The 72,089-nt window shown below is 34.9% G+C and overlaps 1 protein-coding gene, 1 long non-coding RNA gene and 1 pseudogene across 2 annotated transcripts; 2 read left to right on the forward strand and 1 right to left on the reverse strand.

Annotated features, from left to right (window-relative positions):
• Window positions 1-19,874: 19,874 nt before the first annotated feature.
• LOC149495653 (uncharacterized) lies at window positions 19,875-22,328 on the forward strand. The gene is made up of 3 exons (XR_016321410.1): window positions 19,875-20,361; window positions 20,499-20,578; window positions 22,090-22,328. It is a non-coding gene; the product is annotated as an uncharacterized LOC149495653 (long non-coding RNA).
• Window positions 22,329-28,502: 6,174 nt separating this feature from the next.
• LOC105641611 (ferric reduction oxidase 7, chloroplastic) lies at window positions 28,503-35,695 on the forward strand. The gene is made up of 8 exons (XM_089723320.1): window positions 28,503-28,790; window positions 28,873-28,969; window positions 29,457-29,657; window positions 32,851-33,085; window positions 33,564-34,135; window positions 34,570-34,825; window positions 34,935-35,349; window positions 35,432-35,695. Exons 1-8 carry the CDS (start codon window positions 28,553-28,555, stop codon window positions 35,599-35,601), a joined length of 2,184 nt encoding a protein of 727 aa, XP_089579446.1. The 5' UTR covers window positions 28,503-28,552; the 3' UTR covers window positions 35,602-35,695.
• Window positions 35,696-36,164: 469 nt separating this feature from the next.
• Window positions 36,165-38,305, reverse strand: LOC149495654 (pentatricopeptide repeat-containing protein At5g04780, mitochondrial pseudogene; annotated as a pseudogene).
• Window positions 38,306-72,089: the final 33,784 nt, after the last annotated feature.

Genomic DNA, 72,089 nt, shown 5'->3' on the forward strand with positions numbered 1-72,089 from the left:
TTCTTGCTTTGATATTTGGCCACTTAAATTAAATTAATTCTAAATTAATATTCCCCAAACGAGGAGCTTAATCCGGAGTTTTTCAAGCTGAAGCTAAGAAGCGGTCGCCGGTTAACTCAGGTAAATAAACAAAACTCTGCTCATTTAATTTTAGCACTTCATGCATATTTCTCTTCTACTCCTAAGAACTCTACAACTGCATAAACGCATTCATGTCATCAATTAGGCAAATAAACTGCCTCAATCAAATATGATTAAGCTTAAATACCCGGTTAATTAATAATCATGGTATTAATGCTAAATCCGACAATATTGGCTAAAAAGCCTAGTTAATTAATAACTACGGTTTAATTGCCTTTATTTCGAACAGTCCGGCTTAAGTCCAATTAATCAATAATTGTGGCTAGAAGCCTTAATCAGTCACGTTTTCGACAACAAATTGCCTACAGTTTAATCAATCATTTTGGCAACAAATTGCCTAAATTACACATCAATTTTTTGGCAAAAAGCCTTAAATTAATCAATCTTTTGGGCTAAAAGCCTTAAAGCAATCAATTTTGGCGACAATCGCCCAATAATCGTCTTTTGGCAAACAAATTGCCTAATTCAACTCATTTTGGCTAAAAGCCTTCAAATTAATCAATTTTTTTGGCTAAAAGCCTTAAAATCAAGCATTTTTGGCGACAAATGCCCAATCAATCAATTTTCGCCAACAAATTGCCTAAATCAATCTTTTGGCTAAAAGCCTTCAAATCAACATTTTTGGCAACAAATGCCTAAAAATCAATCAATTCTTTGGCAAAATGCCTAAACAAAATGCACAAAGCATACACACACTCATGCATTAAGCATACCCATTCAAAACCCTTTTAAAAAGGCCTATCGAACTATGTTGACTTTGATCTTCCATTCAAACGGAAGTACGTAGGCACGTTCGGGATTTAACCCCGGGCGGCAAGTCAAAATCACTTAAAACTTTTTATTGGTCCAATTGCATCATTTACCCTGCAAAGCATTCATTGTTTTGGTTAGTTCATCAGCATGACATAGTCTCGGGATCCACCTCGGGTTCGTAGACCATGCCTTAACTTTGGTATAATTAATCTAGTAATTAGGTTAATTAAAATTGGAGTCAACTTAGAGTTTTTTCCTAGTTTACCCTAAAATAATTAAACAGGGTGGCGACTCATACATTCACGTGCATTTCTGCCCTTAGTCACATGCATTTGTATGCTTAATATTTGGGGTAGGGGTTCACATTCATTATTAAAAAAAGACATTTATTTATCTTTCTCGATAAAAGATCAAGTCCATGAGACAATATTGCTTTGCAAAATAAATTATAATATGGTTATAATTATGAGTTTTATTTTGCATTAAAGTAATATCTCCAAATATTCCTGGTTAATGTTCTCCTTATTATTAGACGATGATTAGAGCTGTTGAGACTGGTACATATTATGTTCTTTCATTTGTGAAAGGAAGCAGTTATTCTTATAAGCTAAGATATACACGATATCTAGAACTAATATGTAAGTGTTTGTTATTAAACAAGTCCACTGAATTGACCTGCATGAGAATTTCATGTGGAGAGTTACATGTGTCTATGGAATACTCAAATGATGGTTATGTGAGTGGTTCTTTGACTTGAAATTACTAAGCTATCGTGTATGGGAATAATTATATTTTGATTCTTTGTTCACATAATTCATTTATGGATAATAAGCAATGATTAATTAGACATAGAAGGAACTGCATGTAGATACTTGTATAATTAAAATAGGATTCATCACCCTAGATAAATTAGAAAAAATATTCTAATTGTTGTTCTCTATTAGTATTGATTAGAAATTCTTGCGCAAGGTAGAATGAAATTAGCAAATTAGATTTGGGATTTCATTCAAATAATCAATAGTTAAGATTAAGAGAACTAACATGATTTATTAAAGTAGACACACTCCATGCGTAACTACTAAATCAAAACATTAATGATAAAATGATATTAATTACACTGATAAACCGTACACTGAAAGGTTAAGTCAAACCACTGCTGACTTTTCAAATATTTGGATAGTCATGAAATGTTGCTAGATAATGTTTTTGGCCTTCAAATATCAATTAATTAGTTAATTATATTTGTCGTCGATATATTTGGAACCTAATAGGTCACACACATAAGAATAGATATAAGAAAGTAAAAACGAAATTCAAATCAAGTATGACTTGATTACAAATAAATTTTGGGATATTAAGGGAAAAATTATAATTTATATTTAATTCTAATTTTAACTAAATTATTAAGTATTGACTTAGTTAATTTATGTCTAAAATTATTGAGATAAATTTTAGATTATATAAACCTAATATTTTAATTATGATTTATTTATTTAAACAGTGAAATAAATAAATATAATTAATTAAATTAAAAATCATAGTGTTATATATATTATAATTTATTTATTTAAATTATTTAAATAAATAAATAAGCACATATATATTTTAATTATAATTTATTTATTTAAAATATTTAAATAAATAAATAAAATTTATCTATTTATGACCCGGGGCTTTCATATATAAGATTTAAGAGACAGTCTAAAACTATACTGATATTTGATAGCCACCAAACTAAACATAAAGATTAAGATAACTAGCACCATCATACTCTCCTTTCTCTCAACCCTCTAATAGTTTTTAGAGTTTTTCGATTATATGTTTATATGGATACTACTAAAGGCGGGAGAATTAGATAGCTTGGGGTTTCCGACAAACTTAGTTGCGTAGATTGAAGTTTCGAAGAATCAGTAAAAGAAGTATTCTTCTACAACAATTTTATTACATTAATTGTTTAAACAGATCTCTATTGGAATAATTATTTTGTTATAATTATTTTATTCCGCTGCGTATTATTTATATTAAAACCCAACAATGGTTTTATCGAAATTTCAATAGAATCTAAGTTGGTCGTATTTAATGTATAAGTGATAGGCTTATTTAGAATAATTATTTCATTTTGTTTATTTCTATTTAAAATAGAGTTCTTTGTTTAAATAAATTTTGTTCCTTCTTTTGCATCTCTATTTCATTTAGATTGTCCAAGTTCATTCACCGCTCCTACAAAGTAGCATCCAAGCTACAGTCCTTCTCTTTTAAAACATCATGAGTAATAATAAATGGTGTATACCATCGTTAGTATGTATAAATTATTTACCATATAAAAAAGTTAGAAATGTTAATTTAATGGTCATTTCTATATTATTATTTTATTATTTTACTGTTAATATATTATTATATTTATATATTTATATCATGATTATATCTTCATGTTTGCATTTTAAATTATTAATTTGGTACATCTTATGTTGAATGAATTGCTTGATGACTTGTGCTATGATATTGTATCATCTTTTTTATGTGGAATTGGAATGAAATGGGTCACTATGGAGTTAGTGAGAGCGGTCCATGATATCGTCAACTATGTATGGGGAGATTGACAACCCTGTGTGCATCTAATGGTATGGGTTATATGGAAAATCATAGGGTAGCCTCTCATTGGTAATTGAAAAAGAAAAGAGTATGGAAAAATAATAAGAGGACTAGTCCAGTGAGGATGAGACCGGTTGGACATATATAGGGGATTGGCTCCTAGTGCACACGTCATGAGAGGACTAGTCATGTGTAAGGATGGGTCATCGACGCTATAGAGCAATCTCCACTTATTTGATTATGTGAAGGTGCTCTTATATGTGGATGTTTTTGTTGTACCATGTGCTTGACTGATTAAGTGTCATTTTAATATTTTAGGAAACATCTAGTGTGAATGCTTATGTTATGCATAATTTATTATTATTTATTGAGTTGTAAAACTCACTCTCCTTTTTATTTAATTTATTCTTGGAAGCAAACTCTTCATCATTTCTAATAAAGCTTTCTTTCCTCCACCACAGAGCTAGAAAAATAAATTATAATTTCAGTAGTTATCTTTAATTATGCTTTTATGTATGAGAATTTAAGTATTCCAAATATCTTTGAACTCCGTAGTTGTAGGATAATAATGCTTCTACTTATATATGCTATGAACATTCTAATTTACGAAGTTGTGCTAATGTTGGGATATTTGACTTCGTATGGTTACCAATTAGCCCATATTATGATTACTATGTAATGTAAATGGCGCATGCTATGAATATTTGTTATATTGAGATTGAGCCGGAATATAAATTGAGATATGAATCTTGTTGTGTCAAGCAATGTGGGCTTAACGTTACTTAAATCCATTTCAACATGATTGAATTGGATAGTTTAGGCTTACTAAGGGCCTCGGGCTTATGCTTACTTAAGCCATAGTGCTAGTTCGATCCATGGTTTCTGGTCATGATAAAGTTAGTATTAAAGCTTAGATTTAGAATTTTAGATGTAACTGTAGAGTGATACTTGTCATGTCTTGATGTAGTTTTCCTTATCTCTTAAATTCAGCGTAATCGTCATTAGAGTCATATTATTAGAATTAGACTAAAGGTAGAATTTTCAATCAAGTAGGATAAGACTTATTATGTTTTTGATGATTTTTCTTTTATGTTTGAATATTAGTATGGTGAACACCAGAAGAAGAACACCTGATAATGTGGAGCAAGACACTCCAAATGAGGCTTCTTTCGAAGATCTAGCCCCAGCTAGATGACTGTTGACGCATGTTTTTTATGCCCCGCCTGATCCAATGATGATACAAGGATGTGAAATGAATGGGTTAATGCCATCTAGAAGTCTTTTAATCCAAGGATAAATCAAACCAATTTTAAGTTTTTGGTTGGGTCAGTCGTGTCACCCAACTGTCAGTCGTGTCACCCCACTGCCAGTCGCGTCACCCCACTGCCAGTCGCGTCACCCCACTGTGAAAATGAGCTGCGTGACGCAGCTGTGTCCTGACCTACCCTATAAATACATCTCTTTTTCACAATTTTGAAAAAAGAAAAAAGAGACAGAACAAAAAAAAGAAGAGGAACACGATTTTGAAACCCTAAAAAACACACTATAAAGAAACCACAATTAAATCCTTGAAAAAAAAGGCTTCTGGAAATCTTAGCTATCATTTGTTAAGAGATTTGATCCATTTGCAAGCATCAATCTGAGGATTAAGTAATTTCCTTAACATTCTTTGTATTTTTTTTATATATTTTTGTGATTTTAGTAATATTTTTGTGGTTTTAGTAATCTAAGTTTCTTTAAATTATATTTTGTTCATATTTGGCCATTTTATATGTCTTTAAATCGTATTTAAGTAAGAAATAATGTAAATAAAACATTTAAAAATGAATTCTGGGCTAGGACAGTGCATCACGCAACTGTTCCAGGATGAACAGCTGCGTCACGCAACTGTTCATCCAAGAACAGTTGCGTCACGCAACTGTTCCTGGAAGAACAGTTGTGTCACGCAACTGTTCACTGTTCATCCAAGAATAGTTGCGTCACGCGACTGTGCAGTTGCATCACGCGACTGTGCACTATTCACTGTGCACTATTCACTGTTCACTATTCACGGCTCATGAAGAACAGTCGTGTCACGCGACTGTTCATCCAAGAACAGTTGCGTCACGCGATTGTTCATCGATTTTTCTAGAAAAATAAAAAAAGAAATAAAAATAATAATAATAAATTTTATACGAAAATAAAATCTAATTTCTTCAATAAATTTGAAAATGCCCAATTATGAACAGATCACAGTTTAAATAAACTTAGAATACTAAAATGTAATTTTATGTGTTTATTTATATGAATTTTGCAATTTATGTTTAAATGAAAAATAAAATTAAGTTTGTTGATTTATTTATATTTAAGATTAATTTGCATGTTGATTAACAATTTGCATTTCTAGTGTTAAATAATAAATATGCATGATTTTGGGTTTATGGGTTGGATTTAAATCGGGTAGAATGTATTTTAGGTTCGGTTTGTTGCCCGCCTTGAACCATAAGGCAAGAGCAGGTCATTTATTTATTTGATTTAATATTTTCGGTTCGGTTTGTTGCCCGCCTTTAACCATAAGGCAAGAGCGGGTCTTTTTATTTATTTGGTTTGATCGTTTTGATTTAATTGCTTTGATTTGAATAATTGCTATATGATAATTAGATTTGATTGGGACGATTAATTAATTTTCCACATAGGAACTCGGTTCGATTTAATCGGGTTGGGGTTTAATTAAATAAATTGGCTTTTCTAAAATAAAATAAAATTAGAAATTGAAGGTTAAAAGAGGCCGGTTTTTCCTGGCGTCGGCTTCCAACGGGCCGACGTACCCAATTCCCTTACTCAGAACCTCCTTGGTTCGCTTGACCAGTTTTCTAAATAATTTGGCCTTGAATAAAAAATGGGTTAAATGGAGTCATTTAATAAAATAAAAATCGGAAACGGTCCCATTGCCGAAATAATGGGTGGCGACTCAAATGTTTTATAAGACCGATTTATCGGCATCGCATATCCAAAAATATTTTATCACCTTTTTCAAAACAATAATAATAATAAATAAATTGATGTTTTCGAATCCTTTTCCGGGGTGGGATTTCAACGAAAACAGATTGGCGACTTCACTGGGGATTTGGCACCCACTAATCCCCGGTTGTTTTTATTAAATAATTAAGTGGTTGCAATTAGGAATTGACTCTAAAAAGCCTACTTTTTCTAAATAAAATTGGTTAGAAAAGCCGATGGAAAATTTTTAATCGTCCGTATATGTTTAAATTGCTTTCCTTTTTCTTTCTAGGATTTTTGCATTCATACCGCATTTCTCTCTTCTCACCTCATTCTACCCATACTACCCTCCGGTATTGGTGTTAACTTTGACGGTGGATCTAGCCTAAACCTCGCGTTTTAGGTGCATCCATCCGAGAATTAACATTACTACCAACCGCAAGCCTAGTACCTCAAAGGTGCGTTAAAAGGAGTAGGCCCAACAAAGCCCGAATCCTGTTTGCGGAACCCAGACTTTGCTCAGCCCAATAAGACTAAAGCCAATGCATATAGTCAAAAACCTTAGTTACTTCCCCTAAGGTGCACCCAATTCTGTTTGCTGTTGTTATGCCGCATTCATTTCTGAGAGTTTGTGAATCTCAAAACCCCCGTTGGTTGTCGAGATTAGACCAATACCTAGGAAACAGATGTCGGAATTTAGACCAATGGAATCCGTGTGTGGGAGAAATAAGGTTGGAAGGCATGCATTTCCCAACTCCCGTTCCCCTGTATGTTATAAACTGTACATATGTTGTGACATTCACGCATCATGTAACATTTTTCTTTTCAGCCATGCATTAATAAGAGTTAATTTTCGGTATGGATGTTTGACCTTGATTTTGAGACTAGACCTCAAATTCGTTTTGAATAATATAATGCAATCACTTATAGTGAATCAATACCCAAAAGAAAAGGGAGTTATAAGGGGGTTGCAATTCCTTTATATTGTCACATTTCTCGCATTATCTGAAAATAAGTGAGCAAGAGATTACAAAATTTGTAACAAAACAAAACGAGATCCTGCTTGGGACCATATGTTCCAAGGCAAAAAGTAAGGATACAAAAATAAAAAAAAATAAAAAAAAAAGTAAAAATAAGAAAAATCCCGCTTGGAGATTCTTCCATTCCAAGGCAAAAATTAAGGACACAAAAAAAAATAATAAAAATCCCGCTTGGAGATTCTTTCATTCCAAGGCAAAAGTTAGGGACTTGAGAGAAAATAGTCAACTGTAAATTCCAAAAAGGGACGGTCGACGACAGATAATGCCGAAAATGTTTGAATACAAAATAAGTCATTGCCATGTTATTCACACCGAATTTTGGGTCCAGTCGTTGAAATCGAGATCTATTTCCATACCGGTCATTAGCACATTAGAACTGCATTTCTCATTCTATGTGCTGCTATTTCTCATGCATACATGCAGGACCTACTTTAACTCAGATGTTTATATCTATCAGTCAGAATTGATCCTTCCCGGAAGATCACCTCGAGAGTTTGGCACCGGCGCCCTGGTCAACATTTGGTCAGAGTATCCCAATCCCCGAGCCTGCTCTGTTTAGTCCTGTGATTCATTCAAGTTCTTCGGATTCAATTTTTGATTCATATTTGGTTGGGATGGCTGATAACACTGTGAATGAGACGGGTTTCTCTCCAGCCCAGATAAGGACCATTTCTGAAATAATAGCTGCTGCCCTTGCTCAAGATAGAGCCTAGAACCAAGTGCCGCCTACTTCAAGTAATCAGCCTATAGTGGAGGGAAGAGAGGCTTCAGACCACACCTTGGGTAGTCAAGCATCAGCTGATAATGCTAGTCCGGCTGATAATGAGCTGATTAAGCAAATAGCAGAACTAAAGGACAAGGTGGAGAGGATATCTGTTTCGAAAGAAAAAGATCCAGTCATCAATTTTCATGTGACAGAGTATGTCTTGAAGCCCACAAATTCTACTTCTTCGAAGCATACCCTGTTCGCGGAGAATGATGACCCGAGGTCCCATTTGTCGGAGTCCATCCATGTTGCTCAGATGAACCAATACGGCGAAGAGGATGTGTTGGAAGCATTTCCTCAGACATCGTGCAAGAACTATAGGAAAAGATATGACGGCCTGGAACTGGGGATACGGAGGGCTGGATTGAATTTTGAAGAACTGTACAACAAAAAGAAAAAGACGAGCCGAGGGTTTGGTAACTACCGGTCTTCCAGCAGTAATCATAACAGAAATGTTGGTCATGCAGCTACAAACCAATTAGGGAGTAGCAATACAGTTAGAGCTATTAAGGAGAAAAAGAAAAGGGAATTCACAAATTTGGGCATGCCTTTAAGCGCAGTCATGAGATCTTGCATTGAGAATGGCGTATTGTCAAAGTTGCCAATTAATCCATCTAAGCCTATTCAGGGTAGGTTTGCTGATCAAGACTGTGAATATCATCAGTGTAAAGGTCATTCTACTGATAATTGTCTCAAGCTCCGACATGATATCCAAGATTTGATAGATAGCGGGAAGATCACCAAGCCTCCTGAGCATAATAAGCCGGCGCCCGGAAACCATTAAAGTTAGCTGATGGGCGAATTGAACAAGCTCTTAATCTTTCTTTTTGTTTTTCTGAATATTGCTTTAAGAACAATTTGAATGAACTTCATTTACTATTTCAATCAATGGGAATGAATTTTGATTACTTGTTTTCTTACTTCTCCTGATTGTTATGTTCATGGCATTGATTATACCACACGCATATTTGGCATAAATGCATTGCATCATTTTGCATTTAACCTAAGCACCGCCCAAAATCTCAAAGAATAATCGAAATCGGATTAGACTTTAAGCTTGAGCTCAAAAACGATCTCCAAGAATGTCTATAGTTATGCTGATATACCGGGGGATCAATAAGCCGATTACAGGACATGTCGTCCCTACCGATTCAAATATCAAGCCAGTAAAGCGAAAAAGGAGACGGGTCAAACTAGAAGTGGCAAAACAAGATGAAGGCTGTGATTCAGAAAGAGCTAGATGCAAGTTTCTGGGAAGGTAATGCATTACCCTGAATGGGCAGCGAATATAGTCCCTATGCTCAAGAAAGATGGGAAACTAACAGCCCGTGTCGACCAAAGCCTTGCCCAAAGATGATCTCCCTCTTCCACATATGGATGTCCCGAGTGTCAGTACTGTAGGAATGACATGTTATTTGTTACAAAAAAAAAATCAAATAAAAAAAAAAGGAGAGAGAATGATTGTTTCTACAGTAAGCGGGTACATCCAAGGACTTTGAAAAATGGAGATTCAGTGCTTATCAGACTGTTAGACCACGAATCCCAGAGTCACCCTAGAGGGAAATTCAGACCCAATTGGCATGGACCATTCAAAATCCAGAAGCTGTCGGATAAGGGTGCCGCTGAATTGGTCACTTCGGAAGGGAAGCCTGTCAATCGGATTGTCAGTCAGGATCAAATGAAGAGATTCAATGTCTGAAATGATGATTTCGATTAAAAAAAAAAAAAAAAAAAAAGAAAGAAAAGAAAGGGCTAAGTTGAAAACCCGAAAGGGCGGCCTAGGCAAAAGTTAGAGCATAATAAAAAAATAATAATAATAAATGATAATAATAAAAATAAAGAGTTTCGAGATTAACGCATGGTGCTTAGTTTAAATGCGAAATCTATGCCATGCATTTGTGACATGCTTGCAACTGGTTGCTCAATGTCATCAACCTGATTAGAAGGAGAATAGGCAAATGAGTAGTTAGAATGAATAACCATTGTATTGAAATAATTTCTCTTCACTTCTGTATAATGTTGAAAGAATTAAGTGCAATAAAGAGCTTGATTCTCAAATTCTTCTTCCCTTTTGTTTCTGGGGCATGATCGTCGATTACAAGACATTCCTCTCTGCCTATATGGTCAGCATTTGCTCATTTGTGTTGAAGATGTGTAGCTGTCGGTCCTGCCCGGGTATTGGATTCTCTTAGACAGCGATCAGAAGGTCAAGTGCCATTTTCTCGGCGATTTCCTTGGAAAGATCAATAAAACCACGGATAAAACCTTAGTACTCATGTAGGTTCATGCATACATAAAGAAGTTGCATATGTTGTTTTTGTTTGATCTGTGCAGGTAATAAATAGTCATACCATTCTTGTTCTCCCCAAGCGTAAGCTTCTGTATTTATATCAAATAATTCATTTTTATGAGCATTTCTTTATTAACCCAAGGGCAGGAGGCCCGAATAACTAACACGACAAATAATTTCGAAAGAAAAGCTTTGTTGTCTGGTGTTATCCATGTGTGCAGGAATTAATAAAGGCAGAATCAGCAAATTCATTGATTCAAAGAAAGCAGATACATTAAATAGGAGTTCAAAGCTCGAGCTCAAAAGAAGACAGAGAAAGCAATAACAACATTTATTTCAGTAAGGGCTACCATCAGACACCGATCCTTGAAGAACTTAACATCATCATGGGGTAAAAAACCAGTTCACATACTCAGGTGTCACAGTGTCCTGCATCACTCGTTCACCCAGGTACCTGGTGTTTCGGCTTCGCCAGCGGTTAGCTAAATTGGTTAGCAGATGCAGTGTCATTAGACCACTCTCGAAGTTATGGATTCTAGGGACACGCTGTATCATTCCATATTGACGGCTGATCCTGTCGGGAAAATAGGTCATGGAACGGTCTAGACTAGTGTACAGCACATAATTGAGATTCATGCTTCCAATAGTGACCAGCCTGATCCTCCACCAGGGACAAGTCCACCGAATTGTCGGGTTATCCCCAAAGTCGAAATGTCCTCGAGTCCGAAACTGAAAGTTGGCAGGACCGTAGGTTGGAATTAAACGAGCTGGGACCGGAAGAAGTAGGCTTAACTTGTCTAGAGCCCAGGCTTGCAGCAACATTGGACAACCACGATGATGAACATTGAAGTTGGTGATGTGAAGGGCAATATCCCTGACCCAGCACATCGTTTCTCCCATGATCATCATGAATACGGTACGATGATACAGTTGCATGTCACGAAAAACTGTCAAAAGACGGAAGTCTCCAACTCCGGGTTGACGGTTCTTCATGGCATACACATTCAACAGCAAGAAGCAACAAGCTTGAATCCAAGAGGGATCTAGATCCATGGCCAGAACCTTACTCAGAAAAGGCTCTAAAGGAAGACCTTGATCCGTGTTTATGCCGTCAGGAAGGTAAATTAGGCATAGGGCTGCAATTTCGGCTAGATCATATCTGGGTCCTGGGGGCAAAGCCGGAGTTTCATCTTGTTCAGGATGATGATCCATCACGGCACACATCTCCTCATAGGTCGGAGTTATTTCAGCGTCTTCAAACCGGAAAACCATGGTGTTAGGGTTGAAGTGCGTAACGAGCCAAGACAAGAAGCCATGGTTGGGTTTTAGGTCTTTGAAATATTTCAACCAAGCGAGTTGGTCCATAGGGGGAATCTGCCATAAGTCGTCAGGGATGGATTGGACGAAGGATGAAACTTGGTTCCTGAAAGCCATGGAAAAGGATTATCTAAGGAATGGATTTGTTTTGAATGCTGGGTGTGAAGAGGCCGTAACAGGAAGCCTTCATTTATAGAAGTGTAAAGGGTTTCATGAACGAAGCACCATCATTATCAGACCTGATATTTACCGTCAATACTGGTTGGAAGAGCATTTATGCATAGGTCGCTCCAGTTGGTGGACCTTTATGCATGCATTAATAAGAAGGACAATTTGTACAATAAGGAAGTTGAGCCTTTATGATCGCATTAACCGAGAAAGGATAGTTGAGCCATTACGTCCGCATTCACCGAGTGGACCGCCGTGTCAGGTAAGTACTACGATCCACTTCTGTTTCTAATTGATTTTTGTCGTGTTTCACTTTAAGTTCCTTATTTAGTCTTTTATTTCATTTCATTCCATTTATTCATTTACAATAAATTGGTTGGTTGATCACTAACGAGGTAGACCACTCTTGTGAATAAGTGGGACCCTGCTATTTTGTGTTTTTGTGTTTATATTTTGTTTTTGCAGGAATAAAATCTCACAAGTTGTAAGAAATACACATATAAACGATACTGTAATAAAAGCAAATATAATGTAAAAATGTAAAATAATGTCATAAAATTAATAAAATTGTACATATAATCCTACAAACTACAAAAATGTTTCAAAAATGGTCAAAAAAATAGGAGCCTGGCTAGCGACGCCTCCGGCTCGGACCAGCAGCTGCCTGAGGGGGTGGAGATAGCGGTGCGTCATCGGATGAGGAACCATCATCATTCTCTCCGGAGAAGTCTAGCGGAATCCCCTCCACCTCTAACCTTGTCCGAAGTCGATCCACGTCCAGCTGGAATCGGGTAACGGCGCTGGATTGGTGAGACTGCTGCCTCCGTAACCTCCTAATCTCCAAATCCTGTAAGAGCAGAAATATGTAAGAAGGGTATGCAGACAAAAGAAGAAAAAAGTAATGCATATGAGATACATACCCTCTCGTTGCGGTCAGCGTAGAGTCGAGCGATGTAAGATCGGGCGAAGCCGAACCGCTGGCACACCTCCTGATACTTCTGAGCAGGTACCTGCAAGCACAGAAAAGAACATTTGGTGCAATTGCTAAATGAAATGGTTAGAAGAAACTTACTTATAAGTAAGCGCTGGGCCCAAGCCCACCTCTCTAAGTCCAAAAGAAGGAGGGGCCCATCACACTCGTTAAGCCCACAAGGCCCAAATGGTCCGTTTAAAGCCCATAGTGACCCGTTCAAGCAATTTGACGTCGATATGCAGTTCGTACACTTCAGCGATTTTGTCTACTCACCGCACAGGGGGGAGAAGCATCAAATTGCCCAAATTACCCTCATGTAAGTTTTCTCTCAAACACTGCATCAGGCAGGGTATACTTGAAAATTCAGGCTTAAAATTCTTCTGGCCTAAAATTTTTACTAAATTTTTGCAAACCTTTCAAACCAAATTTTGACAATAAACATTGAAGGTCTGCCTAAGAAGATGATACTTTTGGTCCTAAGTCGGAATTCCGGACTGGGGGCAAAAGTATAATCTTTTGCCCTAATGCAAACTTTTGAAATTTATAATTAATGCATGGGAGCATATGATGTCCCAACATTCTTCTAACAAAAAGGCAAGGTCTGTTTGTACACAGATATTGCTCTTTTTCTGTTGAACAATTTTTCAGGTCAACCAGTGATGGTCTCTCGAAGCCGTTAGGCCCCACCAAGCAGTGATGATGTATTGCGAAGCTGTTTGGGTTCTTTTCTCGATTAGTGATGATGTATTGCGAAGCTGATCGAGTCAATCCTTTTCCAGATTAGTGATGATGTATTGCGAAGCTGATCAGGACAATCTCAATGACCAACCAGTGATGGTCTCTCGAAGCCGTTAGGCCCCACCAAGCAGTGATGATGTATTGCGAAGCTGTTTGGGTTCTTTTCTCGATTAGTGATGATGTATTGCGAAGCTGATCGAGTCAATCCTTTTCCAGATTAGTGATGATGTATTGCGAAGCTGATCAGGACAATCTCAAATCCCACCAAGCCGTGATGGTGTATTGCGAAGCTGCTTGGACCTTTTCTTGATTGGTGATGGTGTGTTGCAAAGCTGATCAAGACAATCTCTATTCAAATCCTCTAAAGCCGATCAAACTGAGCTGAGGAGGTGGAAAACAAAGCCGATCAAACTGAGCTTTGGAATCCTTAATCGAGTCAATGATGGTGTATTTCAAAGTTGACTCAAATCCTGATTAGTGATGGTGTGTTGCGAAGCTGATCAAGACAATCTCTATTCAAATCCTCTAAAGCCGATCAAACTGAGCTGAGGAGGTGGACAACAAAGCCGATCAAACTGAGCTTTGGAATCCTTAATCGAGTCAACGATGGTGTATTTCGAAGTTGACTCAAATCCTGATTAGTGATGGTGTATTGCGAAGCTGATCAGGACAATTTCAGTGACCGAACAGTGATGGTGTATTACGAAGCTGTTTGGGTTCTCTTCCCGGTCAATGATGGTGTATTGTGAAGTTGGCCAAGGCATTCAAATCCTTCAGGCCGATCAAACCGAGCCTCGGAGGTGTCTTCAAAGCCGATCAAACCGAGTTTTGAAGTCATTCACATACCCGACTGGAGCCAACAAAGCCGACCAAACCGAGCTGAGTAGGTGGCCAGATGATCAAGTCAATCCAACATCTTTCAAGCCGATCAAACCGGGCTTTGAGGATGGTTGCCAGACTGAAGGCGCATCAGTAGACCACTTTAACATTAATCATTTATACAATTAATGATAAAGTGGGGGGGCAAACTATTGACGCGTGTTTTTTATGCCCCGCCTGATCCAATGATGATACAAGGATGTGAAATGAATGGGTTAATGTCATCTAGAAGTCTTTTAATCCAAGGATAAATCAAACCAATTTTAAGTTTTTGGTTGGGTCAGTCGTGTCACCCAACTGTCAGTCGTGTCACCCCACTGCCAGTCGTGTCACCCCACTGCCAGTCGCGTCACCCAACTGCCAGTCGTGCACCCCACTGCCAGTCATGTCACCCCACTGCCAGTCGCGTCACCCAACTGCCAGTCGCGTCACCCAACTGCCAGTCGTGCACCCCACTGCCAGTCGCGTCACCCAACTGCCAGTCGCGTCACCCCACTGCCAGTCGCGTCACCCAACTGCCAGTCGCGTCACGCGACTGCCAGTCGCGTCACCCCACTGCCAGTCGCGTCACCCCACTGTGAAAATGAGCTGCGTAACGCAGCTACAGTAGCGTGACGCAGCTGTGTCGTGACCTACCCTATAAATACATCTCTTTCTCACAATTTTGAAAAAAGAAAAAAGAGACAGAACAAAAAAAAAGAAGAGGAACACGATTTTGAAACCCTAAAAAACACACTATAAAGAAACCACAATTAAATCCTTGAAAAAAAAGGCTTCTGGAAATCTTAGCTATCATTTGTGAAGAGATTTGATCCATTTGCAAGCATCAATCTGAGGATTAGGTAATTTCCTTAACATTCTTTGTATTTTTTTTATATATTTTTGTGATTTTAGTAATATTTTTGTGGTTTTAGTAATCTAAGTTTCTTTAAATTATATTCTGTTCATATTTAGCCATTTTATATGTCTTTAAATTGTATTTAAGTAAGAAATAATGTAAATAAAACATTTAAAAATGAATTCTGGGCTAGGACAGTGCATCACGCAACTGTTCCTGGATGAACAGCTGCGTCACGCAACTTGTGAACCCCTCCCTAAATATCAAATGCGTGAGATGCATGTGACTAAGGAAGAAATGCACGTGATGTGTGAGTCGCCACCTTGTTTAATTGTTTTAGGGTAAACTAGGAAAAAACCCTAAGTGACTCCGATTTAAATTAACCTAATTACTAGATTAATTATCCCAATGTCTAAGGCATGGTGTGCAAACCCGAGATGGATCCCGAGACTATGTCATGCTGATGAACTAACCATGAATGAATGCTTTACAAGGTGAATGATGTGTTTAAGGTGATTTCGACTTGCCGCTCGGGGTTAAATCCCAAACGTGCCTACGTACTTCCGTTTGAATGGAAGATCAAAGTCAACGTAGTTCGATGGGCCTCTTTTAGAGGGCTTTGAATGGGGATGCTTTATGCATGAGTGTGTGTATGCTTTGTGCATTTTGTTTAGGCATTGTGCCAAAGAATTGATTGTTTTAGGCATTTTGCCAAAAAGTGTTGATTGGACTTATTTGTGTGCCAGAAAAAAATGTTGATTGGACTTATTTGTTTGCCAAAAAAAAATGAATTAAGGCTTTTAGCCAAAACATTTTGTGATTTAGGCAATTTAATTGCCGAAAAATTGATTTTAAAGACTTTTAGCCAAAATGTGTTGATTTGAAAGCTTTTAGCAAAAAGTGCCGATTTAGGCAAGATGTTGCCAAAATTGATTGATGATTTATTTAGGCGACTGTCGCCAAAATTGAATGATTTAAGGCTTTAAAGCCAAAAAGATTGATTTAGTTTTAAGGCATTTTGCCAAAACTTTGATTTAAGCGTTTTATCGCTAAAAAAAAAAAACTGATCTTACTTATTGGCAATTTGTTTACCAAAAGTAATTAATCAAACTGCAATGTAGGCAATTTAATGCCAAAAGAACGTGAATAATTTAGGCTACTTAGTCACAATTATTGATGAACTGGACTTAAGCCGAAAATTGTTCGAAATAAAGGCGATCATACCATAGCCATTGATAGACTAAATATTTTAAGCCAATATTGTCGGATTTAAGCTTTTAATACCACGATTATTAATTAACCGGGCATTTAGCTTAATCATACTTTAATTGAGGCAATTTACTTGCCTATATGATGACATGAATGCATTTATGCAGTTGTAGAATTAAAAGGAGTAGAAGAGAAGCATGCATGAAGTGCTAAAATTAAATAGGCAGAGTTTTGTTTACGTACCTGATTTAATCGTCGACCGCTTCTTAACTCCAGGTTAAGCTCCTCGTTAAGGGAATTAATTTTAATTTAATTTTAAATGACCAAGTATCACAACAATAAAATAAAATTAAAATTAAAAAATGCAAGAAAGCAGTAAAGAATCGCAAAGAGCGTAGGGAGAAGGAGCGTCCGTCAACACAGACTGAGTGCCTCAAAACGGAGCCCCAGAGCCGTCTTTTATAGAGAAAAAACGCACCCCGGGCGCGCCTGCCCGCCCTCAAGGGCGGGCATGCGCGCCTGGGCTGGGCGGGCGTGTCCGCCCAGGCTGGGCGGGCGTGCCCGCCCATGCTGGGCGGGCATGTCCGCCCAGGTTGGGCGGGCGTGCCTGCCTTTGCAGGGCGGGTGCGTCCGTCCTTGAGGGTGGGCATGCCCACCCCCGCGGGCGGACATGCGTGCCCCTTTTTTTTCTTTCCGGAGGCTTTTTCGGGAGTCCCGGACTTCCAAAAAATATTCCGAGACCAGTTTCGTGATCTTCGTAATTTTTCGGACATTTCAAGTACCATATTGGCACACTTCCGGTGAACTTTTTGAATGACCTCTGGTCCGACCGGGCTGTTTGCGGTCCGAAAGAAATGGCTCTTTGAGCCTCAAAATTTAGGTATTCACACAACTGTTCATCCAAGAACAGTTGCGTCACGCAACTGTTCCTGGAAGAACAGTTGTGTCACGCAACTGTTCACTGTTCATCCAAGAACAGTTGCGTCACGCGACTGTTCACTGTTCATCCAAGAACAGTTGCGTCACGCGACTCTGCACTATTCACGGTTCACTATTCACTGTTCATTATTCACGGCTCATGAAGAACAGTCGTGTCACGCGACTGTTCATCCAAGAACAGTTGCGTCACGCGACTGTTCATCGATTTTTCCAGAAAAATAAAAAAAGAAATAAAAAAATAATAATAAATTTTATACGAAAATAAAATCTAATTTCTTCAATAAATTTGAAAATGCCCAATTATGAACAGATCACAGTTTAAATAAACTTAGAATACTAAAATGTAATTTTATGTGTTTATTTATATGAATTTTGCAATTTATATTTAAATGAAAAATAAAATTAAGTTTGTTGATTTATTTATATTTAAGATTAATTTGCATGTTGATTAACAATTTGCATTTCTAGTGTTAAATAATAAATATGCATGATTTTGGGTTTATGGGTTGGATTTAAATCGGGTAGAATGTATTTTAGGTTCGGTTTGTTGCCCGCCTTGAACCATAAGGCAAGAGCGGGTCATTTATTTATTTGATTTAAGATTTTCGATTCGGTTTGTTGCCCGCCTTTAACCATAAGGCAAGAGCGGGTCTTTTTATTTATTTGGTTTGATCGTTTTGATTTAATTGTTTTGATTTGAATAATTGCTATGTGATAATTAGATTTGATTGGGACGATTAATTAATTTTCCATATAGGAACTCAGTTCGATTTAATCGGGTTGGGGTTTAATTAAATAAATTGGCTTTTCTAAAATAAAATAAAATTAGAAATTGAAGGTTAAAAGAGGCCGGTTTTTCCGGGCGTCGGCTTCCAACGGGCCGACGTACCCAATTCCCTTACTCAGAACCTCCTTGGTTCGCTTGACCAGTTTTCTAAATATTTTGGCCTTGAATAAAAAATGGGTTAAATGGAGTCATTTAATAAAATAAAAATCGGAAACGGTCCCATTGCCGAAATAATGGGTGGCGACTCAAATGTTTTATAAGACCGATTTATCGGCATCGCATATCCAAAAAGATTTTTATCACCTTTTTCAAAACAATAATAATAATAAATAAATTGATGTTTTCGAATCCTTTTCCGGGGTGGGATTTCGACGAAAACAATGACAGATGGGTAGACGTGCTAGAAATGTAGTTAATCAAGAGGAAAGGGAAAAAGGGAATTAAAATAATGAGAATGTGGTTAGAAACCCTCGGGAGGGAACACATTAATGATGGGACTCCAACAAGCCATAGCTGCTATGAATATAATATGTTAGTGCAATAACAACAGTTCTTTCAGGCTTATGCACCTCATGCACAGCAACGATAGATGCCTCAGCCCATACTCGCTCCAACACTATAGCCACACCAGTAGGCTCCACCTCTAGTTGGTCCGAGGACAGCTAATGACACCATTTATGAAAAATTCATTAGTATAAGTTGCTTAAATTCACAAGGATCGAGGATGCTCATTCCTTCTTAGCCAAATTAGAGAGTTTTGTGTTGAGCTGGGTTGTGATGATGAGAGGACTAGTGTATTTACAAGCCATAGGATGGAGGATATAATGGAGATTTGGTTCATAGATTATATTTAGCATTCTATCACAGGGACAACTTGGCAGTAGCTTTCTACTCTCTTTATGAACCGATTTGTACTAGAAGGAAATAAGAGAGTGAGGATGAGAGAGATTGAGTCACCGTTGTAGGAGGGTATGTCTATTCATGAGTATTCCATCAGATTTATAGAATTGAGCAGATAAGGTCTGGGATCCATTCCAGATGAGGGTGCTAAGATATACAGGTTCATTAGTGGGCTGAATTCGATATATGCTAACCAATGTCAACAAAGGGAGCAGGATTTCATATTGTAATTTGTTCATGCTGGAATATTGAGACTAAATACATTTCTGATGGGGTGATCTCAAGCAAGAAACGTCGCAGGATTGCAACTCCATCTAGGAGTTTTGTACTAGGTATGAGTGGATCTTTTGCTATGGGTATACAATTTTGGGCTCTCAATTCTCGGTGAGAGGAATCTTGGTAGAAAGAAGGGTAAGAAGAAATGTAACAGACTGATTTTTTTTAGTGTCGGTAATAGTGATTTACCGATCTGTGAATAGTACCATCGGTCCGGAACTTGGTATTATTTTAGTCCGGAAAAATTACTATGCATAGTTAATATTTTATTTACTATTTTTGGAGCATGTTTGCATGATTTAGGTGGGTAGAAAATATTTAATGAATATTTTTGGAGAGTTTATGTATTGAATGCATAATATTTCTAGTGTGGTATATTAAGAAATAAATGAGGAATTATTTTAGTGGAGTTAATTTAATTAATTGGTGGAGTTAAATAAGAAGTAGAAGAGAATTATTTGAGGAATATTTAGAGCCATTGGATGAGATTACTTAGGACTTGATCTTAGCCACACATTTGCATGATTTTAGGAAGTCAAATTTGACTTTGGCACTTAAAGTAAACACCACAACACTTATTTCTTTCTTCTCTTCTCCTTATCCACGCCATCTCCATCTTCTTCCTCTTTCTTTCATTTCTTCATTTTCTTACCTCCAAATTTACCACCAAACTACCTAATTAAATCATAGATTAGTACTTAATTCTTAAGAATTAAGAAGTAGAAGTTGAGTTTGGTGATTAAAACCAAAGAGAAGTGAAGTTACCATTGAAGCAAGTAAGTTGTGGTTTTTGAGTTTTGTGAATTGTTAAGTAGAATTCATGGTTTAGACATGTTATTGATGCATTAAATCATGCTCCAACTATTTCTTTTGTTAAGTTTTGCTTGTAATGTTGATTTTTCATGCTTTGAAGAGGTTGGAGAACCATCCTCAAAGGGGAAAGAGAAAGCCAAGGAGTAAGGCTTTCCAAGCTTTTTCAAGCTTGTTAATAAGGTTAGTGCAATTATACTTTCACTTGTTTAAGTTGTTTTTACATGGTTAGGCTTTTGAATGAATTTTGGGAATTTTGTATGTATTGGTTAACTTGCTGAATTCATGTTAGATATGTTCTGCCGTGAGATTGGAACTCATTTTCGACCCCTTTATACTCCCCATCTGTTTCTGACTTCTTCATGAAAGTTGCAGCTCTATTTCTTAGCTTTCCAAAACATATTTTTATGTCTAATTCCAGTACTTGTAGCTCAACTTATGATTTAAATACCAAAACTGGTTCTGTTATGGTGTCTTACCAGTATATCCGAAATCATTGTCCATTTTGACCACACAAATGGCCAAATAACGTCTTATGTTCTTCATAAAAGTTATAGATTTACTTCTTATCTTTCCAACCCATCCTCTTGTGTCCAAATTGGAGATACATAGCTCAATTTATGGCTCAAACACCCAAACTGACTCTGTTGTGTCGAGCCACATGCATTACTAAATTGAGTGCCCATTTTGACCACTATAATGATAAGATTAGGTTCTGAGTTCTTCATAAAAGTTGTTTCCCTGTGTCTTGAGAATTCTCTCGTTTTTGATTGGTTTCATTTGAGTGTTTGGTGAAGTAGGAATTCAAGAAACATTGGACTTGGTTCTGCTGAATCAGGTCTGATCTATTGGTCTGTGTTCTGAGCTTTTGTTTGCTATCTTACTCTGTGATCTGGGCTGTGGTCCCTTCTGAACATTTGTATCATTTTGTCTTAGATTTCTAATGAATCTGATTTCATGCAATTTGGAGACCCATAACTCAATTTATGTGTTAAAAACCCAGCAGAGGTCAAGTTTATGGAAATGCTGAAAAGTTCTTGATTTATGTACTTTTCTACTATATTAAGTATATATACATTTATAGTGTTTTGAGTAAAACTTTTGAACTGATGAGTACTAAATGAAGAGGTTTTGAGTTATAATTATTGCTTTTGTGAAAGAATGTTTTTGATTTGGGCTCTACTATGCATGATTGAAACGTGGTATGATGAGATGGATTTTCTTATTGTGAAGCTATGATCATATGCTAGGGTTATCAGCCCTTATAAATAGGCGGACGCGCTTATTGTGTGATGGGGTGGTGCTTTCATAGGCCACGGTGGTGCTTTCATAGGCCACGACTGTGTGATGGGGGTGGTGCTTTCATAGGCCACGGTGGTGCTTTCATAGGCCATGAGTATGTAATGGGGGTGGCGCTAATATAGGCCACGATCAAATCTGCTTATGTTCATTCTGCATGAGTATGAGCCTTAACGAAAAATGAAATTTTGTTGTTGCTATAAAAGAATGAAGACATATTTGTATTTATAATCTTCTCATTTCTTTCAAAGTATTTGAATTAAATGAATGCGATTTCGGTATTTATATAGTTGAGTAATTTAAGTTTTGCCTTGGCTTTTATTGTTAATTTAATTGTTGGTTATTTAGCACCACTGAGTCTTCCACTCAGCGCGTTGATTTTTTATCACGCGCAGGTTAAGAGCGGAGAGTGTTCTTAAAGACCAGAGGACAAGCATCAGAGTAGAGATCACATTTTGGGTAGGATATTTTGTAAATGGTGATTTTTGGCATGTATGTAAAGATTGTATTATGGAGGTTGTATATAATAAGTTTATAATGTATTAAGAGTTATGATTATTGAAGGAAATAACATCTTATTATATTTTTGGTGTATGATGATTATATATTCCTTGAAAAGAATGTGTTTAGACTATGATGCGTATGTTGATGGATATTTAGAAGTGCTTGTGGTATGTTATGTTGAATTGGAGTTTTGGGGTTTGGAGAAAATTGGAAGTGTGTATATTTTCTTTGTGTGGCAAGTTAATTTTTAGGGGAAACTCTTGCGAAATTTTCGTAGGAATTTCCTTAAATATTATTTTCGTTAACAAAAAAAAAAAAAGAAAAAAAAAAACAAAACAAAACGTTAATTACTTGCCTCCTTATGAAAATTTAACCACTTCTAATTTGTGATCTAGCTTTAATAAGTGACATAAGACGGTGCTCCGGCACCGATTGTGGCATCCGCCGTCTGGTTCTCCGGGATTGGCCGGCGGGTGTTACAAGAAATTTGGAGAGAGTAGGGGGTATCCATACTGGTAACTCTAGCAGTGGGTACAACTTTGGTTTTAACGCGACAGATCTAGTGGGATAGCCTGTCATAGATATGGAAACATTTACAAGGGGCGTGTAATTTTGATGCTAATACCTGCTACAGATGTCACTAGACTAGGCATTATGCTAGAGATTGCCCACTTCTTAAGCCATGATCGATGTCATCTCAGTCTTCTAACTATAAATACATGTAAATTATATGCCATATAAAACACATTTACATGGTTGATATTGACCTAAAAAATTCAAATTTATCAATCTGAAGAACCAAAAAAAATTGAAGAACTTGCCAAAAACACATCAATGCATGAATAAATACTTAAATGCTCTGAAACCAATGTTATATTAAGAATAATCAAACATATTAATTCATATTTTGCCCAAGAAATCACTAACCTCTTGTAGATACCTATGCATACTTGAAGCAAAATCCTCTTTTTTTTTTTTTATTTTGAACACTAGGTTTAAGTGATTTTACAAGAAAATCACCAATGATCCACAACCCAATTCAATTAATTATGTTTGATTGCTATCAAAGAGATTATTTTGAGTGATCCTTTTATTTTTTTTCTTCTTCTATGTCGTAAAGAGAGTGTGTTTCTTTTTGTTTTATGTAATATTTTCCAAAAAACAAAAATTGACTTATAGTTTTTTTTAAGATAATGAGAAGTTATATTCCCTCAAAATAACTTCATTATCTCAATAATTATATTATTATATTTTTATGAATATGGTTCGGGTTGATCCGTCATGAGCGCTCTGACTCAATCCAATTTCTAACACTGTTATATTAAAGGGGTTCGGTAATGGGGCATCCATGGGTATCCTATCCATTATTAATAAAAAAATATATTTTAAATAAGTTTTAAATTTAAATAGTTTAAGATTCGCAAGTACACTACTCTTTTAAGGGGTACTTGAAATGGATTTTGGACGAGTACGAATAACTAAAATTTAAACGAGCTTGAATACAGGTATTTAAATGGGTTTAGAATAGATATGGATAGTAAAATTTTAAACGGATACGGTAAAATTAGTTTAAAATTCTTTAGTATTCGCGCCCTGCTTCTATCCTTAAATTGGACTAACTTAAAAAAGAATACTATGTCCTTCAGAAAGTATATCGATAAGGCTTAAATTGCAGCCATCCACATCTGGATGGTAATACGATCCATCAATCATCAAAATACTCTCTTGTATAAAAAACCATCAAAAGAAATTTTACTTTATTTTCTCCCATTTATTTTCATTCATTTTGTTATTTATATTTAGTTATTAATTTCTTTTGTTATGTCCTCTTATTTACCGCACTTCAATTTATGCTCTTTAATTTAATTCTTTTTAATCTACACACTTTAATTTAATTTCTACCTTTTAATTTTTGCTCTAATTTCACTAAACTCACCAACTAATTCATTTCACCTAATAATTTAGTATTCAAAAGTACGATATCTTTCTATACTACTTGTATGATCCGTTAATCAAATACCTAAACTATTTTTAATTAAATATTGAAGTTATATAATTATTAAAGTCCTCCAAAAGAATAAGTAAGGTTAAAATGGTTAGATATCGATATTAACAATTTTTTCCTCTAAAAGTTTACATTTTCCAGACAAAGAAAAATAAATTTATTTTCTTTTTTTCATTATTTTCCTTCATTATCCAAACACAATGGTTGAAAATAACAATGGAAAAAACTAATAATTTATCATTATTTTTCTTTATTATTTTAATTCCTGCATTATTTTTATTTCTTTTCTTTCAAACAGAGTGTTAGTTTTTTACTATAGTTCTTAGAATATTCAAGCAGTGATCGAATTGTTTAGAGAAGCATTTTGATTTGGTATCTACAGGCAAGGGGTAAAGGGTTGGTTGTTGGCTTTTCAATATGCGACTATGGCTGAAAAAAGGGACACGGCTGGGCCATAACTTGTGACTGCCTGGGTGGCTGCCGCTAGCTGGCGGCCAGCCATCAATTTATACGATTTTTTTTCCTAAAAAATACAGAAGTAAATTTATTGATTTGACGGAAAAAGTATGTATGGACCGTAGGAGATGGAATCAGATTTTTCTATTTGTTGGCTTTCACTCTATATCTAAAGCTCATTATTTTCATGTTTTGTGCATTTTTTGTATGGGTTAGGTTTGGTTTTCTTCGGGTTTTGTGCTTTTTTTAATATTTTTTTAAATAAATATATTTTTACTGTTCTTTAGTGCTCATGCCAACTCATCATATTGAGTTTTGGTAAAGTGAACACTCAACCTCCGTTCAGCAAATCTTTTGGCAGACAGTCAAAATTGACTTCTTAATTACTCCCCCCGTTCATTTTTACCTTTCATCCGCACTTCATTTACTAAAAATAAATTCAAAATGTATACATAAAATTTCAAGTAAAATCATATTTACAATAAATTTAGAATTAAAATTTATTTTATTTTATTTTTTAAAAAACCTTAACACAATAATTTTTGAAGGGCAAAAATATATTTAGTTTTATCATAAAAATTTTGTTTGTGAATATCATTTAAAAATTCTATCTGCTTTGTGGAATTCAATTTATCTGTTTTAACTCCAAGAATTGAATTTATAAAATGAAAATCTTAATTTCTTTTATTCCAAGCACAAATGTTAGGATTTATAAATGCCGTTCTATAAAAATTTGTGAAATCCATCTATTGCAAATAAGATAATTTATATTAATAAGGTGATTAAAGAAATAATTAAATTACTTAAATTATAATAAAAAATCAATTTTAATAAAAGATTTCTTAACTTAACTAAACCTTTATCTCACTTAATTATTCTAATCTTAATAATTTTCTTCTACTAATCTATCATCACTAAAATTAAGAGAGGGGAGTGACTAAAATATTTTTTTTTTTTTTTGAGAAAATTATAAAAAATAATTAGTGTTTACTAAAAATAATGATAAAATAAAAAATTAACTGATATTCTTTAATTTTCTCAAAGTGATCGATAATTTTAGATATGACAATTTCTAAAAATATACATAAAATTGTACCAAACCATATTAGCAATAAATATCCCATTGAAAATTTTCTGTAATTAGAAACAAAAATATTTCTACGTAGCAGCAAAGGAAAATTAAAGTAACAACTCCAAGTACCAATAATATAATAATTCCATGCATTTATTACGAAGCTAAACTCGTGTCTTGTGTTTCTGTGAGCGTGATTAAATTTACTCATATTTCTTCTCATTCATGATTAAGAAAATAATCAAATCATTTAAATTTTAAAAAATATTTCTAATTTAATTAAGCTACTGTCGATTTTGTCTAATTATCCTAAAATTAAAAGATAGAAAATGAAAAATGATAAGGTAGGTTGAAATTATTGAAAATAATTATTTTACTTAATTAGCAGAGATAAGGACACGTTAAGCATGTTGAAATTATTGGACATGTTGAGCATCCAGCGTGGTTAATTCAAGGCTGAAAAGTAATTGTCTTTTTATTAATTAAATAAAATATATAACACATGAAAAAAATAATATCCATATGCAACCACACTCCTAAATATACAATATATAACTAAAATCAACGACTGCTTTATCAAACCACCCTTCTACAGATACAATTACACATGTTTATTGTGATGTTTGGATGATTTTTTTTTCTTACTCCTTAACGTAATTAATGTAATAGTAATTTTTTTTCTTACTTTTTAACGTAATTAATGTAATAGTAATTCCATCCAAAAATCTATGTAATTCTCATTTCATTACAATTTTTCATAGGCTGAACTTGACCAAACTTATCATAGGTTGAACTTGACCAAACTTAACCTCAAGCTACACAGTTCATTATTACCTTTACCATCACCTACCACTTCAACCATCATTTTATCACTGCCCTAATCGCTCTACCTCCACCACCATTAAAGGATGGTGGAGTGGTGGAGTATTTCATAATATATCATTTATAATATATCTATTTTTATGATTAACAAAAATAAAAAATTGAATGATTTATTATGTAGATGGTGTTAAAGTCTTTTGTTGGAATTTAAATGGAGAAATTCATCAAGTGAAGATTTAATTAAACCCATGAAATATCAAGACTTAAGGCATGATTGATGAATTAAACAGTATTTGGTTAGTGCCTTTGGGTATCTTAGAATTATTTAGTATATTGTTAAAATAGAAAGAAAATTTATGTCATATTAAGGCCATATAAAAATATGGTCTTTAGTTTTCAAATACGTGACACAAAAGATTTTATTCACTTAAAATAATATTTGAAAATCTTAGAGGGAAGATTCTATTTCACAAATTGCATTTCAAAATTTGAAATTTTCAAATTGTAATATAAAAAGATTTTTGAGGAATATAATCTTTGATTTGAAATCTTCCTTAGGAAATAGTTTTCTAAATCCTTCCCTCTTTTCGCCAAATTCTGCCTCCAACTTTCCATTCCTTTTTCCTTGTGTTTGTAACGTTAAACTCAGTCCTCTCTAATGCGAAGAAAGAAAACTTGGATATAAAACAAGGAAGGGCAGAAATTTTTAAGGGTAAGAGAGATAAAAACTGATTTTATATTTTCATCTTACAAACTCTCTCATCTTGATATCCTTCTTCCTCATGCTTTTATTGCATAAATTTTAAGAGAAGATTATAATCAATCTTTAGATAAAGATTTTTAAAACTAATATGTTTCATTTATAAAATCTATTTTCCTAGGCTTAATTTGGCATATCATTCTATCTATTATAGGTTTTGTAAATATAAAATAGATTAAAAGTCTTTTAATCTCAAATTGTTGTAAGTGAAAAGCTTTGTGTGTCTTCAAGCACCCTTCTTAGTGGGAGAGTAAAACTTATAAGTTTGATTGTTCTTTGCAAAAACATTCTAAGTTTACTAGTTCTTTATAAAAACTAGTGGGAGTTAAGTTTCTAGTTCTTTGCAAAAATTTATGGGTTATGGTTAGTGCTAAGTGTTAGGATTATTCCCATTGTAATAGGTTTTGCTCTTACCCTTAAAAAGAGTTTGATAATAGAGAATTTGAAGATGGTTTCTTGAGGAGTAGATGTAGGCATGATAAGTACAGAACCACTATAATTTTTATTGTTGATTCTCTCATATTCTCTTTCTCTTTATGATATTGCTTAATTTTTCACACTCACACTTTAAATCTTAATGATATGATGCTATCTTGATTATTCAATCACTCTATATTTTGATTTGTTGAATCTTTGTAATTAATATTGATTTAAATTAAAAATGTTTATGAGTTGTAGAGTTATCTAGTTTGGTGAGCTATTTTTAGATAATCTTTTTGCTTAAGTAAGTTATATAATTTTAAAATCTGAAAATTATCTGAATAATATTGTGTTTCTACTGTACTTGAAAAATGTCTTTAAAACTCTAAATTTTTATAAATCACAATTCACCCTCTCTTGTATATAGTACATGAGGACCTACACAATAAAATTAAAAAACGTGGGAATTGTTACAGTTTTTATATTATTTTATTATTTATAATTAGTGCAATAACTCTTACATTATTTTATTATTATTATGTATAATTAGTGCAAGAACTCTTGACAAAATCAGAAGGTGCTGAAAACGACATGCTTGTAAAATGTCATATGGGTAGGGTCGGACCAACCAAAACTTGGGGAATGTTTGTTTAGATATGACCAAATCAAAAAAACAACTGCAATTAATCAAAATTCTCAATTCATTTGGTTTAGGTAGTCAATAGTTTGACTTACAGCTAAATTTTCTCCTATATTTTTCCAGTTTGGAACATAATGGCTTTTAGCACAATTTAGTTAATAAGTTCAGTGATCTTCGGTATGGATAAACACTCAACTCAAGAGCTTCTTCTTTCAAATGGAAATCTCCAAACGACAGATTATGTTAGTAAAGAAGCTGTCGTTTTCTCTTTAATACTCAAATGGATTCTTAAGATTGCAATGTTGGCAGCTTTCATTGCTTGGCTTACTGTTGTTTTCATGTATCCGATAAAATCATTTCAAACATGGCTTAAAAATTGGAATCAAGCCTTTGCTGATTCTTTTCTTGGCTTTACAGGTTAATTAGCTTCTTCTTCTTTTTTTTTTTTTCTTCTTTTCTTTGGTTAATTAGTTCTAAAATTTTGTATTGCAATTTGCAGGAGGTGTATTTCTGATATTCAATGGGCCACTCATCATTATTGCATTACTTTCTATACCATACCTTACCCTTTGCTCCAGGGAAGAGGAGCTCCAGAAGTATGTTTTTAGCTACACACAATTCATTAGGACAAAATTTCCTATTTTTTTATGTTAACTTCATCTTAATTTCTTATTGTATTGGGAGTTAGAATGCAGGGAGAGGGAGTATGGTTTTCAGTATGCCATTTTGTTCTGATTCGTTTTTTATGGGTTTGAATAGTTACATTGACAGAGATAAAGGGGGCAGGGGGCCTTGTCCCCAAGCTCCAATTTTGTTTTTATATCTTACCCCTTTAAACTAGCTTCTTCTTTTTCTTTTATTTTGTTCTCAAACTTTTATTTAAGAAAGATATAGATATTTATTACTTTTATTGATTCAATATATAATAAGACATTTGAGGTATTTGCATATGTATTAATGAAGCAATTATTTTTTTTAAGTTCTAATAAATTATTTATCTCAAAATTAAGAATAATAGAATTATTTTATATAATATTGAAAAAACATTATTTAATAAATGATAATTTTTTTTTCTTTTAATAGGAAAGAGGGAGCAAAAGGAAGAGGTCATAGACTGTGGACATCCCCAGTTGTTGTGGATGGACCTTTTGGTGTAGTTTCTGCTGCAGAGTTTATTGGGATTCTAGTCTTTCTCGGATATATCGCGTGGGTTGCTTGCATTTACGCTGTGCAGAAGATTAGTGTCATTTTTACGAATCCTGAGTATACTATTGAAGACAAATGGTACGGTCTTGTCTTTCTCCTTTTAATTCTATTTTATTTTATATACATAAATTATATTTCAACAAATGTCTCATATAATTTATTTTAGTAAAGAAATTACTTTCGTTTACGATTATATCTTAGCCTAATCGTTACGCTACGTCTTAGTAAACATTGATTATTTATTGACCTTATCTTTGTGGTTTTTATTTTGTAATATTGTATTATTTTTGTTGTGGCCTATCTAGCTAACTGCCAGTCCAAGGCAAGTAGATTAGTGGACAATTGTCATTCCCTTAGGTATAGCTAACAAACTTGGAGTCGGAGTAAAATATATCCAACTAACCAGAAAAAAGGGGAAAGAAAAAATTGCTTAAACTTGAACATATATCCGAATGTAGACTATGCATGCTAACTAGCTAATAAAGAGTGAAAAATGATACTCGAGAAATAAAATGGGATGACAGATATCATTTTTCCCTTAACTAGAAGTTTCGAGTTCGAACTCTGGATATAAAGTCTCTTTAAATATTTATAAGGGAGTGATTTGCTCCTTTTGTGGACTTGTCCAGTGGAAATCCAAATTAATCGGACAAGTTGGTTTTAGAAACCGAATGGTTAAAAACAAATGAAAAATGATAAACCAATGTGGTAGGCAAGAAATACACTAAAATTTGTGCTAGATTTTTAAAAGAATTGTTGAGTTTGATGGAAATGAAGGAGTGTGTTCATTTATAGAAAACTGATTAGTTTTCTAGAAAAGTTTAAACAATAAAGTTTTGTATTCAAATCAGTCAATTTTTTATTTAGAAAACTAGAAAATAGTTTTCTAGTTTTCCAAAATTTAACTAAGATTTGGAATTTTTAGAGTTTTCCTTCATAACAAAAGATATAATTTCCAATTGTTTTCCAATTTTTAAAAATGACATTGTCATAATTAAAATTATAATATTTATAAATAATTTTTTTAAATATTTTCATTTGAAAAAATAAAAATATTTAAGTAAAATAAAATTTTATATTATGCTTTAATAATAAATTAATTTTATCATTACAAATACATTATATCCTTTATTTTTAAAAAATTTTACAAAATGGTAAAAAATGATATTATTATTATAAATAATCAATAGTAAATATTTAAAAGCTTTTTACATACAAAATTTTTAAATTTATTTTAAAACATTTTATTTCTTTTAATTATGAAAGTTATGAATAATATTTGAACCTAAATTAAAATATTATTTTTTATTATTACCAAGTGAATACATTTTCTATTTTCTGTTTTCTAGTTTTCATTTTTTAAGAAAACTGTTTTTTTAAAAAATAGAAAATAGAAAACAAGAAATTGTTTTTTGTAAGTAAATGCACCAAAGATTTTCTAAGATTTCCACATATTCCATTAGAATTCGATGTAGAGTTTTATAGAATTGGTGAAACTTTTTTTTATAGATTTTGATTGACTTTGATGGAATCATAATGATTTTTATATATCCAATCAAAATTAATCTCATGACATAATTGAATAAATTAAAAGGTTTTTTAGTCTAATTGAAAAATTGAAAAACGATAAGGGACAAAAAGATGTGTCATTTTCTCCAAACTCCTTTTTTTCTTTGTTAAAACCTTACCGTCATGGACAGTAAAAGACCTGCAATGGCCAGCGTCGCCCTTGCCCATTCCACACTCCTAGAACAATCGTGATGTGGTTGGAAGATCACAGGCTTCTCGTCCCTTAACTGAACAGTGATTGTTAAGGGTGAGCAAACGGTCAATTCAGTTCAAACCGAACCAAACCGATAAAAAAAAATACAAACTGAAGTTTTTTATGAACAGAATGAATCGAACCCAATCGAATTTACCTTTCGAATCGAATCAAACCAGTCAGTTCTATCAATTTTGATCAGTTTTTTCATTTCGATTCGGTTTTAAGGGTATCTGACAGATTTTTATGAAATCGACTCAAATTGAATAATAAATTCAGTTCAAACCGAATAAATCGTCAACCGAACCTTTCTTGATTTAGCCAATCGAATCGAACATAAATGAGTCAGTTCAGTTTTCAGTTTGGTTTGGTCAGTAAATTTGCACACTCGTCTCACCGGAAAATTGCAGAGTTAAGTATATCTTTTAATTTAAAATAAAAATTTTAAAAATATACCTGGTACTCGAAAATCTAACGAAATCTTTGGATTAGAGGATAGATTTGTAAATGACTTCTATTTAAACTTAGCATTTTAAAATCCAACAAAATAAATAATTTTATAGAATACTTCCAAATCAGTAAGTTTTTGAATACTATTAAATTTGTATAAACTCTTAAAAAATGATAATTGAATACTATCAAATTTTTATGGATTTTATAAGAGTCTTAAATGAATACAACAAAATGTTAATAGACTAGATTGAATACTATTTGAATTTAAAATATTTTAAAATCTAATAGAATCTTAATATAATACACCCCTTGATTTAAACTGGTCCTTCTACCCTAAATAGGAGAAAAGCCACCTTTTAGCTTGAGAGAGCCAAGAAATTTAAAAGAAGAATTTCATTATAAAAAATTATATTTTCATTAATAATTATGTTCCTCACTAAAATAAAATAACTTTACGGGATTCAATCATAACGCTGCATTTTAACATTTCATTTTAGTGAATGATATATTTATTATTAAAATGTGAAAGTATAGGATTATGATGAATTTTTATTGAAATTCAAAAGGCTACAAAGATAATCGGTGAAAATACATGATCAAATTTATACATTAGACCATAATTTAATACTATTTGCAAATGATTATTTCACAATTTTTTAAAAATGATTTTACAGCTATTGGAAATTTAAGAATTGATGTTTATCTATTTTTTATTTTTTATTTTTTATTTTTTTATGTCAACCTTGAAATCTTTACCTTCCTTGTTACTATTAATTATAATCTTCTACGGGAGACATTACTAATTGGAACTAATATCTAAATAAAAAATTAAAAAAAAAAATCAACTACAACAAACGGAGCCTTGATGACATTCATTTTTCTTTCTCCAAATAATATTATTTTTTAAATATAAAAATGACACTTTTTTTTTTGAGTATAAATCGGTGAGTTGCTTTATCCACGTATACCAAATAATACTAATTTATAGTGATATACATAGCAATAGATTTTTTTTTTTTTTTTTTTTTCTGAGGAGCAATTGGTTTTGTTTATTAGGTCATGGACGTTTCGAATGTCGGCACGTGGATTTGGATTGGCAGGGATATTCTGCTTGTCATTTCTGTTTATTCCGGTGGCGAGAAGCTCGCTTCTCCTCCGCCTTGTAAATATCTCATCGGAGCATGCCATTAGATACCACATATGGCTTGGCCATCTCTGTATGCTTCTCTTTACTTTCCATGGTCTCTTTTACGTAATTGGATGGTTCATGTCTGGAGAAATTCCCTCTGAAGTGAGTATTTTTATATTATATTGGCTTATTGTTTAAATTTATTCAGCATTGCAAACTAGCTAACCGAGTTAAATTTTACTGAACTCAAATTTGGCTCATTAAAAATATTATAAAGATTTTTAAAAAACTAGGCACTAAGTTCAACTCATTGTATATGAGCTAAGTTCTGAAATTACCTCATTTACAGTTTATGGTTAAATATAAATATATATATATATATATATATATATATATATATATATATATATATTTTTTTTTTTTTTTACTTGTTTATATTCTTAAATTCAATTATGGTTCACAAACTTCATTTCATAGTTCGGCTCGGCTTATTAATTAAACCACTTTGATAAGCTGGCTTGAACTCAATTCTTAAAACTTATTGAATGAGCCGAGCTTCGAGTAGTTCGTTACGAGTGACTTGACACGTTTATATTAGTAAATTTATATTCTGAACCTAATTGTGTATATGCATATGCAGCTAATAGCATGGGATGCTACAGATGGAGCAAACCTTGCAGGAATCATCAATATTTTCTTCGGTTGGTCAATTTGGATAACATCACTTCCTTTTGTGAGACGAAAGATTTTCGAGCTCTTTTACTACGCTCATCATCTCTATATTATATTCATTATATTCTTGGCAATGCATGTTGGTAACTTTTTTATGTGCATACCAGCCGGAGCCATATTTCTTTTCATGGTTGATCGTTTTCTCAGATTTTGCCAATCTCAGAAAACTGTTGACGTCGTTTCAACGAAATGCTTCCCTTGCGGAGTGGTAGAGTTGGTTCTGTCAGCTCCTACTACTACAGGTCTAATTAACTATAATGCTCTCAGCTCTCTTTTCCTTGGCATTCCCCAATTATCTTTGCTCCAATCGCATCCTTTCAGTGTGTCGTCTAGTCCTCTGGATGGTAAAAATCGCATATCTCTTCTCATCAAAGCTGCTGGAGACTGGACAAATGGACTTAAAGACAATGTTGAGACTAATAATAAGATTAGAGCTTCTGTTCAAGGGCCTTATGGTAATCGGTTACCATACCACTTGATGTATGTACTCGTTTTTTACTTAAGATGCTATGTCTAATGAATAAGGAGAATAATGCTTAATTTGCCTTTGAACTTCACACATAATGTACAATTTATTTGAAATTGATAAATTTTAATAGGAATTTTGAACTAGGAGACTAAATAAATATATTTTTTGACTGAAGTAAGTGTGTTGGTTAAGTCACCGAGCAAAAATGCAAAACGCTTTTGAATTGAAAGAAAACCATGTCATTATTATTTTTTTTTCCATAATGTCTTTCACACACGTTAGCGGGTCAAAAAATGGATCAAATTCATCTTTGGGTTGAAAATTCTTATTAAATTGATTAAAAACTCCATTTTGGAGTACATTGAAATCATGAATGTTGTTGGGGTAAATTTAGCATTATTTGAACAAATAATATGGACTAACTAAAGTTTTTGTATTTTCATAGGTATGAAAATCTTGTTTTAGTAGCAGGTGGAATTGGGATATCGCCATTCATTGCCGTTCTGAGTGATGTTATTCATCGTATTAATCAAGGAAAGCCATGTCTTCCGAGAAACATTACTCTTGTTTGGGCTGTGAAAAAGTCAGATGAGCTTTCTCTTCTTTCCACAATTAACACGAACTCACTTGTTCCTTTACCTTTTGATGTGCTTCATCTCGAGATACTTATTTATGTCACTCGAGAACAAGAATCTCCAATGGTAAGTTTCATATTAAATTATTCTTGCTGCTAATTTTCTTCTACAAGAAAATAATTTCTTTCAAATTCAGTAATTAGCTCGATCGATAACAAATTATTGTCAATTTCAGGAAATCGGAGCATTGTACGAGACTGTGAGATCTGCCTCTTCTATCTCTTCTTTCTCCAGTGGGAATGCCATATCTGCTCTAGTTAGCACAGGGAATAAAACATGGTTTGGAGCTTATGTGATATCCTCAACAGTTGGCTTGGTCCTGTTAACGACTTTACTAAATGTCTTTTATATAACCCCATTTAATATAACTAATTGGTGGCATCAAGGATTGCTTCTTCTAGCCTGCATGGTTGGCGGTGTTGTAATCTTTGGTGGTGCTGTGGTTGCTTTATGGCATATCTGGGAGAAGAGAAACTTAGTAAAGATCAATGGCGGACAGGGAAATGAACACACAGTAAACGAGGATTCATTTTTGGAAAAGCTTGCCGGCTCAACTACTGTTCAGTACGGTTCAAGACCAGACTTTAAAGGTACATTTAAATTCATATGATCTTAAATCATAGTGAAGTAAATAAAATAATGAAATGTCAATAACGACTTCTCTGCCTGCAGAAATTTTTGGATCCATATCTAAGCTCTGGGGCGATGTTGATGTGGGAGTGATAGTATGTGGTCCTCCAAATCTGGAGTCAAGTGTTGCTGCAGAATGCAGATCAATTAACATGTGCAGAAAATCCGATGATCCGTTTTTCCATTTCAACAGTCACTCTTTCAGTTTCTAGTTTCTATTTCCTATTTTGTTGGGACTACAAACATCCATGTCTCTTATTAGCAATAATGTCTGATAAATGATTCTAAGTGCAGATGAAAGCAAAACCTATAGTTTATGAAAGAACTACTCACAGAATGCAGCATTACTTGAAACTTCTTATACTCGCATAAGTTACTGTCACCTGAATGAGAGGAGTACATAAACTGAAAGCGGAATCAGGAAGCCATTCTACCGATGAAATCTCAAGATGTTGTCAAATAAGCTCATATTAGTATACAAAAAGCAGGTTGTTAGTTATGCTAATTTAGTTAGTTACGTAACAGCACAACTATCTCAAGGTAGAAAAGCAGCTCCTTGCCCTTACTTTCAAGAATGAAGTTTGCTTACCTGTAAACTTTTAGTTGCCATCTCCACTTTCACTTGCTAAGAGTCTTTTCCCAATTTTATTTCCCACTAACAACAAATAAATCAGGTAGAAAAATGTAGAGAAATGAAAATTTGAAAATATTAACCGTTAACTTGTAAGTAAGATCTCTAAGGTTTAGGGTAGAAACCTTAATTCCAGTCCGCCCATCAAAAGAAGTTCCGTATCTACTTAATTGATTTTAACATGTTGCACAATGTATAGCAGGTTCTCAGATGAATGAGATGGTGATTGCTGAAATTTGTTCTCAATCCCGAATTTTTACAAAGAGCTTGGACAGTCAATCAACAATGTTTAGTTTGATTGACAACCGCCATGACCGAGTTACTTACTAGCATTCACCAGAACTCCCTACAAGAACAACATCCATCCTTAAAATGATGAAATCTGTTTACATCCCTAACAATAATGTCCCTCTTTGTAATGCTTGATGCAAGCTTCATAAAAGAATGACAATCCCCACAGATCCGAAGATTCTTCATAATCCTGATTGGCAGAGCGGGTGGTAAGCTTATGAGTCCAAAAATAAGTGCTAGCTTCTCACTATGGTGTCTTAAAAGTTCTTCTTTTCTGTTCTCATCGACATCATGGAGGTCATAGTCTATCTCAGCCTTGTAACCTAGTTTCTTCATAACTTCCAGAAACTTATCTAACTCTAAATAAATATCAGCCATTCTAGGATGTTTTCTCTCTCCAGCAATAAACACATGAACTTTGTCTTTAATTTCAATCCAACTCTTACCTGTCTCCTTCTTCATCTCATTTTCTTTAAGGAGCATCTTTACTTTTGCAGCCTTCTTCCACTTCTTATTAGCAGAATATGCATTTGACAGTAAAACATAGTTTCCAGCATTATCCGGTTCCATCTCAAACAAATTCTCAGCTGCAATTTCAGCTAATTCAAGGCTCCCATGTGTCCCGTAAGATGCCAAAATTGATCCCCACATGGAAGCTGTGGCAGCAAATGGCAAATTCTTTATCAACTCATGAGCTTCGTGTATTAACCCTGCCCTAGCAAGAATATCAATCATGCATGCGTAGTGAAGGACATTTGGCGACACATTGTGCTCTTCTGTCATAAGCTTGAAATAGCTCCGTCCCATATCAACGAGACCCTTATGACTGCATGCTGACAATAGTGAAACATAGGTCATTTCGTCTGGGCACAAACCTACCTGCTGCATTTTTTCAAACAGAATCATTACTTCCCAAGAGTAAGAATTCTTAGCAAACCCAGAAATCATTACATTCCATAAAACAATATTCTTCCCTTGAGCATCCAAGAATGCAATATAAGACTCTTTTACAACACCGCATTTAGCATACACGTCAACAAGAGAAGAAGCCACAAAATTGTTAGAACCAAACCCAGTTTTAAAAACAATAGAATGCACCTGTCTTCCTTCAATTAGGGCTGCCAAACCTGCACAAGCACAAATAACAGATGACATTGTGAACTGGTTATATTCTATCCCAGTTGCTTGAGCTCTGGTAAAAAATTCCAGAGCCTCCTCATAAAGCTGATTTTGCACAAACCCCGCCACCATTGAACTCCACGTAACAACACTCTTATCTGACATCGCTTCAAAAACATAGATAGCATCCTGCATAAAACCACTTTTGGCATAAATATCAACCAATGCAGTACCCACGAAAACATCTGCATCAATTGCCGCCTTCGTCGCAAATGCATGTAATTGCTTACACGCAAAAGCATTGCTTCTTGCAGCACAAGCGCATAGGACACTTGAAACCGTGAATTCACTAAACATATCTCCTTCCCTTCGCAAATCCAAGAAAAGAGTAAGAGCTTTTTGCTCCTCCCCATTTTGGGTATATGCACCCATCATCGTATTCCACGAAACCAAGCTTCTCTCAGGCATTTTATCAAATACTTTGCGAGCATAATCAATCAGGCCACATTTAGAATACATGTTTATGAGAATATTTGACGTTAGAGCGTCTCCTTCTAAGCCAAAATGTATAAGCTGTGCATGGCATGCCTTTCCTTTCACATGTTCTCGTCTTTTTGCGCACAATTTTAAGAGGGAATGCAGATTGGGTAATGGTGTGCCATTACCGTCTGTCCAGAAAAGGCCTGGTCGCATTGTTAACTCAGATTTTGTGGTACGAACTGCGACCGAAAAGTATCTAAAATTTAAATTAACATTGAGTCTCTTCTTGTACCACCTCACGGCTTTCATAAAATTTCACGTTATATGCTCAAACTTGTTCTGAGAGACACAGCCAACTCTATTACCAAATAATCAACCGAAATTACTTGCTTTCACGGTACATACCCATACTTATGGACCAAACCAATGACAGTAAGAATATTTTAAAAATTATTCTGATTTTATCTTTTTATTCCCAGTGTATGATCAGAAATACTTTCATTTTAATAAGAAATTTTTATTCTCATTGATTTGGTCCATGAGTAGAGCTATAGACCCAATTTAGATAAAATTTTCCGTCGACCGAAATTAACAACAGTATGCAACAATTAACAAGAGTTCATTGTCTGGCCATTTGATAAAACCGAACTACCAAATCAAATTGATCAGATACAGATGGCTTGATTTGATATTTAGCTAAGAGAAATTATAATAATATTCCGGTAGAATGCCTAAATTAACTACTTTGTCCCCACTTTTTTTAAAATACTGTTTTATCCTTAGTTATCACCGTTAAATTAAAATATACTTTCATCTAAGTTTTGGCATTTTATTCCGTTAGTCGCTAAGAAAATCATAGTTAGATGGGCGAAAAATGTTTTTATTGAAAAATGTCATTGGTTCATTTAGAATGTCCAAAATGTCATTGGTTCATCCTTAAAATGATGACTTGGGAAAACTTAAAATTTTTTTAACTTTCTTTAATTGTGATTTTTCTGCACTTTTAGAAAGAATAAATAAAAAAAGAAAAGACAATGTAAAAAATTCTGTTTTAAAAGTAACACCCAAACTCAGAGCCAAATCTTGTGGCAATCGCACACTGATTTTGCAATTTCATGACAAGGGAAAGTATAGTGTGGTTGATTTTCATCTTTTGGATGCTTTTTACATTCATTTTTGCAATCATTAATATCCCATTACTAATCCATTTCATTTGAGTACTTTTTTAATAGAAGTTAACACCTGATAATTTTGGAAGTATATTTTTATACGTAAAAGTTTACAACCAACAAGATTTACTTAGCTCTTGTAAATATCCCAAGTAGCTGCTGCCATGGCTAGAGAATTCCAAATGCCTTGTCAAAACATGAAGTAACTCTACAATTATTGGGGTTTTTTTTTATTTATTGATGAAAGATTCGTATTTGTAAGAATATATTTATGGGTAGTTGATTTATAGAATGTGTATGAAATGATTTAGTTTATTTATGAAAAATGCGTCCGCATTATGAGTATGGATTTTGAAAAATTTTGACATAGTATGATTTATTTATTAAAGAGATGATAGCATGGCAATATATGAAATCTATTCTTATGATAATATTGGAGTTTCAATGTATGAGCGATGATGCTGAAATATAGAAGAGTTTTGGCTATCAAGATTTTAATTTGGGACTATTGTAATGTAAGGGAAGCTATTATAGTTTTTCTGTAGAATTTTCCAAAAAATTTTTAAGTCACACTATGAGGATCCACAAGAATTGATATATAAGACTGCATGATGTATATTATATTAAGTTTACTATCTTAACATGTTTAGTCATGTGTCTCTAGCACAAAATTGACATCCGTTGTCTAATCTTTTAAGACCAAATAATGAGTATTACAGATATAACATGTTTGACGTACTCATTTCTCCAATCAGGTAAGATAAAGCTTACCACCTCCATCTTCATTAATACATCATACTGATCATGAGAAAACAAATAGATGTGTTGATCTTCTAGATAAAATGTACCAAATGAAAGTTCCTGCGACCATAAACCGTTTAAAGTATTTATACTAGAGAGTTTGTCCCTCATATTCACAATACTTGTAGATATATTCTCTAACAAGCTACTTAAAGATTTATATTCAATAAAATAATAACTTTATTGAAGTGAATATATTAGCATTTCCATTAATAGGACAATATTTACAAGTCAAATGCATAAATTGACCCTTGCATTTAAAAAAAAAAAAAAAAAAAAAAAAACCGTTGCACTTCAAACTTTCGAGGGACCTATTATGCTCCTCAAATTACGAATTTGATAACATTGTATCATTCTCTATACTAGTAATAACTGCTTTTTTTGTATTTTGACATTTATATGCAAAATATATACTTGAGGCGGTATAAGTATAATTTTTGAAATAGTAACTTTTTACATTTTTCAACTATTTAATAAGCATTTAATCGATCTAATTTTATAAGTTTAAATGTTCAATAAAATAATTTTTGCAAGTTGAAATACTTAATAGATATAATTTTATAAATTAAAGTGTTCAATAAATCAATATAAAAATTAAGGGTGCCACAAAATTTTTTACATAAAAATATATAGGTGAATTTATCCATTTGCCAACAATTACACTATATATAAAATATGTAGGTGAATTTCTCTATACACAAAATTGTTTTTTTGAAAAAAAAAAAGATTTATTGTACAAGTAAAATATTGATGTATAACAAAAGGAATAAAGGTCAATCTGGTTCCTGAACTTGTTTAGCAGAATAAAAAAAGGTCAAATTTGACTTTTTACGCCAATTTAGCCCTTAAACTTGTATAAAATAATCAAAAACATTCGAGTTTACTTTTTAGGCTAATTTAACCCCTTATTTAAAATGATTTAAAAAATCATAATTGACATTTTGAGTCAATTTAACCTCTAATTCATCATTGTACTTATAATGTGAAAAATCAGTATAATTAAAAAAATCATACTTGATATTTTGAGTCAATTCAACTTCTAATTATTCATTGTACTTACAATGTGAAAATCATTATATAAACATTTATTAAAATTGTAGTTGGAATTGTTTTTTAAAAAATTAATTAATTATAAAATATAAAAAAATGATATATGAAGTATATTTGTATTTCTCTTTACCTTGATTGATGGTTTTGATTTATAAATATGTATTAATTTGAACATTTTAAAATTAATCTCAATTATTGGATTATAGCTTGTGAAATCTATACATTTTTCATATTGAATAAATTAAAGTTTTAAAGCATGTTTATAAATTTATTATGTTATAAGATGAATTTTAAATTTATACTTATAAGTGTTGGAAAAGTTTGATATGAGTGTTCTTAGTGTAGGACAAAAAGGGATAAAAAGTAAATCATGTTAAATTAAATCAATTATTAATTTATAAAAATAAAATAAGTTCAAGGGTTAAATTGACCTAAAAAGTGATATGGGATCTTTTTGATCATGTTAAACAAGTTCAAGGACCAAATTGAGTTTTATTCCTATAACAAAATAAGGCATGTAAGCAATTTAAATATCCAAACAGATTAAATGGCAGTTTGATTATTTGTTCCGGAAGTGTGAAGTGATAAATAAATTATGTAAGACAGAATTCAAATAATCAAAACAATAAATAAAAAATAAGATAATGGAAGTCGTAAAATAAAGGAAATTGGTATAAAATTTTAATATAAATACAACATATATATATATATATATATATATATAAAATTGAAATATAATAAATCAAATATTATTTTGATTCAAATAGATAATATTGACAAAAATACCCCTTATTAAGTCTATGGATTAACAAAAATAGCTTTAAGACTTTTAAATTTTCATTGGTAAAAAATAAAGGTAGCTTAATTAGATTGGTTATATGAGTTTTCTATCTAAATCTAAATTCTATTGGCTAATAAAATAAAATAATTGTTATTACAAAAGATTATACATATATGTTTTAAGGTCTATTTAGCAATTTTAGCTGTTCTAATAGCTGTTAGCTGTTTTATTAGGGGTTAGCTATTATATATTAGCTGTTTATATAGCGATTTAAAATAAAAGTATTTGATATAAATAATTATTTAATTAGCTGTTTAATGTAAAACGACAAAAAAAGGTATGAAAGCGGGGAACAGGGTAAAAATAAATGATGTGTATAAGTGTCATAACAAAATTAGAAAACACTAAATGTTAATGAAGATAACCACTACAAAAAAATCGGCAAATTGCGACTGACCAAAATCGATCGCAAATTTGCGACCGATTTGCGACTTATTCGCAAACAGTCGCAAATTATAGCGCTAAAAATTCCCGCGAGTTTGTATTTCCTTTTGCGATCGATATACGACGGATTTCCGACCGATATACAAGTACGCTTAATTCCGTCGCAAAATTGCGCGCTTCAAAAAAAGGAATAAAATCTGCGACCGATTAGTTGCGACCGAAGAATACGGTCGCAAATTTATTGCGAAGTAAAACGACGTCGCAGAGTTAAAAATTGCGACTGATTTTAATAAAATTTGCGACCGATCAGTCGGTCGCAAATTTTAGGGCTTTAAACGCCAGACGCCCTCCTTCTTCTTTCTTCTTCTTTCTTTCTTCTCCTTCTCCTCTCCTCTGTTCGCAGTGCCGCTCCAGCCCACCTAAAGCCTCCAACTCCGCTCCATTGCACGTCCGGTCACTCCTCATCGCCGTTCGCGACCGTTTGGACATTAGTTGAGGTAATTTGTTTTGCGATTTATTTTTTTTCGATTTTTTTTTTTTTTTTTTTTTTTTTTTTTGCGATTTATGTGTTTTACTGTTGTTATTATTATTATTATTATTATTAAAATTGGTACTGTTATTATTATTATTATTGTTATTATTATTATTATTAATATTGTTATTGTTATTGTTATTATTATTATTATTATTATTATTGTTATTAAATTGTTACTGTTAGTATTTATTATTATTATTATTATTATTATTATTATTATTATTATTGTTAATGTTATTATTATTATTATTATTATTATTATTATTATTATTGTTATTAAATTGTTATTGTTAGTATTATTATTATTATTAAAAATATTATATAATTATGCACTTCAAGGAATGAAAATCAATTTTATTATGTGAATTAAGAGCTTAATTTTTAATGACAAAAAGATTGAAATTAATTTCAAATCTATAATCGATGTATTAAATTTTTTTTTTCTCCACAGTGCTACGGCAGGAACATATTTAAAAGTATAAAATATTATGCACAATTTATAAATTAAATATGATACTATTATGATTAATAAATAAATCAGTCAAATCTCATAATTTGTACCATATATTTCTTTTAATCGAAATATATCTTAAAAGGAAATATAGTATTGTGCGAGCCCAATAATTTATTTATAATTTTTTTCGGCTACACATTTTAAAATTAATATTTTCCTCAAATTACTTCAAAAAGAAGTGAAAATATAATTGTTAAATATCTAGTGGAAGAAAATTATTGCTTTAGCGCAATTTCGACGAATTTCTTGATTTTTTTTCCTTATTGTGTCTTAAGGAGACATAATATCTATATATAGAGATAAATAATTGACAATCAATATATTAAATTTAAAAGTCACAAATCCAAATCTTATAGTATTTTACTTGATAAAACAACAATAGTATACTAATTTGATTTCATAATTATATTATATATAATAACCAATTCAATATGAAATTCAAGATTCATTTATATTGATAATTCATATCTAAAATATATAGATGACAAAATATATAGATGATAATAGAAGCCCACAAGGGAATTAAAAAAAAAAATTCCAATGGTTGTGATTGTAAAGAGTAGGTGTGAGAATGTTAGATGTGCTAAGTGCTTTACCATTTTTAGGTACAAATAAAAAAGAAAATGAAAAAGTGATGTGATTCATAAATGGATATCTCGAAATAGAACATTGTTTGGAAACATAGTTATAGATATCTATCAGAAGGGGAAAAAAGACAAAAATAACGAGTACAAAATATTAAAAAAAAAAAAACTAGTACAAATATGCATTTTTTTTCATATTATTGTCGTTATTATTCTTAAATATGTTTTTTTTTTAAATGAATGATGAGTTTGGATTGGAGGCCTAGTAGTGGCCATTTTGCATTTGGAGAATGTTGGTATGATATAGAAGTGTTTATTGAAGTGTCTTTGTATTTTAGATTTGATTGTGTTGTGCCGAAATGCTGCCGAATTTTTTTCCAAAAAATTCAGTATGTAGAATAGTACACTTACCTTTATATAAGTAGGTTTATATATATATATATATAACCTTTGTATTGAATAAATGAACTTAGTGATTTTACATTTATATATAGTTACCCTTATTATAGAAATAACCTTAGTTAGTTAGAAGTGTAAATTGAACATTACATTGTGGCATGTTTTAAGGATGGTTTAGACTAATGGAATTACATATAATTTGCCCTTTATGAACACAATGTTAATTAGGTAAAAAAAATGCGAAATAATCAAGATTGGATGTACTGGAGGTTCGAGGTCAATGGGATATTAAGACAAGAGTTCCTGCAAGGATTGGAGGCGTTTATACAGTTTGCAGTTGGTAATCCTAGTTTTATGGATGGTAATAAGTTGAGGTGTCCATGTAATCACAAGAAGTGTCGAAATAAAGCCTTCTTAGACATCGATACACTGAAACTTCATTTGTGCAAAAATGGGTTCGTAGAAAATTATTATGAATTGATACATCATGGTGAACCTCGAGTTGCCAGTGGGTCAGGCCACTCCATTCTGGTAAGTTTAGAAAGTCAACCTTATCAATTTCTGTATGATAATCAATGCAATGATATGGTAATCGATGCGAGTAGAGTAGAATGTCATTGGGATAATATGGAGGAATCGCCAAACGTAGTAGCACAACAATTGTTTGACATGCTAAGTGCAGCTAACAGTGAACTGTGGCCTGGATGCAAGAATCATTCAGTTCTATCTGTTGTGGCACGATTACTACACATGAAAGTGGAGCACCATTTTTCAGAAAGGTGTTACGATGATTTTGTGCAGTTAGTAAAGGAAATGTTGCTTGAAGGCCATTCAATGGTTGATAATTTTTATCGGACAAAAAAATTAGTTCGGGGATTGGGACCACCCGTAGAAAAGATTGATTGCTGTCGTAATAATTGTATGATATTCTGGGGTGTTGACTCGGAATTCAGAGACTGCAAGTTTTGTAATCTTCCAAGATATCAATGGCGGGGTCAAGGGACTGGTAGAGTACAAAGAGAGAAGGCTTTCAAGAAGATGTATTATTTCCCTCTTGTTCCTCGCCTTCAAAGGTTATATGCATCTAAGGCGACAGCTGAACATATGACATGGCATGCTTTGCATGAATATGAGGATGGTATAATGACTCATCTGTCAAACTCTGAAGCGTGGAAACATTTTGATAACATTCATCCTGTGTTTGCTGTTGATATGAGAAACGTCAGATTGGGGCTTTGTACTGATGGGTTTCAGCCGTTTGGCCAATTAGGATAACAATATTCATCATGGCTTGTCATTGTCACACCATATAATCTACCACCGTCAATGTGTATGAAAGATGAATATATGTTTTTGTGTGTTATTGTTCCTGGCCCTACTAATCCGAAACATAAAATTGATGTGTTTCTGCAGCCTTTGATTGCTGAACTTAATTATTTATGGGAAGATGGGGTTGAAACATTCGATATTTCGACCAATCAGAATTTCATAATGCGAGTTGCTTTGCTTTGGACCATCAGTGATTTTCCAGCATTTGGAATGTTATCTGGATGGAGTACGGCAGGCAAATTGGCTTGTCCTCATTGCATGGAAAACACTAATGCATTTACACTAAAGAATGGAGGTAAACAATGTTGGTTTGATTGTCATCGCAAATTCTTACCAGAATCTCACCCTTGGAGGAGAAATCGACAATGCTTTAGAAAGAACATGACTATTGTTGAACCCCCTCCGCCTGTGAAGTCTAGAGCTGAAATATTACAAGAAACTGAAGATCTGGGGCTTATGAAAGTTTCAGAGTTAGGTGCAAATGAGGCAAATTCAAGAATTGGCAGGAATAGTGGGTGGAAAAAGTGAAGCATCTTCTGGGATTTGCCATACTGGAGTTCACTTCTTATCCATCATAACCTTGATGTGATGCACATAGAAAAAAATGTGTTTAAAAATCTGTTCAACACTGTCATGAACATTGAAGGGAAAACGAAGGATAATGCAAAAGCGAGAGCAGACATGAAGGAAATTTGTCATTGACCAGAACTCGAGCAATCTGTACTTACTGGTAAGTTTCCAAAGGCATGTTATTGTTTAGATAAACCCCAAAGGCAATTATTGTGCGAATAGGTACGATCATTAAGGTTTCCAGATGGATACTGTTCAAATATGGGTAGATGTGTGGACATGAAAAAGTACAGATTGTTTGGCATGAAAAGCCATGACTGTCATGTTTTTATGCAAAGATTGGTCCCTGTGGCATTCCGAGAATTATTACCAGGAAAAATTTGGGAAGCAATGCTAGAATTGAGTCTCTTTTTCAAGGAATTGACGATGACTGTTATCCGATGCAATGATATGGACCAATTAGCGCGAGAAATCCCAGTAGTGTTGTGCAAATTGGAGCGAATTTTTCCACCCAGCTTCTTTGATTCTATGGAACATCTGCCGGTTCATTTGCCCTTTGAATGTCGTGTAGCAGGACCGGTACAATATCGATGGATGTATCCATTTGAGAGGTGAATCACTAACATCCCATTCTAATCATTACATCAATTATTTGAACTCATACTTACATATTGGCATTGTATAATGACAGACACCTGTAGAAAATTAAAAAGAATGTGCGCAATAAGGCAAAGGTCGAGGGATCAATTTGCAATGCATATTTGGTGGAAGAAGCTTCCACATTCTATTCACACTACTTTGACCAACATGTTTTCACCAAGCATCGGAGAGTGCCACGTAACGATGACGGAGGAGATCGAATAGAATTTGAGTTTGAAGGAAATCTAACAATATTCACCTATCCTGGGCGTACGATTGGTAAATAAAAAAAAAAGACGATTGACTGATGCAGAGATACAAGCGGCTCAAATCTATATTTTATTGAATTGCGAAGAGATTACACCATTTGTACAGTAAGTATACATATTGTAGACAGTCTATACCCGGCGTGGGCTGTTATTAAATCATACTTATGCTAATTTGGTTCATTGATAAATAGGAAATATATCAATCTTTTGCGGCTTCAAAATCCCAATTTGACTGATACTGCAGTTGATGCAAAGCTGGACTCCGAATTTGCAGAATGGTTCAAATATTATGTAAGTACACAACATGGAATGTACATTTATTAAATCTCAGGGCCGTTATTTCCCATAGGCTCGAAGCTCGGGAATCGATATTGGTAACAGATTCATTATGGATCTAGCAAAGGGACCACTACCGGTTGCTAATGCCTACTCTGGCTACTTTGTAAATGGTTACAAGTTTCACACTGAGGGTTATGGGAGAAGAAGAAAGACAATGAACAGCGGTGTTTGCATAAAGGGATCAAACTACAGTGACGTGTCAAACGATTTTTATGGGAAATTGGTTGAGGTTTTGGAGTTAGAATATCCAGGCCTACCAATGAAGTGCACAATCTTATTCAAATGTGAATGGTTTGATCCTACGCTAAACGTTGGCACGAAGGTTCATCCTAAGTATAATATGGTAGATATTAATCAAAGAAGACAATATACAAAGTATGAACCTTTTGTGTTGGCAATGCAAGTTGCACAGGTGTACTATGTCCCATATCCATCGTTTAAACGAGATCGTTGTGATTGGATGACAGTGTGTAAAATCAAGGCTAGATCAGTTGTTCATGCACTTGAAACCAAACAATCTGCTTCACTCGCAGTATCGGAGCCATTTCAAGAAGTTAGGGTTGATACACAACTGTGAACCCTTCCCCGAAGGCAAAATTATGCTAGAACGAGGTATGCTCACGTGTGTGTTTTATGAAGTCGCCACCTAGTTTATTTTTATAAGGGAAAACTAAGAAAGAACCCTAAATGACTCCAATTTTAATTAACCTAAGTCTAGATTAATTACCCCAAAGTTTAAGGCACAATCTATGAACCCGAGGTGGATCCCGAGACTATGTCATGCTGATTAACTAACCTAAGTGTAAATGTTTTGCAAGGTAAATTGATGCAATTGGACCAGTAAAGTATTTTGGTGATTTCGACTTGCCGCTCGGGGTTGAATCCAGAACATGCCTACGTACTCTTGTTTGAATGAGAGATCAAAGCCGACGTAGTTCGATAAAGCCTATTCAAAGGCATTTTGAAGGGATATGCTTCATGCATGAGTGTGTGCATGCTTCGTGCATTTTTTAGGCATTTGTGCCAAAGATTGATTGATTTGTTGTTTTAGGCATTTGTTGCCAAAAGGTGTTTGATTGGGCAATTTATTGCCAAAAACTGATGTTTGGGCTATTTGTTGCCAAAATGGTTGAGTAAGGTATTTGTGCCAAAAGTTGACATATAATTAGGCAATTTGTTGCCAAAGATTGGTTAGGCGATTTGTCGCCAGAGTGATTGATTAAGGGCATTTGTGCCAAAGGGGTTTCGTTGGGCGATTTGTCGCCAAAATGATTAAGGCATTCGTGCCAAAAGATGATATGTAATTTAGACAATTTATTGCCAAAGAAAAAGTGATACTTGGGTGATTTGTTGCCAAAAAAAGTTGATTGATTAGTTGAGGCAATTTATTACCAAAACGTCGATTCAAGCAATTTGTTGCTAAAAAGTGGTTATTTGAATTATAGGCAATTTGTTTGCCAAAAGCGATTGATTAAACCGTAGGCAATTTGTTGCCAAAACGTGATTGATTAAACTGTAGGCAATTTGTTGCAAAAAACGTGATTGATTAAGGCTTTTAGCCACAATTATTGATTAATTGGACTTTTAGCCGAACTGTTCGAAATAAAGGCAATTACACCGTAGTTATTAATTAACTAGGCACTTTAGCCAATATGTTCGGAGTTAAGCATTAATACCACGATTATTGATTAACCGGGCATTTTAGCCTAAACTTATTTACTTAAGGCAGTTTGCTGCCAAAATGACAATGGTGTGAATGCAGTTATTTAATTATTTAATTAGAATTTAGAGTAGAAGAGAATATGCACAAAATGCTGAAATTAAATGGGCAGAGTTTCGTTATTACCTGAGTTAATTGGCGGCCGCTTCTTAGCTTCAGTTTGAAAATTCTAGATTAAGCTCCTCGTTTGGGGAATACTAATTAAAATTAATTCAATTAAGTGACCAAATATCACAACAGCAGAGTAATAAAAGCCTAAACTAAATGCAGAAAAGCAGTAGAAGAACCGCAAGGAGCGTAGGAGAGAAGAGAGCGTCCGTCAACACAGACCGAGTGCCTAAAACTGTCGATTCGGGGCTGTATTTATAGGGAAAAACCAGGCTGGAGGGCAGCTGCTGCCACCGTGGACGGCGGCTGCTGCCACCCTATCCTGTCCACTCGCTAGTTTTTCGTTCCAAAGGCTTTTTCGGGAGTTCCGTACCTCCAAAAAATATTCCGGGACCAGTTCCGCGATCCTCGTAATTTTCCGGACCCTTCAAGTACCATATTGGCATACTTTCGGTTAACTTTCCGAATGGTCTCCGGTCCGGTCGGACTGTTTGCAGTCCGGAAAAATAGGCTTTTTGAGCCTCAAAATTTGAGTATTCACAGTTGCCCCCCACCGGCAACCATAAAAATGATTTATGGGAGTCGGTGGTTGTCTGAAAAAACAAATTTTGAAGGCGAAAATCGGACGCGTCTAGAAGACCCGCCTTTTGGCTATTTTCCTTGCTTGTATTTCTGTACTGTACTTTGACTGTACCTGCAATTGGTTAGTACTGAAAATTTTATATGTATGCATGATTATCCATTTTGATTTGTAAAAAAACGGGATTTTTTTCTCAATTTTTTTTTCAATTTCAATTTTCAATTTTTTCAATTTCTGATCTTTTTTTTTTTTTCAAAAATGAATCCCTTTTATAACCACAGCATGCACAATTGGACTAAGAGTCTCTCCAAGGTAGAAAAGATCAATTTGGGGAGGTACGGTCTATCTCCTATTGCTATCCTTAGGGGAGTGGTTATAGACTGGGACTTTTTTACAGGCCTGCATCAGATTTTGGGACCCGGAGGCCCACGTTTTTCGATTCGGTGCCATGATGGAGGAAATGTGTCCTCTCTTTGAGGAATTCTGCATGATTATAGGGTGCGATCCCAATGCCCCTTTGGTTAGACATGAGGTCAAAATTGGGTATATGTGGTCGTTTGAAAGTCTATTCCAGTTCAGCTAGCCACAGGCAAGGGCCATGGTTGTGGATGACCAGAAGGCAATTCTACTACCACTGATTGATGAATTTTCAGAGACTCGACCAGATGATCCAGACCGGATGAGGCTGAGGATGCGGGCTTTTATTTTCTGCTTATTGGCGGGTTTCTTGTTTAATAAGGACCCAGGCTTTGGTGATTTACGACTCTGTCTGATGATTCGTCAGATGGAGGACATGGGCTGCATCGGCGGTATTGTGTTAGCCGAGACTATCCGAAGTCTTGACAGAGCCGGCTTGGGTTTTGATAATTAGACTGTCTCTCCGATCATTCTCCAGGTATTTTCCCTTCTCCTTTTCCTTATTGTCTCTTCTTTCTTTTGGTTCATTCCTTCGTAATAGAAAGGATCTATACTTAGGTTTGGTTAAAGGACCACCTCCAAGTGGTTGCTGCTCCTACTTTCTTACCTTATAACCCCTCTCAGTATCGTATGCGGAGGATCCTGATCACTCATCCGTCTACTGATGCATGGACCTAATGGCTGATTGAGTTGGGTCCAAATGAGGTACTGTGGTACATTTCCTGGTATGACATCACCCGCTTTATCCAGGTTAGCTTCTGCCATACTCGAGTTTACCTTCTAGGCCTTACACATTGCACGTGGTACTGCGCTTCGCGCGTTTTAAGGCAGATGGGGATAGACCAGACTGTTCCGATTGTGGATGGCACTTCTGTTGATTCAGTTATTACTCCGGGTGTTACCCGAGCCATCTTTAAGGCCTGAGTTAGAGATCATCACATGGTTAGGCCCCTACCTAATCTTGCCGGTGTTCATACTTCTCCAGAGTACCGAACCTGGTTCATTGCTGCTGTTTGGCCGATTGAGAGGCCAAGGAGGAACGCACTGCTGAGTGCACTTGAGGGTTGGGCTCAGGTTGGCGCCGATGATGCGGACGGGACTGATGAGGAGATTGTGATGGCTCCTCGGACAAGCGAGGTTGGAGAGGGTTCAGCACCTAAAGACGACATTGAGGATGTTGCCCCACGTAGGCGACGGGACGCTTAGATTTTTTGGACTTTTGTTTTTTCTTTTGCTATTTTGACTTTGGATTTATCTTTTGGCTTTGGATGTATGTTTTTTTTTGGACTTAGACTTTTATTTTATTTATTTTTTGAACTTTATGGACTCTTTTGCTTGACTTTATTGGAATGACAATACAGTTTTGACTTTTGGGCTTTCCAAGCATTTCCCAATTTATTTATTCAAGCTCTAACTTTTGCCTAAGCCGCCCTTTTCGGGTTTTCAACTTAGCGGGTTTTTCTTTTTTAGCAAAGAAGAATGAATTATTCCATTAATGTTTAGACCGCGCCCAAAAGAGGGCTGCCTACATATCTCCGATACATAATTTCTTTTTTCCGAGGAGAATCAGGTCTAATGTAGCTCTTTTTTACATCATGCAATGATTATAATTACACATAATATCTTTTTAACTGATGTAAATTACATGGATTCGTGAACTCCAAACCATCTAAATTAGTCAAAATGACGCTCCGCCGGACAGTATTCTCTTTAGAATGTAGGGCCCAGCCCAACGAGGACGAAACTTTCCATGTGGGTCTATGACTGGTTGTCTAATTTCCTTCAAGACCAAACAACCTTCTTCCAATCTTCGGTCTTTGACCTTCTTATTAAAATGCCTAGCCATTCTCCTCTGGTAAACCTAAGTTCGGTGGATCGCTTGTAATCTTTTCTCATCAATACCTAGGAGTTGGAGGTGGTAATTCTAGACCCAATCTGCTTCGCTGATTTGGCTTTCCCGGATGATTCTTGCCGACCGAACTTCCAGTTCAACAGGCAGCACTGCCTCCATACCATATACCAAGGAATACGGAGTTGCTCCGGTGGGCGTTCTGATTGAAGTCCTATATCCCCATAGGGCATTGGGTAACTGTTCTTGCCAAGCTTTGTGCTTTTGAACTGTCTTCTACAAAATGACTTTTATAGCCTTATTTGCAGCCTCTACAGCCCCATTTGTTTGTGGACGATAGGGTGAGGACTTATGATGTTGGATTCTCTTCTCTTTCAACAAATCAGAAAATTCACTCTGAAAGTGGGACCCATTATCAGTGATGATCTCAAATGGCGTTCTGTACCGACAAAGGATGTTAGTACGAATGAACTGTGCCGCCTTCTTGGCATTCAAAACCGAATAAGAGGCTGCCTCGATCCACTTAGTGAAATAGTCTACAGCAACCAGGATGAATTGATGACCATTGGAAGCCTTTGGGTGGATCTTTCCGATCACATCTATGCCCCAAGTTGCGAAGGGCCAAGGTGAAGCAATGGGATTCAAATTGACCGGAGGCTGTTTTTGCAGCTTAGCAAAAATTTAACACTCATGGCACTTCTGCACGTGCCTCACGCAATCTGCCTTCATAGTTGACCAGTAATAACCCAGGTTCATGATTTTTCGAGCCAGAGCTATCCCGTGCATGTGTGGACCGGACTCCCCGTTGTGTAAGGAATCCATAATGGTTTGAGCTTCCCCTTCATCTACGCATCTTAGATGCAAATCGTTCCAACTTCTTTTATATAGAACTCCCCCAATAAGGAAATATCCGGATGCTAATTGTCTCAGTGTCCGTTGATCAGTCTTTGAGGATCCATCCGGGTAAGCCTCGTTCTGAAGATAATTCTGTACGTCCCAAAACCAAGCCTTGTCATCGACCAAATTCATGATGTGGGTCGGCTGTTTCTGTAGCCGAACTGTCAAAGGTCGAATGATTTGATTCCCCTTTACATTGAACATGGAAGCTAAAGTAGCAAGGGCATCAGCAAACTGGTTTTTGGCTCAGGGCAAGTAATAGAAAGACAGATCCTCGAATTGTTGAGCCAATTCGTCCAAGCGTTGTAGGTAAGGAACCAAACACTCTTCCTTAATTTTCCACTTCCTTAGAGCTTGGGAGACTATTAAATTGGAATCCCCGAAAACCCTAAGGACTTTTATCTCTTTTTCCAGGGCCGCTTCTAACCCTTTAATGCAAGCTTCATACTCGGCTTCATTGTTGGTGCAGTCGAAATCTAACTTGACTGCGATTGGGACGTATTCTCCACAAGGAGTTTTGAACACGACTCCAATTCCATTTCCGTAATAATTCGAAGCTCCATCAAAATACATCTCCCAAACGTCATTTTCCATGTTCAAGAGATCTTCATCAGGAAACTCCACTTCTTTCATTTCGTCTTCCATGGGCAGTTCCGCTAATTGGTCAGCCAAGGCTCCTCCTTTTACTGCCTTCCGTTGTACAAATTTCAAGTCATAGGCTGCGAGCACTGACAGCCACTTAGCCATCTTACTGTCAAGAACCAGCCTCTCCATAAGGAATTTCAAGGGGTTCGATTCAGAGATAACATATGTGGTATAGGATGAAAGGTAGTGCTGCAGCTTTGTACAAGCCCAAACTAGAGCCAGACATAACTTCTCTATCTTATTATACTTCAGCTCATAGTCTAGCATCTTTTTGCTAAGGTAGTACACGGCATTTTCTACCCTTGTGTCTTCTGCTTGTTGAGCTAGCATTGCACCCATCGCTTCTTCTGTCACTGATAGGTACAATAGCAAAGGTTTTCCTAGCCTTGGTGGTTGCAAGACTGGCGGAGATAGTAAATACTGTTTGACATGATCAAAGGCTTTCTGACAATCTTCGTTCCATTCGACGGATACCCCTTTCCTGAGTAATTTGAAGATCGGACCACAAGTATCGACCAATCGATTAATGAATCGGCTGATGTACTGTAGCCTTCCCAGGAAACCCCGAACTTCCTTTTCCGTCTTCGATGCTGGCATTTCCAAAATGGCTTTGGCTTTTGAAGGGTCAACCTCTATGCCTTTCCGGCTGACCATATGCCCCAGAAATACTCCGGATGTAGCTCCAAACAGACATTTTGTCGGGTTGAAATTGTACTTTCGAAGCCTAAGGAAGAACTTCTCAAGTGCTGTGGTATGTTCTTCAGCTGTTTTCGATTTAACAACCATGTCGTCCACATACACCTCAACTTCTTTATGAATCATGTCGTGGAAGATAGTTGTTGCCATTCTTTGATAAGTTGCCCGGGCATTTTTGAGCCCAAAAGGCATGACCCTATAGCAGTAGGTTCCCCACTCTGTGATGAATGTCGTCTTCTCTTTGTCTAGCAAATGCATCATTATCTGATTGTACCCGACAGCGAGATCAGTCAAGGAGACCATCTCGTGTCCAGCCATTCAGTCAACCAACAAGTCAATATGAGGCAAAGGAAAATCATCCTTCAGACATGCTTTATTCGGATCCTGGTAGTCGACACACATTCGCACCTTTCCATCCTTCTTAGGAACCGGAACTATGTTTGCTAACCATGTTGGGTAGGCAATGGGCTCTATGAACTTGTTTTCCAATTGCTTAGCTACTTCCTCCTTGATTTTCAAGGACCATTCTGTTTTCAGCCTCCTTAGCTTCTGTTTTACCGGCTTAGCCTCGGGGTACACTGGAATCTTGTGTACTGCTATTGCTGGGTCAATTCCAGTGATGTCACTAGCCTTCCATATGAAGCAATCGGCAAACTTCTTCAAGCATTCAATGATCTGTTCCCTGTTCACACAGTCAGATGCAATGTATGTATGTTCATTTTCTTCTTTGCCAATATTATTTTCTCTTTTTCATTTTTTATTTCATTTATTTCTTTTTCATTATTTTTCCTAGGATATGCTTGGAAAGATTGACACGCAGGGTAACCAATGATCTGTAAGCTTTTATTGATGAGGACGGAATCGTCCTCAAAAATTACATCAAATTTAAAATTCGGATTTTCCAAATCCTATACAGAAAACTCGGAACTGGACTCTGACTCGATTTCAGACTCAGGGTCAAACTCAGACTCAGTACAGGACTTGACATCAGGTCCAGACTCTAGGTTTGGCTCGAGAAGGGTTTTGTCAGCAGCGTGCTCCTCCTCGGTATACCAGTTGGTGAGAGGCCCTGTATTCGTCTTGATTAGGCTCAGTAAATCTTGGTTCCCATCATTACTAGTAATAACTGCAACCTCGTCAAAGAGACTGGGCTGCATGAGATCTTCTATCTCCAGCTCGGTTATTGCCTCTAGCTTGTTGTCCCAGACATCAGCAAATATTTCTAGCCCGGGCAGCATTTTCTTAGCTGTCGGGTAGTAGAGTGGTTCCTAGAAGCTACAATAAGGAATTGTTTCTCCTGGTTTGCAGAAATGACCATTCAAAGTCAAAAAGTAAGGTCGCATCTGTATACCCTTCTTCTTTCTTCTCCTGGTCCTTCTAGCAAGGTCTTCATCGGTGGGCTCATAACTAGCCCAAAGGTCCCTTTGTTCACCGGACACTCACAAGCTTGCAGTGTGGGGTATGTCTTTCCGAACCTCGCCATAACCATTCCCGGCAGGTAGGACATTTTCAGCATTAAAGGAATCATGCAGTTTATTTGCATCGTCCCGAAATCAAAGAGAATTCGAGAGTTTGCAGTTTTTTCCTCTATGCACTGTATTGTGTCATATTGAAATCCAGAGAGGGGCAGGTTGGCATTCTCAGGGTTGACCTCAAAGAGAGGCTGGCCCTTTGTCTTCTTCAGTTGGCTATAGTCATCCCCCTGAATAGTTATAACTTTGCCCTCGTAAGGAAACTTGACCTTTTGATGCAGAGAAGAGGGCACTGCCTTAGTATGATGTATCCAAGGCCGTCCCAGGAGTAGGTTGAAACTAGTAGGCACATCAATTACTTGGAACGGGACCTCCATCATAGCTGGCCCAATTGCTAATTTCAATTTAGCAATCCCCAACACTTCCCTTCGGGTGCTGTCATAAGCTTTGACTATCTGGTCCGATGGACTGAAATCTGCTTCCTCCAACCCCAGACAGCTAGTTACCTTGAGTGGGCAGACATTTAATGCTGACCCATTGTCAATGAGAACCATGGGCACAGTCTTTTCTCTAGTCTGAACAGTAACGTAGAGTGCATCATTGTGACTGCCTCCTTCCTTGGGCAAGTCATCGTCAGAAAACCTAATGCTTTGCATCTTGGATGCTTGTGTAAGGGAAGATACTAGCACTTCAGGGCTAACCTCCACCGATGTTTGTAGCTGACTCAAGGCCTTGCAAAGAGCTTGGCGATGAGGGAAAGATGATGCCATTTGGATTGCAGGTGAAGTTGGTGAAGCTGGTGAGGTTGGTGAAGCTGGTGAGGTTGGTGATGGCACTGTAGGTGTGACTGGAACTTGGGTAGGCACTCGAACAGTGGGTACCTGTGAGGATAAGGGTAACTGGATTAAGGTACAGTGGGTAGTATTCTGTATCAGGGGAGCTGAATGTGAGGTAGATCGACTCCTTTGTCTAATTGTGCATGACTAAAAAGAATATTTTGTGTTCTTTTTAATGTTTTTAATATTTATGAAATGATATGTCATGAATACGCACAATATCACGTCATAATTCGTTTTAATGATATGATTCACATCATTGGGTGCATACAGCCCTAAAGGATAGGTTCTATAGGCTATAACACAAATAGAAAATTGGCTTATTAAGGGACCCTTGAACCTTGAGTAAGGATATACCTAACCACATGTAAAACAAAGAGTTTCGCGTGGGTCCAACAGTACGCATACTCATGGGCCACCCCCAAAAGGATTAGGGATGGTTTGCGGTAACAGGGAGGACGCTTTGGCTGTCCGTCGACATAATCAAGGAGACCTGCCGATCAGTGCTACTCGCTATCCAGACTCAGAAGTTTGAACAGAAGAGAAGAAATTCATTTGAAATTCATTTTTTATGCAATGGAGAAAAAAGATTCTCAATCGTGCAAATAAATCAACAAATTTAAATGTTTTGATTAAATTTTACAGTTAAGTCCAAATTTCCTCATCAAGTATTCTTAAAGAAAGAACACTTGATTCGTGTCAGGGTACCCTACAAAACAAAGCACAACAAAATAATACCTGAAGAAGGGCAGGTTAGTTGATGCAGCAATTGTAGTCCACTTTATGCAAAATGATTACATAGTTCCCCAGCAGAGTCGCCAAATTGTGAACCCTTCCCCGAAGGCAAAATTATGCTAGAACGAGGTATGCTCACGTGTGTATTTTATGAAGTCGCCACCTAGTTTATTTTTATAAGGGAAAACTAAGAAAGAACCCTAAATGACTGCAATTTTAATTAACCTAAGTCTAGATTAATTACCCCAAAGTTTAAGGCACAATCTACGAACCCGAGGTGGATCCCGAGACTATGTCATGCTGATTAACTAACCTAAGTGTAAATGCTTTGCAAGGTAAATTGATGCAATTGGACCAGTAAAGTGTTTTGGTGATTTCGACTTGCCGCTCGGGGTTGAATCTCGAACGTGCCTACGTACTGTCGTTTGAATGAGAGATCAAAGCCGACGTAGTTCGATAAAGCCTATTCAAAGGCATTTTGAAGGGGTATGCTTCATGCATGAGTGTGTGCATGCTTCGTGCATTTTTTAGGCATTTGTGCCAAAGATTGATTGATTTGTTGTTTTAGGCATTTGTTGCCAAAAGGTGTTTGATTGGGCAATTTATTGCCAAAAACTGATGTTTGGGCTATTTGTTGCCAAAATGGTTGAGTAAGGTATTTGTGCCAAAAGTTGACATTTAATTAGGCAATTTGTTGCCAAAGATTGGTTAGGCGATTTGTCGCCAGAGTGATTGATTAAGGGCATTTGTGCCAAAGGGGTTTCGTTGGGCGATTTGTCGCCAAAATGATTAAGGCATTCGTGCCAAAAGATGATATGTAATTTAGGCAATTTATTGCCAAAGAAAAAGTGATACTTGGGCGATTTGTTGCTAAAAAAAGTTGATTGATTAGTTGAGGCAATTTATTACCAAAACGTCGATTCAAGTAATTTGTCGCTAAAAAGTGGTTATTTGAATTATAGGCAATTTGTTTGCCAAAAGCGATTGATTAAACCGTAGGCAATTTGTTGCCAAAACGTGATTGATTAAACTGTAGGCAATTTGTTGCCAAAAACGTGATTGATTAAGGCTTTTGGCCACAATTATTGATTAATTGGACTTTTAGCCGAGCTGTTCGAAATAAAGACAATTACACCGTAGTTATTAATTAACTAGGCACTTTAGCCAATATGTTCGGAGTTAAGCATTAATACCACGATTATTGATTAACCGGGCATTTTAGCCTAAACTTATTTACTTAAGGCAGTTTGCTGCCAAAATGACGATGGTGTGAATGCAGTTATTTAATTATTTAATTAGAATTTAGAGTAGAAGAGAATATGCACAAAATGCTGAAATTAAATGGGCAGAGTTTCGTTATTACCTGAGTTAATCGGCGGCCGCTTCTTAGCTTCAGTTTGAAAATTCCAGATTAAGCTCCTCGTTTGGGGAATACTAATTAATATTAATTCAATTAAGTGACCAAATATCACAACAGCAGAGTAATAAAAGCCTAAACTAAATGCAGAAAAGCAGTAGAAGAACCGCAAGGAACGTAGGAGAGAAGAGAGCGTCCGTCAACACAGACCGAGTGCCTAAAACTGTCGATCGGGGCTGTATTTATAGGGAAAAACCAGGCTGGAGGGCGGCTGCTGTCGCCGTGGATGGCGGCTGCTGCCACCCTATCCTGTCCACTCGATAGTTTTTCGTTCCAAAGGCTTTTTCGGGGGTTCCGTACCTCCAAAAAATATTCCGGGACCAGTTCCGCGATCCTTGTAATTTTCCGGACGCTTCAAGTACCATATTGGCATACTTTCGGTGAACTTTCCGAATGGCCTCCGGTCCAACCGGACTGTTTGTAGTCTGGGAAAATAGGCTTTTTGAGCCTCAAAATTTGAGTATTCACAACAACAGATGCAAGTTATTGAAGATTTAACGGATAGATTGGATGATGAAAGCCGATCTTATGTTGAAATAGGAGCATTGGATGATGAAGAGGAAAAATATCAAATCATCATGGGTATCTCAGAAGACGAATATGAAGAAGAGGAAGACGATGAAGAGGAGGAGGAAGCAGATGATATTGAAGACACTTAATACTTAGAGCAGTTTTACTGTTACAAATTGATAAATGTATATCTAATTAATATTATTAATGAAGAATTTCAATGTTATTAACTTTCTTTACTCATATTTACCACATGTTCTACAATTCATATAATTGTATAAATTCATTTTATCTAGGTTCTGATATCTGCAGTACAGATGGCTAGAGGCAGAGCGTTTGATTCAGACGCGTCCGACAGTGGTTCGCGTGGAGTTCGTGGCCCAGGACGCAGTGCCCGTGGACAAGGAGGGTCTATCCCTCCTTCTTCTTCAGGTACGTCTGGGGCTTCATCCTCTGCTCAGCGACCAGTACTGCCACCATCACATCCTTCTTCAGGTACGTCTGGGGCTTCATCCTCTGCTCAGCGACCAGTACTGCCGCCATCACGTCCTTCTGCTCCTTCCTCTTCTACCCCCATTTCTAGACCAGTACAGTCTCCACCAGCTGCACAGTCTCCTACTGTGCAAGGTAATCATAAATGTCATTACTGTCATTTCAATTATATATTAATTACCTGCATTTATAGCATTTGTCACTTCTTTTGCAACTTCATCAGATCCACGTATCAGCCTCAGTTTGGTAGCTGAACAGTAAGTACTTATTCACTTTTTCCAAAGGCATATTTTGTTCAGATTGTGATGCTTTCGTCTAATTATATTTCACTTCTATTTTTTTTCTCAGCATATATCCATCTTCTCGAGCAGCAAGGCAAATTATGAGGATAATCAAGCTACAGCTGCATAAAGAAGGATACACATAGGATGCCGTACCACAAGAGGCGAGAGACTTTTATTGGGAGGAGTTTCAGGTACGCTTTGGTTTAAGTTATATCATCATTCAATGTTTACAATTCATCAACATACCTCCTTAGTATTGAAACGCTATTTTTCATTTTTTGCAGAAACATTTCATATGGGACGAGGCCATTACGGCTATGCTAAAAGTGGCCTGGGAGAAGATATGCGCTAATCGATATGCTGACTTCATCTATAGGATGAGAAGAAGCGGTAAGAAGCAGCAGTGCGTGTCTCAGGAGATATGGGAGAGCTGGCAAAAGGCTTGGGAGGATCCTGCATTCAAGAGAAAGCGAGAGATATTTGCACAAAATAGGCACAGTGAGACTGGCGGTGATGGAGTAGGACCTTCTCGACACACAGGCGGATCAATATCTGTTATAGAGACAGCTCGATTATTAGTAAGCGAACTAGTCACAGTATATGAAACTGATGTTTAATGAAAGGACACTATATATATTAATATATCATGCATAAAAATTCATTACAGGCTAAAGAATTTGGTCATGAGCCAACACCGATTGAGGTGTTTACATACACTCACACGAAGGACCACGATCTTAATACGTTCGTCGACAGACGTGCGGTGAGCGTCAATGTAAGTAACAATGAATAATATTTACATTTACCCTCTACTCGTTGCGAAGATGTACAAAGTTCAAAATAATAAAGCTTGCAATTGCATTGATTAAAACTCTTTTATTCTTTCAGGAGAACTATACTACAGCTCGGGACCGTCTTGTTTCTTCTCAGACTGATGAATCTGAAGCTGAGTCGAGAATTGACGAAGTAGCACTTTATCTCGAGGCTGTAGGGGGCGAGAAGAAGAGTAAGGTATACGGCATCGGGTCTCAGGCATCACAGTTTTACTGCGGCTCAGCATCTCACGATTCTGCACCCAGCGCACGACCACAGCCCAAGCACACTCCCGAGGAGTTTACTGAATTACGGGCTCGTGTTGATGATCAGCAGAGACAGATTGCAGAGCTTAGAGCGCATGTGATGCGGCTGTCCAGTGAGCCCGGTGTTGGTACTTCTTCCTCTGATCCTGCGCCTGCTACAGACCGAAATGTTTCGACGTCTCAGTAGCAGCCACTACCGTCTCCTGATCCCGATGCTGCAGACGATACCTTGGTCACCCCTCCCGGCACTACAGCACATCCAGCAGGTACTCAACCCGGCGATTCGACATCGGATCGTGCAGATGAGCAACCGCGTACATTTGATTTTGGACCTTTTTAGTTTTTCATTTGTTTTTTGACATTTTGTTCAGTAAAATAACAATTATATTTTTATATTGTTATTGAATTGCGTTTGTGATATATATATATATATATATATATATATATATGTGTCAATTTTCACAGGTGCAAAAAAATTATAGTTTCATAATAATATTTATTTTTTTTATTTTTTTCAATTTTGCGATCGATTTGCGACCGATTTGCTACCAAAAATTAAAATTTTAAATTTACAATTTGCGACCAACTTTCATAATTGTGACAGAATTTTTCTGTGACCACTTTGCGACAGAGTTTCAAAATAAAAACACGACCAAAATTTGCGACCGATTTTTAAATTTTGCGACGACGTATTTTACGACCGATATCTTTAAGTCACTGATCGGCCGCTAATGGAAATTAACGACCGATTTTTGGCATTTTGATCGGTCGCAAATTACCATTTTTTTTTTAGTGAACGTTTCATGAAACACAGGTATAAGCATGAAACGGTATGATAGATATTGTATTACTGAACACTAAAATTAATTAAGATTCAGAAACTAAAACTACTTCAAAAACTGCTACCGAACATGACCTTAATTTAGTAAGTTGATTGTGTATCGAAAAAATTACTTTAATTAGAATTTTTTGAATTAAATATTATTTTTACATATATAAGTTAATATTATAAGTAATATTATTTATATAGAAGTTAATATTATATGTATTAACATAATTGTTTGAATAAATGTAAAGAATTTTATCTTAAATTTGGACAAAAGGTAAAAAATTATAATAAATCAAATACAACTTAAATATAAATTTTGATATTATACTTACAGATAATAATAGAGTTATATGCTTTATATTTTCTTTCATTTTGTCAAACAAATTATAATTATCTTTATTGTAACTTTCATATTTTTCTATATGTAAAATTATAATTAAGGTAATAAAATAAAAGACTTTTAATGTGCTAACAATCATTATTTGTGCTTATAATTTTTTTAAAAATATATTGATCTAATTATTTTTCTTAATAAAATTTATTTTTATTGATCTATTATAGTGTATAATTTATGCTTATAATTTTCTTTTATTTAATTATTTTTCTATTCTGTAATATATTGTAAGTAAAAAAATTAAACTACAGATATATAAAACAAGTAAATGTGCAAATAAAAATTAAAAAAATTATGTTTTATTAGTTTATTGGATATAATTTATTAAATAAATAAATATAAATAATTAAATATTTTAAAATTTTAACTTATAGCTTTTTTAATTTATTTTTTAATAAATATATATGATAATGAGATATTTAAAAATTTTATATATTTTAATTTTTAAATTTATTAAAAGTAAATAAATTTTTAAATAGGCTACATAATTAAGTCCTTCAAAATTTTTAAATTTTTAATTTTTAAAATTTATCTTTAAATAAAATAAACATATATGTGTGATGACGAAATAGTTGAAAATTTTATTTTTAAAAATATATAATATTTTATTATATGTATCTTGAAACATATTTATTAAGTGATATTGTAGAATTGTATATATATAGTTATAATGAAATTTGAAGAAATGACGCTATAAATTGAATTGAAGTGTGTGTATACACATTGCTATTTTATTAATTAATCGTTATATTCACATTAATCTCATATGAAATTTTTTTAATATTATAAAATTCTAAATCATATAAAACAACAATTATAATCAATATTTAATATTAAAAATAAAAATGAGTGTAAATATTAAGTAAAAAGTGAGTAATGATATAAAAAAATTGAATGAGTATGAATAAGGAGCATATCAACGTGCAACGCATGTCAAAAAAAGATTAGTATATATAAATGTGGGAAAATGGGAATAATGAAATTTCTATACTAACCTTAGTTTAATTTAAAATTTCCAATATATCCTTTTAGTTAGATTTTTAATGCATTCTAATTGGAGAAAAATAAGTCCATTTATCTTTTTGAAAATCGTGTTAGTTATATTTTTTTATGCCTTGTAGGTCGAGAAAATAGATTTCATTTATCATTTTGAATATCCTTTTAATTATATTTTTTATGCATTTTAATTCGAGAAATATATATAATTATTCTCTATTTGATCTTGCAGCATTATTGTCCAATGATTTTTATATTCCATCCGTCCCAAAAAAATAGTCCATCTTTCCTTTTTGGTTTGTCCCAAAATGTAGTCGACTTTCCTTTTTTGCATTATAGTTAATTCTTGAATTGTCTACTATATGCTTATTAAATTTTACCTTATTTTCAATACCCCTCACTAATTCTTAGTTATTATTTTAATACTCATTGTTATTTTAGATGGGCATAATAGGAAAGTATATGAATAAAATTGTCATTTAACTATATTTTTTAATTTGTGTGAAAAAAAAAAGTGGACTATCTTTTTGGGATGGAGGAATAATTAATAGATTTTGATGTTTTTAATTATAAGTTCTCACATAATATTTTTAAGAGGTCAATTGAAAATCTTAATTTAAGTATTGAAAATAAAACTTAAATTCTTCTAATTTATAATGTTCTAAATTTTTAAAAATATGGTTAAATAATTTACTATTAGAGTCTATTAGTTAAATACAATAAAATTAAAATAAATTTTTTTAAATATATTATTTCTCTTTGATTTATACGTATTTTGATTACTTACACATTATTGTATTTTAAAATTTTTTGTAACTCTAATTTAACAAAAACAATAAAAGATGGAAATATAGTATTTGACTAATATATTAAATACGAAATTTTTTCTTTTTTTAGTATAATAAAATATTTTTGAAAAAGATAGACTATAAAAGTTTGAATTAACGAAAAAATGGTTATTTAAGCATAGTTGCTATATTTTTATTTTTGGCTTTTATATATTAAAGATGAAATAAGAGAAAATTCAAGAGTTCTGTTTTGATTTAATATTTTATTTTATTTTTTTCAGAAATTATCGAATTTTATTTAATTTTCTATGATTTAATTGGATGTATTTTTTTAAATAATTTCTAAAATAGATATAAAGATAATTAGAACTTTGAGATTTTAATTTTTTTCAAATAAATATATAGGACTTAAAAATTTTTGAATTTAATCTCATTATATCTATCTATAAACATGAGAAAGGACGTCCCACTACCAATATTATTACTTATAGGTTAATCCGTATATGAAGCCGAGAACTTTAAGTAATTTATTTTTAGATTTTATATAAAAGACATGGAATACAAAATATTACATATTATTGACAAAATTTCAATTTAATTTTATCTGACAAAAATAATTAATGTGAATATCAAATTTATATGTTATACTGTGGCTATATAGAGCAAGTCTTGATTTATTAGATTAATGTCATAGCATCGCCAAATTATAAAATATTTTGCAATACGGTAAATGCAAATTTTTAGTTATTTTATTGTCACGACCCGTTTTCATGGGTCGGATCAACGCTAGGGCCTATCGAGGTAAGCTTAAGGCCCTCGAGGCCCGTAGTAAGCCTAAACTATAAGACTTAACTATATCAATGTCTGTTTCAAGCATTCAGCCCATATTGTCATGCATTATAAATCTCATTATTTTATTATTCTTTAGCCCAAATATAACATCTTAAACAATTTATAGCTCGGGCCTAAAAATAAAACAATATACACATAATATGGGCTAACATATTCAAGCATTTTCATAAATGACTAATTGAACATCCTTATCAGTTTATGGATTTTATTCCTACAACTGCGGAGTTCAATATTAAATAGAACATTTAGATTTTGTAAACTCACAATTACACTAAATACTGAAATTAAATATTTTCTTTTCTAGCTCTGCGGTGAAGGAAACAAAGCTTTAACTGGGGTTTAGAAGAATCTACTTCCTAAAAAATTAAACAAGACATGTGAGTTTTATAAGGAATAATAATTATTGCACAACACATGCATTCACACGAATGTGTAAATATATCAATCTAGTTATTCGACTAGTTATATCACTATAAAAAAATGGAATTTTTTTGCGACCGACCAATCCGTCGCAGAATAAGAGAAATCGGTCACTAAATGACATCAGCGATCGATTTGCGACGGATATGTATTGGACGCAAAAGTGCTCATCGCAAACAGTTTTTGCGATCAATTTATTTAGCGGTCGAAAATTAGTGATCAACTAATCGATCCGCAAAATTCTGACTATCGGTCGCTAATTTTTGTCCTGTTTTCATTATGAAAAGCTTGTCGCAAATTGATCGCAGATTTCTTTGGTTGCAATTACGTAAAGTGGTCACAAATCGGTCGCAAATTTTGAAAGTGATTGGTTGGTGATCTGTCGCAAATTTGAATTTAACGGTTATAATTTTGGTTGCAATTCGGTCGCAAAATATTACAGAAAAAAAATTGAATAATATTAAAACCAATATTTTTTTGCACTGTCAAAAATCTACATATATATACGTCACAATCAAAAGCATCATCATCAAGATCACAACACAATAATAATGTAAGAATAGAATTATTAATGTAACGTACTATACAAAATATGAAAAAAAATCATAGATAGCTAAAAAGGTCCGAAATCAAATCTATGAAGTCGGTACTCTACACGATTGTTGACGCGTGTTTTTTATGCCCCGCCTGATCCAATGAGGAAATGAGGATGCAAAATGAATGAGTTAATGCTATCTAGAAGTTTTTTAATCCAAGGATTTAAATTAAAAATAATGTTGAATAGTTGGCTGAGTCATAGCTGTGTCACGCAACTGTTCATCCAAGAACAGTAGCGTCACGCAACTGTTCATCACTGTTCATCACTATTCATAACTGTTCATCACTGTTCAACAAATGAGTAGCGTCACGCAGCTATAGTAGCGTGACGCAGCTACAGTAGCGTGACGCAGCTGTGTCCTAACCTACCCTATAAATACATCTCTTTCTCACAATTTTCACAGAAGAACAACAAGACAATTCTGAAATCCTAAAAAAAAAACACTCTCTGCGGCCACATTTTCCTCCAAACAGTCTTGTGAGTTGATTTGAAGGAAAATTGCCATTAGATATCAATTTTAGGTGCATCAAAGCATAAAAAGAGAGAAAAAAAATCAAAAGATAAAAGAAAACACATTTAAATCCTTGGATACAAAGCTTCTGGGAGATCCTAACTATCATTCGTTAAGACATTTTATCCATTTGCAAGCATCAATCTGAGGATTAGGTAATTTCCTTAACATTCTTTGTATTTTTTATATATTTTTGTGATTTTAGTAATATTTTTGTGGTTTTAGTAATCTAAGTTTCTTTAAATTGTATTCTGTTCATATTTGGCCATTTTATATGTCTTTAAATCATATTTAAATAAGAAATGATGTAAATAAAACATTTAGAAATGAATTCTGGGCTAGAACAGTGCATCACGCAACTGTTCCTGGACGAACAGCTGCGTCACACAACTGTTCATCCAAGAACAGTTGCGCACTTAACTGTTCCTGGATGAACAGCTGCGTTACGCAACTGTTCATCCAAGAACAGTTGTGTCATGCAACTGTGCACTATTCACTATTCACTGATCACTATTCACTGTTCATCCAAGAACAGTCGCGTCACGCAACTGTTCATCCAAGAACAGCTGCATGACGCAGCTGTTAGCTGTGTGACCCAACTGTTCTAATTTTCCAGAGTTAATTTTTCCAATAAATTTGAAAATGCCCAATTATGAAGAGATCACAGTTTAAATAAACTTAGAATACTAAAATGTAATTTTATGTGTTTATTTATATGAATTTTGCAATTTATGTTTAAATGAAAAATTAAATTAAGTTTGTTGATTTATTTATATTTAAGATTAATTTGCATGTTTATTAACTATTTGCATTTCTAGTGTTAAATAATAAATAGGCATGATTTTTGGGTTTTTGGGTTGAATTTGAATTGGGTAGAATGTATTTTTAGGTTCGGTATGTAGCCCGCCTTGAACCATAAGGCAAGAGCGGGTCTTTTATTTATTTGACTTTAATTGCTTTGGTTTGAATGATTTAAATGATTGTGGATGCAATGAATGAATTTACTTGGGACGATTAAATAATTTTCCATATAGGAACTCGGTTCGATTTATTCGGGTTGGGTTTGTATAAATAATGTGGCTTTTCTAACTAAAATAAATTAGAAATCGTAGGTTAAAAGAGGCCGATTTTTCCGGGCGTCAGCTTCCAACGGGCCGACGTACCCAATTCCCTTATCCAGAATCGTACTTGATACGCCTGACCAGTCTTTTAAATAATTTGGCCTTGAATAAAATTGGGTTTAAAATGGAGTTATTTTTATAAAATAAAATTGGAAACGGTCCCATTGTCGAAAAAATGGGTGGCGACTCAAAATATTTTATAAGACCGATTTATCGGCGTCGTATCCAAAAGTGTTTTGTCACCATTTATTCAAATACCATAAATAAAAATAAAGGATGTTTTCGGATCCTCCCGGGGTGGGATTTCGACGAAAGCAGATTGGCGACTTCACTGGGGATTTTGCACCCACTAATCCCCGGTTGTTTTTTAATTTAGTGGCTGCAATTAGGAATTGACTCTAAAAAGCCTACTTTTCTAAATAAAATTGGTTAGAAAAGCCGATGGAAAATTTTTAATCATCCGTATATGTTTAAATTGCTTTCCTTTTCTTTCTAGGATTTTTGCATTCATTTACATTTCTCTCTTCTCACCTCATTCTAGCCATACTACCCCTCGGTACTGGTGTTAAGTTTGACGGTGGATCTAGCCTAAACCATGCGATTTAGGTGCATCCATCCGAGAATTAGCATTATTACCAACCGCAAGCCTAGTACCTTAAAGGTACGTCAAAAGGAGTAGGCCCAACAAAGCCCAAATCCTGTTTGCGGAACCCAGACTTTGTTAAGCCCAATAAGACTAAAGCCAATGCATGTAGTTAAAAACCGTAGTTACTTCCCCTAAGGAAATACCCGGTTCTATTTGCTGTTGCTATGCCGCATTCATTTCCGAGAGTTGATATCGTCAATCTCAAAACCCCCTGTTGGTTGTCGAGATTAGACCAATTCCTAGGAAACAGATGTCGGAATTTTATACCAATGGAATCCGTGTGTGGGAGAAATAAGGTTGGAAGGCATGCATCTCCCAACTCCCGTTCCCCTGTTTGATATAAACTGTACATATGTTGTGACATTCATGCACCATGTAACACTTTCCTTTTCAGCCATGCATTAATAAGAGCTAATGTTCGGTATGGACATTTGACCTTGGTCTTGAGACTGGACCTCAAATTCGTTTTGAATAATATTATGCAATCACTTATAGTGAATCAATACCCAAAAGAAAGGGGAGATATAAGGGGGTTGCGATTCCTTTGTATCTTTACATTTCTCGCATTATCTGAAAATAAGTGAGAGATTATAAAAATTTTGTAACAAAATAGAATAACATCCTGCTTGGGGCCATATGTTCCAAGGCAAAAAGTAAGGATACAACAAAATAAAAAATAACAAAATAAAATCCCGCTCGGAGATTCTTTCATTCTGAGGCAAAAGTTAGGGATTCGAGAGAAAATAGTTGATCGTAAATCCAAAAGGAACGGTCGACGACAGATAATGCCCGAAATGTTTAAATATAAAATAAGTTATTGACGTGTTATTCATACCGAATTTTTGGTCCAGTCGTCGAAATCGAGATCTTATTTCCATACCGGTCATTAGCACATTAGAACTGCATTTCTCATTCTATGTGCTGCTATTTCTCATGCATACATGCAGGACCTACTTTAACTCAGGTGTTTATATCTATCAGTCAGAATTGATCCTTCCCGGGAAATCACCTCGAGAGCTTGGCACCGGCGCCCTAGTCAACGTTTGGTCAGAGTATCCCAATCCCCGAGCCTGCTCCGTTTAGTCCTGTGATTCATTCAAGTTCTTCGGATTCAGTTTCTGATTCATATTTGGTTGGGATGGCTGATAACACTGTGAATGAGACGGGTTTCTCTCCAGCCCAGATAAGGGCCATTTCTGAAATAATAGCTACTGCCCTTGCTCAAGATAGAGCCCAGAACCAAGTGCCGCCTACTTCAAGTAATCAGCCTATAGTGGAGGGAAGAGAGGCTCCAGAACATACCTTGGGTCATCAAGCATCAGCTGATAATGCTAGTCCGACTGAGAATGAGCTGATTAAGCAAATGGCAGAACTAAAGGACAAGGTGGAGAGGATATCTGTTTCAAAAGAAAAAGATCCAGTCATCAATTTTCATGTGACAGAGTATGTCTTGAAGCCCACAAATTCTACTTCTTTGAAGCATACCTTGTTCGCGGAGAATGATGACCCGAGGTCCCATTTGTCGGAGTCCATCCGTGTGTGAATACCCAAATTTTGAGGCTCGAAGAGCCATTCCTTTCGGACTGCAAATAGCCCGGCCGGACCAAAGGCCATTTTGGAAGTTCACCGAAAGTATGCCAATATGGTACTTGAAACGTCCGGGACGTCGCGAGGATCACGGATCTGGGCCCGAAATTTTTTTTGGAGGTCCGGAGTGCCCGGAAAGGCCTCCGGAGCGAAAAGATAGCAAGACCACCGACTACCGGCGGCCCAGCCACCGGCCACGGCGGCCCAGCTGCCCGAGCCCGGCGGTCCAGCCGCCGGCCCTTTGCGGGCCGGCCGCCCACGACCGGCGGCCCGGACGCCGGCCGCCGAGAGCCGGCGGCCCAGTGGCCGAGCCCGGCGGCCCGGCCGCCGGAACAGTCCGTCTTTGCCTATAAATAGTGGCCTCGGCACTCCGTTTTCGGCACTCAGTCTGTGTTGACGGACGCTCCTTCTCCCTACGCTCTTTGCGATTCTTTACTGCTTTCTTGCATTTTTTAATTTTAGTTTTATTTTATTGTTGTGATACTTGGTCACTTAAAATTAAATTAAAATTAATTCCCTTAACGAGGAGCTTAACCTGGAGTTAAGAAGCAATCGACGATTAAATCAGGTACATGAACTGAACTCTGCCTATTTAATTTTAGCACTTCATGCATGCTTCTTTTCTATTCCTAATAATTCTACAACTGCATAAATGCATCCATGTCATCATTAGGCAAACAAATTGCCTCAATTAAATAAATTTAGGCTAAATGCCCGGTTAATTAATAATTGTGGTATTAAAGCCTAAATCCGACAATATTGGCTTAAAATACCTAGTTAATTAATAGCTATGGTGTAATCGCCTTTATTTCAAACAAATCCGGCTTAAGTCCAATTAATTAATAATTGTGGCTAAAAGCCTTAATCGATCACGTTTTGGCAACCAATTGCCTACAATTAAATCAATTTTTTTGGCAAAATGCCTAAAATTAATCAACTTATTTTGGCTAAAAGCCTTAAATCAATCACTTTGGCGACAATCGCCTAAATAATCATCTTTTGGCAACAAATTGCCTACAATTAAATCAATCTTTTGGCAAAATGCCTTAAAATTAATCAACTTATTTTGGCTAAAAGCCTTAAATCAATCATTTTGGCGACAATCGCCCAATCAACATCATTTTGGCAATCAAATTGCCTAAATCACTCTTTTTGGCTAAAAGCCTTAAAATCAATCATTTTGGCGACAATCGCCTAAAATTAATCATTTTTGGCAACGATTGCCTAAATCAATCTTTTTGGCTAAAAGCCATTAAAATCAACATTTTTGGCATCAAATGCCTAAAAATCAATCAATTCTTTGGCAAAATGCCTAAACAAAATGCACAAAGCATACACACACTCATGCATAAAGCATCCCCATTCAAAGCCCTCTAAAAGAGGCCTATCGAACTATGTCGACTTTGATCTTCCATTCAAACGGAAGTACGTAGGCACGTTTGGGATTTAACCCCGAGTGGCAAGTCAAAATCACATAAACACTTTCATTGGTCTAAATCACATTAATCACCCTGCAAAGCATTCATTCATAGGTTAGTTCATCAGCATGACATAGTCTCGGGATCCATCTCGAGTTCGTAGACCATGCTTTAACATTGGGTTAATTAATCTAGTAATTAGGTTAATTAAGATTGGAGTCACTTAGGGTTTTTTCCTAGTTTACCCTAAAATAATTAAACAAGGTGGCGACTCACACATCACGTGCATTTCTTCCTTAGTCACATGCATTCATATGCTATGATGTTCGGGGAGGGGTTCACAGTTTGGCGACTCTGCTGGGGACTACATGTAATCATTTTGCATAAGTGGACTACAAATGCTGCATAGACTAACCTGCCCTTCGTTAGGGTATTATTTTGCTATTTTTTGTTTTGCAGGGTACCTTGACATAAATCGAGTGTTCTTTCTTTAAGAATACTTGATGAGGGGAAATTTGAACTTAATTGACAAATTTGACTAAAACATTTAAATTTGTTGATTTATTTGCACGATTGAGAATCCTTTTCTCCATTGCATAAAAAATGAATTTCAAATGAATTTCTTCTCTCTCTGTTCAAACTTCTGAGTCTGGATAGCAAGTAGCGCTGATCGGCAGGTCTCATTGATTATGTCGACGGACAGCCAAAGCGTCCTCCCTGTTACCGCAAACCGCCCCTAATCCTTTTAGGGGTGGCCCATGGGTATGCGTACCGTTGGACCCACGCGAAACTCTTTGTTTCACATGTGGTTAGGTATATCCATACTCAAGGTTCAAGGGTCCCTTATAAGCCGATTCTC

Source organism: Jatropha curcas, chromosome 6 (assembly GCF_041381405.1).
Source record: "Jatropha curcas cultivar XTBG-Jc1 chromosome 6, XTBG_Jcur_1.0, whole genome shotgun sequence".
NCBI lineage: Eukaryota > Viridiplantae > Streptophyta > Magnoliopsida > Malpighiales > Euphorbiaceae > Jatropha > Jatropha curcas.

Excerpts from the sequence above, each read along its gene's own strand:
- LOC105641611 (XM_089723320.1), top strand. The coding sequence starts at position 28,553 with ATGGATAAACACTCAACTCAAGAGCTTCTTCTTTCAAATGGAAATCTC. Across the intron at positions 28,791-28,872 it reads TTCTTTTCTTGGCTTTACAG|GAGGTGTATTTCTGATATTC; the intron begins GTTAATTAGCTT and ends TGCAATTTGCAG. Across the intron at positions 29,658-32,850 it reads TATACTATTGAAGACAAATG|GTCATGGACGTTTCGAATGT; the intron begins GTACGGTCTTGT and ends TTTGTTTATTAG.